At 38.6% G+C, this 70047-nt stretch overlaps 1 protein-coding gene across 1 annotated transcript; it reads left to right on the plus strand.

The window, feature by feature from the left end:
- Positions 1 to 368: 368 nt before the first annotated feature.
- Positions 369 to 49558, plus strand: LOC144363582 (battenin-like). Its single transcript, XM_085495597.1, has 15 exons — positions 369 to 554; positions 2786 to 2819; positions 4511 to 4595; positions 5844 to 5912; positions 6058 to 6137; positions 7694 to 7779; positions 8536 to 8608; positions 10400 to 10543; positions 12013 to 12136; positions 12585 to 12656; positions 24607 to 24662; positions 47073 to 47166; positions 47700 to 47840; positions 48732 to 48871; positions 49318 to 49558. Exons 1-14 carry the CDS (start codon positions 389 to 391, stop codon positions 48846 to 48848), a joined length of 1341 nt encoding a protein of 446 aa, XP_085351723.1. The 5' UTR covers positions 369 to 388; the 3' UTR covers positions 48849 to 48871; positions 49318 to 49558.
- Positions 49559 to 70047: the final 20489 nt, after the last annotated feature.

A 70047-nucleotide genomic window follows, 5' to 3' on the forward strand; every position in this document is an offset into this window, starting at 1 on the left:
AGTGTCGCTATATATATTCATTAATTAACATCCATTGAAATGGATCATGAAAATGAGCACACTGCACAACAACGCACAGAAAACGAAAGAAAATGGCGGGGCTTAAAAACTAGTCAAATCAACAACAACAACTGCAATATACGAAACAAAAAGATTTAAAAAACTGATATACTCGACTAACGCCATCGATATACCGGTAACAGACTGAAAAGTGCCCATATTGGGGATTGTACAGAAATAGTTGGTTTGTCAATTGCTGTAACTGCGCCCTCCATGGTTGTTTAACTTATCGCGGAGGGCGCCAAAACAAACACAAAAGGATTCTGTGGTGTCGTGTTCATGTCGGTAAACCGGAAAGTACTCGGAAATTGCTAGCATTGGGAGAGATATGGGACGATTTAAGTTCAGTGGAATTAAACGCTCCTTAGACAAGGTTGAGTTGGAATTGAACGACCTTTCGCAGAATAACACCAGTGTACAGAAAACAGAATCTGTAAATGAACATAGTGGGGATGACCATGAAATTTTAGAGCCTCAGTCTGTGAATAACGAAGGTAACGTTTATTTTATTCGCAGTAGAAATATTTGCAGATTAATTCTGAATTTCTGCTTTTATACAATTTCAAACACTTGCTGATATAATGATACTGGGGTTATATTAATGTGAATCTGTACTATTTGTATTCACTTTTTAAAATCACCATTTCCTATTTTCAGTCATTTTGTTTTCCCCACGTAATACTCCTCCAACTGACCCCAGTTTTTAAATGCCTGAACTGCTTACTTAAACAATAATAATGTATGTATGCCTTGGATGAGTGATATTCAAAAAAAATAAGGGAAATGTATACCAGTCAATAATTCAAATTAGTTAATTTGCATGTAGTAATATATGTAAATTAGCTAATTTGCATACAATCTTCAGGAATATGTTAAATTAAAGAAACACATATACTACCGTAATGTAGTACAATTCACACTAGTTTTGGCAGAATTTTGGGTAACATCACAATCAAAATGTTGTTATATATTGGATCAAATCTCACAAGTTCATGCTACTGTGTCATTTGACAAAGCACCATACACCTGTGTTTTTCTCCACCCAGGAGGGGTACTGTGAGCTGCTCAGACTGTATGCCCCCAATGAGTTAGGGATGGTTTTTAGATTGATTTATACAGCCCAGTGACCATGCAGGAATAATATCGTAAAGTGCATGTAGGCATAGCTTGGTTACCTTCCTATTATTTTGTGAGTTTTTTGCAGAGGACCTGTGAAATTATGGGAAGGTAACCTGGTTAATGTGAGCATATTTTGGTCCAAGTGCTAATGCACAAAAAATATCAATTTATTAATTTTTTTAATGACAGAAAGAGCATGTTGACAACCATAGTGTATTAAAAAAATCGTGCCATATTCTATAAATAACTAGCTCAACAAATAGATACGCCATCAACTAAAATAATCTTTTTTATTCTGGTAGCAGCTTAGAGATTGACAATCAGAAACTCTGGGTGGGAATATATTTTTTTGTCATACAGAGTATTATTATTTTTGGGATGATGCTTGTTCATCCGTCTGTCAATCACACTTTGTATGTTAATGAATAGTAAAGTGTTAGATTTTTTCCCAAATCTGATTACCGATATTTTAAGTGGTTTTTAGACCCTGTTCGAACACAGACTTATGGATTGACCTCTGTGTGTGTGTGCATCCTGACCTATATCTTAGATATGCCTGGACCTATGCCTATGCCTATATTCAAATTTCACACATACATCATAAATAATAGTATATACATACGCACATCAAAAATCTGATTCAAGATGGCCGAATGGTAGTCATTTTTGTCATTTCAAAATTAAGCATTTCTGGCATTCAGGAAACGGATCTTGACTGTTTTACAAATGGATTTTGTTCAAACTTGGTACATTGGACATTATGGGACCTTGATGCACATCAAGGAGGTTTTTCAGGTCACATTTAAATTGGCAAACTGGCGGCCATTTTTTTTTTATGAATGCGGTTCTAATGCCACATCTCTGATACTTGTTGACTGATTATGTTCAAATTTCATTCATTATATATTCATGTCATAGAGATGTTATTATAATGGCCAATCGGTGGCCATTTTGTTTTTGTTAATGCTTTTGCAGAGCAATATCTCTCAATATTGTAAAGTATTCGTTTGACGATCAGAAACATAATGACTGAATGTCAATCATTTTATGTTAAAAAAATTATTATAATCAAGAATCAGTTTCTGGATCCTTATCTCTGACATGTTTATGTTTCAACTATAAACAAAACTATATATCTTAAATTTTATAACTAAAGGGGACTATGTCATGCATGGCTTGTTTTTGATTCACCGCTCAAAACCATTTAAAAAAACTGTACGTGTGCAGTACAGATCAAAACATACTCAAAAGTGGCTGACCATTTAGGAATGATAGGGGTTTAGCTGGATACTAACCTTTTTTTCTTTATTGGATTTTGTTACAGTCATCACTGTAGATGACTGTGAGCAACCGTTCAGAACGAACAATTTTTAACAATTTTGTTGAAAGCACATCCTTGTTTTTCTGGTTTTCACCTCTCCTTCCACATTTATCAAATGGAGCATCGGTATTTTGATTTTGTTTTGTTTGTATCATAAGGTTAATTTACTTAAATGCATTAAAATATTCATCTGTTTCAATCAAATTGGGCCACCATATTTTGTGTGATGAATTGTGAGATAGTTTGAAAACAAGAAGTATTGTTATAAATTTGTTTATTTTACAGTGAAAGAAAGTATAAGGAATCTCATCGCATTTTGGTAAGTTTTGGATAATGTCAATAATCTTTCTGTTTTTGTTTGTTTTTTTATCAGAGGGACTTCTTTAAAATTGTTATTGTGATAAATATTTGGAAAGTGACCATATCGACTGATGCGTAACATATGCCAATGCATTTCAGTACTGCCTAAGTGCAAAATTTGCGGTATTCTTATGGTGTATCGTATTATTTATTGTTGAAATTGGGGATTATTAATGCGTCTGTGTGTGTTTAGAGCCATTTCTAAGGAATACAGTGACCCTTCAGTAAGTTCCAGTTTCGGCTAAGTCGCGGGTGGTTGGATGGCTCCCAACAATTCTATTGTGTTTTGAATCTTAAATTTTGGGTTATAGGTGCACATCATATTTTCTTAATTGAACAGAAATGGCATTTAGTTTGTTTGTGTTTGTGTCTATGCCGATACCTCACTCATGTATTCCTGATTGAGGGAAAAGTTTGCACATATTAAGTACTATAAAGTACCACAGGTTATGGTATTTTGTGTGACATGATCAAATTTGGCGAATTGACAGTCAATTTGTCTAAAACCCTTGAATCACAGTCTGTAAATGTGTTGGAAATCATTTCGCGAGGATGATCAGGGCTTTGCATCATGAACATACAGACTGAGTACTGATGGATCTCATTTTAACACCTGTTTTAACAACTGTGATTATTTGCATGATTTCATTTAAACTCAGTACAATGATTCTACATACTGGTTTTGGATTACATACTACCTTTTTTGAGTAATTCCACCAAATATGCTCAGCCCATTACAGTAATTGCCAGCAATGACTGATCGCATAAAAGGACTATTTTTCCAAAAGTACATCCAAACTTTATCAGCATTAAATACAGAACTATGCATTGTTAATCTTTGTTGTAATAAGGTTATTTAAGAGATAATGGCAAAAATGTATAACAAATAATTCACGGTGTGCGAACGTTTGCATTCTGTCGCATACAACTTGTTTACCACTTCGGTGTGACTGAGAATGTTCTAGAACCGTACTGTGTCTGGGTGGAATTTTTAGAAACTGGTTGAATAGGTAATAGAACACTGTAGGAGGCAATAGAAGGTAATGGAACATTCTAGAAATTTGTAGTAAGTTCCAGACTCATTATGTATGCTGATGTAATGGTCTATTTATATACAGTGTGGGTATATATAGGGGGGTTGTTCAGCACTAAGATCAGATCGGAGATCTCGTTGAATTGTATTGGAGTTTAAGTATCTAGTTATTGGAGTAGTGGTGTTTTACCGCGTTATTGTACTTGATGTTTGCAGAGTATAATAATACCAGTACCAGTTGAAACCTCATCTGTTGGCTCCGTGTTCGTATTTTATCATCGCCGCCAGGGAAGTATTTTTGTTACTGTTGCCATTTTGGTATTTGAACCATCACACCTGTACTATACCAATTACGGTAATATTACGTTGCGTGTGACACATTCACTGATTGAATTGTGCTATAGAACTTCTGCATCCAATGTGAATGAGAGAAAGTGTTCGAAATTGACATTAATGAACTGGAATAAATTCAATGTTAGTGATAAACTGGTAGTTATATAAGGCAAATATATAAGCTGATCATTAGAATAAGAGAATGCAGATAACGATTTTCACACAATAGTGAATTCTACTGCTTTCAGTGGTAGATGTATAATGTGTTTTATTTTTCATTCCAGGATTTTGGGATTATGTACTAATTATTCCTATAATATAATGTTGAGTGCAGCTCATGATATATTATCTGTTGATAGTGATAACAATGTGAGTATCGGAAGAAATGACGTATAGCCAGGATATAGTGGTTTGGGTTAACTCAGATTGTGTACAGGGCTACTTCAATAAACAATGGGGTATGACTATTCAAATAGCCGTAGGGGGTGGGGGCCACCTGAACATTGGGGGTGGGGGCGACTAGAATAGAGTAGGTAAGGTCATTTAAACTGTGTGGGTAAAACTATAGAAACAATGATGTTGATCATAAGGTAAGGGTACTCCAACAGTGGGGTGTGGGCTACTTTAACAGTTAGAGTAGGGCTACCTAAACAATGGGGTAGTGCGGGTAGGTCTACTTAACCAATAGCCTGGGGACACTTAAAAGAGTTCAATTCTTAACATCTTTTATTGAGCTGCCCAAAATATAACACACACAGGGAAAACTTCATCCAAAAAAATATGATACTACTTTCATCCAACAATAAAAATATACAGTTCACATATATACTCTCAAGCAAAGATCCTCTGGCGTAATTATAGAACTTGCCAATTATATATACATAACAAAAAGATTTATTTAAATACTAGTTAAGTTCTTTTGTTTTGTTTTTTGTACAATTCTTACATATATCTTGTTATTATTTTAAAACTTTTTTTGCCCATGTAAACCTTTTTACACGGAGGCTATAAAGATATTATTATAACATTCATTCTTTTTGTTATATTTTCTATTCTATTCTATTCTATTCTATTCTATTCTATTCTATTCTATTCTATTCTATTCTATTCTATTCTATTCTATTCTATTCTATTCTATTCTAAAGCAGTGTGGTGTGTCTACTTGAACAAGGAGACAGAGCCACTTAAACTGTGGAATGTGGAACACTTGAACAGTGGGGTAGAGCTATACTTAAACAATGGGTGTAGAGTGGGCATTTGAATAGTGAGGATAGGATCACTTTAACATGCCACACTTAAACAATAGAGGTACATGTAGGTAGGGTTAGGGCCATTCAAATAATAGACCACTTGAACAGTCACTTAATAAGTGAAGTGAGATGGGCTACTTGCATAGTAGGGGTTGACATGGAGGCCCTTAACCACTCAGGTAGGCGACTTAAACAGGGAAGTAGGGACACTTAATAGCGAGGTGGATCCATTTAACAATCAAAATGGGATGGGCTGAAGACATTTAAACAGGGAGGCAGCACTTAAGCTGATGTTCACAACCTTTTGATGAGAATCATACAGACAATGGATGTTACACTATGTACTAATGTATATTTTGTATTTCAGTCCACATTGAATGAAACACTACTATTACCAAGGCAAAATCAATTTGATTGTAATCCATTGTCTACTGGGGTAAGTATAATTTGTTACAATACATTTCTTAAAATCAATTACTGATATTTGGATAGTCTGTTCAAAAGTTCCATCTAGTTTCAAAGCTGAACTTTTTCTGGCTTTTCTGGCTGATATTTTTCTTAGTATTAAATTTTTATTACAGGTGATCCTATTGGCTGACATAATACCTGGGTTACTGATCAAGGCAGCAGCTCCATTTTTTCATGATAGAATTTCATTTGGGTATGTAGGATGTAGTCACACAGACATGTGTGGGTCTTTATTTACATAATTATTTCATAAAATGGTTGCTAGACAACAGCATGTAATATGGCTGCTTAGCAATCACTCAGTTTGGAACAGTGTTTAAATTAGTTAGCTTGGGAATCACCTGGAAAAATTTAGACAAGTGGGTAATACAATGTTTGCTTGGCAACCACCTGAAAAATAGCAGACAACAGTATTTAAAATGCTTGCATAGAAACAAGTTAGACAATAGCTAGTACACTGAATGCTTGGCAAAGCTAGACAATAGTGTTAAAATGACTACATAGGTTTATTAAAACACATGTGAACAAAACCTAGAATGGACTTGAGTGTAATCAGAGGTACATTACTTGGGGTTTGCAACTCGCATAGTACTGTATGGTGACATCATGTCAAGATCCCATTCAAGTCTCTTCTCGTAGATAGCGAGACTGAGGCTACGACCTTCTGACATGACACATATCAATGTTCAAGGTTTGTAATGAAAAAAATAAACTTTTCTTGTCACTATCATAGTGAAAAATGTAATACATCGAAAATGTACAGAAAATATAGTTCTCGTAATCCGTCATATCGTGGGCAGCTATTTTGATCCACCTGGACATCCCAGTATCCTAGTTACCTCGGGCATGCGCATTCGCATTTTTTGTGAGTTGGAACGTTTATGCGAGAGCGAGATTGTGACGGGATCTTGGTATCATGTCACCGTAGTTACAAACCCCAAGTAATGTACCTCTGGTGTAATACATCATCTGCCCTTATTCTACCTTGTAGGGAGTTGGGACTTGAGCAAGGAAATTTAATTAAAAAATAGGACACACTGAATGGTTAACAAAAATATGTGGTATTTCCACTCACATTTGCACAGTAAACAGTTGGAATCCTGTTTTGCTATATTAAAGTTCAGGTGATAACAATTAAGTGATACAACAATAGCAATATTAAATGATTCAATACCACGAGTGTGTACGGCTGCTTGATCACAACAACCTAGGATATGCTAGACAACCTAAATCAAAATGGACAAATGTTGGACAATGTTGGTGGATGTCATGTGAGGATGGTAGACTAATGGAAGAGTTATTTATCTAATTTTGATAATAATTAGACAATGTTAATGATGCCAGATTTATATAAAGAAGCTTGCACTTATTATATTAAATGAAATTTGTGCTTTAGGATAACCTGATTAATTTGTTTGTTTTGATCAGGTATGTATTTGTTTTAGTGTGATACAAGTTCAAAATCATGTAGATTTAGATATACTGTTTCTTGTTCGGGAAATATAAAATCGAAATTTAGAATAGATATCATTGAAAAAGTCTTCTCACTAGTCTCCCAATTGAAAACTTTCCTATTGTGATTTGGACATTTATGTTAATAATCATAACGTTTCAACCCAGTTTTTTTTGTTTTGAATGTTTATTTGATGTAATATTGATAAAAATGTTGATTCTTATGGCTATAATAATTTGTATCCAATTGTTTTCAGACATCTAGATCGTTTTTAAGTCTGTATGTTTTTTTTGTAGTATCCGTATTGCCGTCTGTATTATGTTTAATAGTGCAAGTTTACTCATAGTTGGACTAAGCAAACCTGTCTGGATTAATCTTATTGGTAAGTGTTGTAAACCTTAAAGATGCTTGCAACAATGAATTTAGTAATGACTGACATTCTTTCTAAAATTGAAAGATTTTCTCTCAAACTTAAAAATGATTTAGTAGTAAATATATTATATTAAGGTAGATTTTAACCATAAATAAATTGAACTAAATTGTACTTTTGTGAGGATGGTTGAAATTAAAAGTGGTTGGACTCATCAGCCTATTTTTTGAGAAAATGATGGTTATACTTATAATGAATGTCTAACTGCAGGATCCAGAATATTTCTGTTCACCAGCAGGACCTGGGATGATTCATTCCACCAGCAGAACCCAGGTTAATTCTGTCCACCTGCAGGACCCAGAATAATTCAGTCCACCAGCAGAACTTAGAACAATTCTGTTCACAACCTGGGATAATTGTGTCCACCTGCAGGACCTGGGATGATTCATTCCACTGGCAGAACCCAGGTTAATTCTGTCCATGAGCAGGACCCAAAATAATTCATTCCACCAGCAGAACCCAGGTTAAGTCTGTCCACATGCAAGACCCAGAATAATTCAGTCCACCAGCAGAACTTAAAACAATTCTGTTCACAACCTGGGATAATTATGTCCACCAGCTGGACTCGACACAATCCTGTCCACCAGAAGAACAATCACCTGATAAGAAGTAATATATTACAAGCAAACATGACCAGTCAGCAAAATGACCAGTCATCAAACTGAACTGCAGTTGAATTAACACGATTTATCTATTTATTGTTTGTAGGTGTTGCCTGTGCAAGTATTAGTTCATCCTTTGGGGAGGCCACATTTCTAGGTCTGACTGCATTTTATGATAAGTAAGTATACTACATAGGGGTATCGATTATAATATTTAGTAATTATAGGATGCTGTACCTACATTCTGAAAAAAGTTTTCCAAATTAAAAATAATTCTGATCCATATTAATTATCATACTGAAATAATGATTAATCAATCAATTCTCTGTACCTGAATGGGACATAAGGCTGCAATTAGACCTTGCCACTGTATTCTGTCCTTATATAGTTTTGGCCTGTGCTTCACCCCATGAGAGACCTATCTCTTTCAGTTCACCTGTCATTGTGGGTACATGCATGTCCCAACCATCTCTGAGCTTTGATCTCAGGTGACATGCTTTCGGAGTTGGATTTCTGGTGTAATTCCTCATTAGATATCTTTTGAGGCCATTAGATGGAACAGATTTTACATAGACATCCATTGTGGAAGGCATTGAATTTGTCCATGTTTACCACTCTTAATATTCTGAGCCATACAGGAGCACTGACTTCACAATGCTGTTATAGAGTTGTGTCCTCAGACTAATCTTGGATCATAGTGCCAGTACCAGTAAGCTGGCTAGAGTTTCCTGTTAAACCCCACTGTAGAATATAGAGTTGTTGTCTTTGCAGTTTCGTTTTTTTATGGAAAAGAGTTGCACTTTGCTCAACCCCCAATCGGGAGCACCTGTTTTTGTTGGGTCTCTCCCCCTAAGCCTACCCAGCTTTGTTGAACCTGACAGAAGTTTTGCTCCCACTGGTACATCTTTTGAATTCACAACATGACAAGGTACAGCCCAGGGAGAGGATGATAAATCAATGCTTGGACATATATAAGTCCTGTACAATAAATTCATAATTACAGATAGGCAGCTATTTTGAATTTGAATAATCACGTCAATTCGTTTTGTGTTTTGATAAAATTTAGAGAAACAGAACAAAAAATATGTATGTAATTGACAACTGGGACAATAGTGGATTATTTTAGAGCAATCTTTTTTAGAATATCATTTTGTTCAATTTCAAGTGTCATTAATATTTGTTAGCGGTATTGTATGATTGTTGGTATAGACTTAGTTATTTGACATTGGCTTGTTTCATAAACAGGAAAATAATCATCTGGTCTTTTGGTCAATGATACAAAGCACGCAAATAATAGTATATAAGCTTTTTTCAAGAATCATTTCAAATGTAGTCAGAGTGACAGTGACTTCTGATTCTTTGTACAACTTTGAATTAAGCTTTGTCTATTCGGACTCGTGTCTCAAATTTGCCTGCAGAGACTTGTGGATAAAACCTTTGTTCAGACTAGCTTTTGACGACTTTTGGATTAGACTTTGTCCATCCTGACTATCTTCTGAAGAATCTTGGATTTGGCTTTGTCTATCCTGATTCATTTCCTAGACTAGCCCCTGACAAATTGTGGTATTTCAGACTAGTCTTTGGGGACTGGTGGATTAGTCTTTGTCCATCCTGATTTGAGTTTCACACTAGTCTTTGGATACTTGTGGATTAGGCTTTTCCACATAATAGTAACCCTAAAGAACTATTATCTCAGTGCAACTTTAATGTTTAGAAATTCCAAATAAGGTATACTTAAGGCGTACTTGTGATTATGTAATGTGGTATGGGCCGATATAAAGCTGATTGAATGTGAGTTGACCTGTCTGAAAACATGTTCAAAGTTGACATTTTTATTAAATTGCTTTTAAACATGACATTTTGTCATCTGACATGTTGTGATTATTACATTGTGTAATTTGTAAAGACAATTTGTATTAAATTATATCAGTTAATAATTTAAGTTTTTATTTATTTTTAATATTTTCTAGGAATGTTGTTTCTACATTTGCTTCAGGCACAGGAGGTGCTGGATTATTTGGTTCTTTATCCTATGCTGGTTTAACAGGAATTGGCATTACACCAAAACACACTGTTTTAGTAATGTTAATTGTGCCTGTCATTCAAACAATTAGGTAACTATGCCAACATAGCTTATAAAATTATCTTATATAGTAGCTTCAAAATATTATTTAATATATCCGATTTATTCAAATCCCCCATCTCATAACCAATTACCAAGAAATTTGCCACATACTTTGATACCAATACACTTGTCTAATTCATAGGTCACCAATACACTTGTCGAATTCATAGGTCACCAATACACTTGTCGAATTCATAGGTCACCAATACACTTGTTCAATTCATAGGTCACCAATACACTTTTCCAATTGACAGATTACCAATACACTTGTCCAAGTGACGTCGCCAATACACTTGTCAAATTGACAGGTCATCAATACACTTGTCCAATTGACATGTTACCAATACACTTGTCCAATTGACAGGCTACCAATACGCTTGTCTAATTGACAGGTTACCAATACACTTTTCCAATTGACAGGTTACCAATACACTTGTCCAATTGACAGGTCACCAATACACTTGTCCAATTGATAGGTCACCAATACACTTATCCAATTGACAGGTTACCAATACACTTGTCCAATTGACAGATCACCAATATACTTGTTCAATTCATAGGTCACCAATACACTTGTCCAATTGACAGATCACCAATAAACTTGTCCAATTAACAGGCTACCAATACACTTGTCTAATTGACAGGTTACCAATACACTTTTCCAATTGACAGGTTACCAATACGCTTGTCTAACTGACACGTCACCAATACAGTTGTCCAATTGAAGGTCATCAATACACTTGTCCAATTGATAGGTCACCAATATACTTGTCCAATTGACAGGTTACCAATACACTTGTCCAATTGACAGGTCACCAATACTCTTGTCCAATTGACAGGTTACCAATACGCTTGTCTAATTGACACGTCACCAATAAACTTGTCCAATTGACAGGTCACCAATACACTTATCCAATTCATAGGTCACCAATACACTTGACCAATTGATAGGTCACCAATACACTTATCCAATTGACAGGTCATCAATACACTTGTCCAATTGACAGGTTACCAATACACTTGTCCAATTGATAGGTCACCAATACACTTATCCAATTGACAGGTCATCAATACACTTGTCCAATTGACAGGTTACCAATACACTTGTCCAATTGACAGGTCACCAATACACTTGTCCAATTGATAGGTCACCAATACACTTATCCAATTGACAGGTTACCAATACACTTGTCCAATTGATAGGTCACCAATACACTTGTCCAATTGACAGGTTACCAATGCACTTGTCCAATTGACAGGTTACCAATACGCTTGTCTAATTGACACATCACCAATAAACTTGTCCAATTGGCATGTCACCAATGCACTTGTCCAACTGACAGGTCATCAATACATGTGCCTTATTGGTAGGCCACCAATACATATGTCTAAATGGTAGGAGTGTGTGTGTATTTATCCGGTGGACTCTCTTGATTGTATTCACCCTTTCTATTTCAGTTATTGGGGTTTACTGACAAACCATCCAAATAATATCAGGACCACCAAGGAAGATGTACAACCTTTAATGCATGGGAAAATAACACCTACATTTACATTCATAGAAAGAATCAACATCATCAAGGTAAAACAGGAAATAAGAACTCCACACAGAATTAAAGATAAGAGATAAATTGGCATGCATGTATGTGTAATCTGTTATTTCTCTATGGTTTCATCTTTACAAACTCGCCATTACTAATATTCCAATATTGGCACTAGACCACTTTCATTTCCGTATGATAACATCTTTACAAACTCACTATAACTAATATTGCAATATTGGCGCTAGACCTCTGTGATACCACTGTGGTTATATTTACAAATTCATGATAACTGAATATTAACACAATAATCCCATAGTATGATTGAAATCTGATGCAAGTAAAGGCTCTTGGTGCTTTCAATTCCACTTCAATTTAATGGAATTGTATAGTTATGGGATAAATGTAATTTGTAAATATACACAAAAAAACTTCATGGTCTTTTCTGATGTTATATTACTAATGATAAACATTTATATCAATTTTCAGAAACTATTATTAAAATACATGTTGCCTTTGTTGTTAGTTTATTTTGCTGAATATTTCATAAATCAAGGCTTGGTAAGTTTATTATTTTAAGGCCTTTAAGTTGTGAATATTCTGTTCGTTGTTGTGGCCAGTATGGTCTATGTCTGCATAGTATGGTCTAGACTAGTATGGTCTATGGTTTTCTAGTGTAGTGGTTGTTGCTTGTGTGGTCCATGTTGCTCCTGTTGTGATTTTTATTGTAACTCATATGTTTATGTTGTGCTTATTATGGTCGATATTGTGACTATTGTGGTCTATGTTGTGACCAGAGTGGTTTATGTTGAGACTAGTGTGATTGTCGTGATATTTTTCAAAGCTGAATAGTGTTAAGTGCAAGTCCATGCATGGGCGTTGGTCACACACAGTTTAATGAGAGATACTTGACCCTCCCAGAGGATACAGGTCAGGAAACATATGGGCTTCTATTTAGTTTAGAATACTTGGACTTCCTACAGGAACTCATAAATCTCTCAGTAAGAGTCAAGTTGATTAACCAGGGTTTACTTGAATAAGGATTTTCTACACTACCTAGACGATTTCCTGACAGTTGGACCCGCAAACATTAACGCCTGCCAGCACAATATGGATGTTATGCTGCAAAGTTGTCACCACTTCGGGGTACCCATTGCTACAGAAAAGGTTGAGGGTCCCTGCTCTGTCATCAACTTTCTAGGGGTGGAGCTTGACACTGTCAACATGGTTATCAGACTACCTAAGGACAAGCTTGCGGATCTACTTTCCAAGCTGCCATGCTGGTTGACCTGCCATACATGCTCGAAACGTGAATTGCTCTCCCTCATTGGATGCCTCAGTTTCGCATGTAAGTGCATACCAGCCGGCCGCATCTTCCTGAGGCGCATGATTGATATCAGCATGACAGCCACCAGACTTTCTCAAGTCATAATACTCACTTACGAATTCCGGCATGACGTTCAATGGTGGTGTGACTTCTTGCCATCATGGAATGGCACAGCATCCCTCCTCAACCCGAACTGGATACCGTCCCCAGAATTCGAACTGTTTACAGACGCCTCAGCAACATTTGGCTACGGGGCATTCTACAAGGGTCATTGGTTCGCAAACACCTGGCCTTCATTCATCACAAATGACCCTTCATACTCTATTGCCTGGAAGAACTTCTCCCAATTCTACTATCTTCCTTAATTTTGGGCCACTTGTGGTATGGTCTTTGAATACTACATCAACCTGAGCATTGCACCAGATACACGAAGGACATATCATGCGGGACAAACTCACTATCTTCTCTTCTGTCGCATGTATGAAATGAATCCTTATCTGCTAACGCAACGCTCAACGATTCTGTTTATGACACATCTCGCAACTTTGTCACTTACCTATGGTACGCTAAAAGTTTACCTCGCAGCTATCATCCGTGCACACATCGAAGCTGGCTTCACCTCATCAATACGCGACGACCTGCTGCTTCACTTCACTATGCAAGGCATTAAAAGACATCACAGCGTGCCAAATCGTGTAAAACTCCCGTCACCATTGCACTAATGCGAATTCTTAAGGACACCGTCGCAAACCATCCCACTATTTGCAACCATGACAAAGCTTTGTTGTGCTCTGCCTTTACACTGGCGTTCTTCGGCTTCTTGAGAGTCAGCAAATTTGTCGCACCCGCGTCAACCTCCTTTGATCCACAACGCACTTTACTGACGGCAGACATCACGTGCAACACAGATCTCGTCATTGCGCTCAAGGCTTGCAAGACAGACCCATTCCCGGGTCACTTGTTCAATTGCTGACTGCTCTTCTTTCAACTGTATCTTCGTCATTTGTTTTGAGATTTCATTTTGTTTTCGTTGCATGTATTTGCAGTGTATTTAGTTTGATGTTTTATCGGTCTAATCATGCTATGTTTTATCTTATCGCGATAGACTTTGTAAAATTATCGGTTTCTTTAGCTTGTTTCTTTTTCATATTTACAGTATGTTCGTTATGTTGCTGTGCAAGTTTTTTCAATTTTTTTTTTTTTTTTTGGTAAATTATCAGTTTGTTATACTCTTCGTGTAAAGCCCCATCTCCTGCAACGCATCACCCTGCCTTTAAATTTTGGTTGTGACTCTATCTGCAGGCTCCCGCCAGGGGGACGCCAGCCATGACGCCCGCCTGTACAGTCTCTGCTGGTGGAAGGTTGCAACCAGGTACCACGCGCTCAGCGTCATGATGCAATTCACAGGCGAGTCGAATCATGGAGCTCTTCGCTGTGACGTCTGCGTCCCCCCTTTCACTTTTGCCAAAACATTGTGTCTTGTGTCATTTATTGAAGCATTAACCATTTAGAAATATTTCATTGGCTCTCCCAAATGAAAGCCAACCTCCTTATGATTTACGAGCCATGGCTTATATAAGGGCTAGTAATCTTGTATTTAGGTTGTCTAATCCTATTATTGTATTGCGAGACGATGCTTCCATTAAAGGGGAGCAGAGGTGTGGCTTTTGACACTCTGTACATGAAATTTGAGATCTATGAATGAATTCTGTCGATAAAAACCGACTTGTATGTGCTGCGAAATGCCCTAAATATCGGATATAAAACGGGCCGTGAAGCAGACGACAAACGTCCGCTTTTCCTGGCGTCATTTCGCCTCTAGAGGGCCAGTCAGATGATGTCATCAGTGAACACTGATAATTGAAGCCATTCATGCTAGTACGTCAATCCCATAGAAATGCTACTATGAAAGACCGTGTTAACTGACTACTTAAAAGTTGAAACATGGCGAAATGTTGTGCGTATGAATGCCATAACGATTCATGTTATGTTTCTCGAAATCCCAGATAAAAAATCACCGTGACGTTGTTGGTTGCGAGAAATCGGCAGAAGAACTAACCTGAAAATGAAGACACGTACAGCGCTCTAGCTATAGTAAACGGTGAGTGATATAAATATTGTTTGAGTTAAAAACTAAATTAGAAATACGCTAATATCACTTGAACTACAATAATCATTTCACACGACTTCCCATTTTTAATCGACCGCTTATCGCTTAATTTCCGACCGCACTGTATTTTCCGACCGGAAAAGGACCGCATTTTTATCGTATTTTTTCTCTCACCGACTCATTGAAAACACCGATCGGTCGCCCAAACACTGGTCACTTGCACAGGAGTGATCGAAATAGTGGTTTTGAGTGATATAGTTTGGGGATACAACGGGTACTAACTTTTATTAAATTCCGAACTACTCTTCAAATCTATACCACATTGTATCGTTCGCGGACGAAACTTCACCTGTGTCCAATATTAAATAACTGACTTTGCGTAATTATTATGAAAGCGATATATTACAATGTTGAAATTTTTAGAGCCGGTACAACATTGTAAACAAATTTGCGTAATTAGTAAAGCAGCGCACTAAGTAAACGACCTCAAAATATACAAGTTTGCGTCACCGTCCCTCAACACGTGTTGAGGGACGGTGTTTGCGTACAGCACCGTCAGAACCTTGTCAGAACTAATAACAATTTTTCAAGATCGACGCGCGGAGCATGAAAGAAAAAGATTGCTAAGGTAACGCGCCTGTTCAGTGCGTGACTCATATGAAAATTTGTGCTTACAACTGGTTTTTAATCGGTGTCGAAAACGTGCACAGTATGGTCGTTTTGTGCACGTTTTCGACACGGCTTATCAGCCACCTCAAGTGCCAAATCCATGAAATAAACAACCAATGTCAATAGAGTAGCCTAGGTGTTAAAAATGGATTAAGTACTGGCAAACCAACTTCTGCATAGGTATGTCTCTAAACGCTTGCTTCTTGGTTGATTTAGTCATCTTTTTTGAACTCAGAAGCCCACAAAACCTAATATTACATGTGAGAACGAAACAAATCCGTCGAGATTTCACGTTTTCCCGTGAAAGGAATGCTGGCTGTTCTCTCTCTTGGATTCCTTCCCCGCGTATACTAGTACTGGTACTACCATGGATTAGTACCTTTGAGGGACGATGGTACTACCAACTCTAACCATGTTCCCATTTATTGACGCATGTCAAGTTATAAATGGGCATCAATACTCATTTCGCCCAATATTTCGCTTTTATAACATTTTAATCAACAGCACATCGCTTAATTTCCGACCGGAAAAACGACCATGTTGTTAATAGGTGAAGTGATGTTAAAAACATAAGTAGTTCATCTTCTTGCGTACACCGCAACAACAAAGATTTATTTTCTAACACAGATCTCCAGTCAAGAGGGTGGCGTTTGGACGTAACCCCGGAGTTAAACCATAGACAATATAGTAGGAAGGACAAGCAACTCCAGCGAATCTATTGTAGCAGGGTAGGCTGGAAAAAAGTTAAGCTGATTTAAACTAACCGTTAACATAAACTAAATGTTTATTTCGATTTCTCGTTAAGGTAGAGATGCAGTTTACCTGACAGGTATTTTAATTAGTTAATTAGGCAACCAAGATGACCTCCCTTGTCCACAAAACCATATATTTTTGGAAAGCTTATTGTATGAATTTAAAAATGTTGTAAGTATTTTTTTTTATGGACACTGTAGTTTGAAATATGCACAAAAATGTGTATTTTTGCTCAAAAGTGATTTAAAAAAAAATAGCTTCTAAACCATGCTTCTGTTTCCTGTCAAAATTGGTTTACGAGTACATCTGTTTACTACGAAGAAAGTGCCGTCTTGAAAACTCTCGCGAAATGCGGTATTCTAAATGATCACGAGTTCACGTGTGTAGATGATTTGCTCGATGTTTTTTTTTCGGATTTTGATGACGGTGGAAATGATAGTGCAGAAGATCCAAACGCAGTAGACACAGCAATTCATGTTAATAACTCTGTGTGTGTGATTCAGAGCCCGGGCATCAACATCGAAAATAGCGAAGATTTGCGTTTTCTTGATCGTCACGTAAAAGAAACCCTTTGAAACGCTAACAAAAAACCGAAAATAGTGAAAATAAAATAATAAAGACAATCGTGCCTCATTTATACACAAGTATTCGAGTTATTTTGTTGAAATTATTAATAAAAACAGGGTATAACGTAGGTAGACGTGTATTCAGGCTGAAGGACTGGTCGTGTAGTCAAGATGGCGACAGACGTGAAGACGGAATGAAAGTCTATTAAGAAAAATGCGAGACAGAGAACAACAAAAAACAAGCGTAGTCGGTGAAAATAACAAAATTTTAAGTTTCATGCATCATAAAAACTAAAATTCGAGTATTTTGTCGAAAACGGGATACAACCTTAGACATGAATTCCGGTTGAAAGAGTGTGCGCTATGTCAAGATGGTGACAGACGGGAGAACATACGGATTCAAAGTCTGTTTGAAAAAAAATGGGTGGCAGAGACCAAAAACAATACGAGCATAGTCGATAAACAATAACATAATAAGATGATTCATGCATCATGAAAACAAAAATATTCAAATATTTTGTCGAAAACGTGGTACAAACTGAATATAGCATGTACGGAAACATTACTGCCGACTGAAACTAACTTATAATTTTATTCAATTAGACAGGAACATATATATTAAAAGTAATATTTACATCTGATAACTATTGTGTGTTCGAAAGATGTATATTGCGGAAAGAAAACGACTCGTTTGGGGAAAGATACTTGTAGTTGATACGAAAGTAGTGACATCGCATCGAAGTAAATAAAACGTCATTGTTTACTTGCTCATTATAATATTCCAGCCCAGCTTGCGTTGGGCATACGGCGTTTGACTTTGGTGTTACCATGGAGGTAATAATCTTATTACCTCCATGGTGTTACTATACTACTATAATACTGTCTGTGGTTAAACAGGACCCAAACTGATAGGGAGTAAAACACGGAAGTGGAAGAGCTGTCCATGCATTGACCAATAACACAAGAGCTCACAAACACCAAAGAAATATTTGTTGTTGTAATTAACAAAGGGATTTGGCACTAAAAACAATGGAACATTTATAGGCTTAACGTTGGATTTAGATCGTGTTATAATCCAAATCCCCTACTAAGACTTGTAAGCTTCGGTCAACACACACTTGATGTCAGCATCGCCGCGCAGTCAGTTACGCAATGAAGTACCTAAAGTTCAATTGCGTCCCAAAATAATGTCGTTGATCACTCAGTCTTTTGCAAAATATTATAACTAGTTTCCAAACTTTTGATGCAGCCAGATTTATTTAACTTTGTGGCAATATAATCTTTTTAATTTCCCAGTCCTTTCTGTTCATTCATTGTCTTGACAATATATGTGAATTGCTGTGCGAGCTTTTCGTACCCGACCGCGGTCATACGGCGTCATGAAATCTATGCATAAAAGGCGGGCGACCTGCGGCTGTTTGATTTCCTACTCTCTCCTAAGCTAGCGATTGGTGAGAATGGTTATTAATATATTACCCGATGTACTTGTAAATCAAACAGTCATGCCGCAATTGTGTTGAAACATTTTTGGGGCAGTAAGTAACGTCAGAATATTGTTTAAAATAAAATATTCCATCCCAATCAAATCTAGGTCAAAGGGTCAAATTGCGTGCATATAATTATAGATACTAGTAGTTAAAAACTAAATATATTTGAATTTTTGACGGCTATTCAACATTTGTGCAAACCAGAATAAAAAAATGTAGTAGTGTATACAATAGCGATATGACTGAGATATCATGGAATTTGTTTACAATATTGTACCGGCTCTAGTATTGGACACAGATGAAGTTGTTCGCGAATGATACAGAGTGGTATAGATTTGAAGAGCCGTTCAGAATTTATAATAATTAACACTTGTTGTATATCCCCAAACATTTTGACTACTCCTGAGCCGGTGACCAGTGTTTGGGCGAGCGGTCGGTGTTTTCAATAAGCGAGCGAGAGAAAAAAAACGGTAAAAATGTGGTCGTTTTCTGCTTGGAAAATACAGTGAGGTCGGAAATTAAGCGATTGTTTAACAAGTGGGAAGTTGGGCAAAATGAGTACTGTGGTTCAAGTGATATTAGCATATTTCTCATTTAGTTTTAACTCCTACAATATTTATTCACTCACTGTTTACTATAGCCAGAACGCTGTACGTGTCTTCACTTTCAGGTTAGTTCTTCCGCCGATTTCTCGAAACCAGCAACGTGAATTTTTATTTGGGATTTCGAGAAACATAACATGAATCGTTATGGCATTCATAACACAACACCTCTCCATGTTTCAACTTTTAAGTTGTCAGTTAACAAGGTCTTTCATACCGGGCTTTCATAGTAGCATTTCTATGGGATTTACGTACTAGCATGAATGGGTTCAGTTATCAGTGTTCACTGATGACATCATCTGACTGGCCCTTTAGAGGCGAAATGACGCCGGGCAAAGCGGGCGTTTTTCGTCTGCTTCACAGCCCGTTTTATACCCGATATTTAGGGCTTTTCGCAGCACATATAAGTTGTTTTTATCGACAGAATTCATTCATAGATCTCAACTTTCATGTACAGAGTGTCATAAGCCACACCTCTGATCCCCTTTAACCCGGTATTAATAAAGAGTTATTATATCGTGAACTACATGTCTGATCATTGGTTGGTTGTTGACTGAAATGGTATTATACTGGGGTCTTCACACTACCCAAATAAGAAGTTTATCACAGTGATCTATGTTGTGACTAGTGTGATCTATGTTGTGACTAGTGTGATCTAAATTGTGCTTATTGTGGTCATTGTTGTGACTAGTGTTGTCTATGTTGTGACGAGTGTCATCATTGTTGTGACTAGTGTGAACTATGTTGTGCCTAGTGAGGCCAGTGTTGTGACTAGTGTGGTCTATGTTGTGACCAGAGTGGTCTATGTTGTGACTAAAGTCATCATTGTTGTGACTAGTGTGATCTATGTTGTGACTAGTGTGGTCTATGTTGTGACTAGTGTGGTCATTGTTGTGACCAGAGTGGCCTATGTTTTGACTAAGGTCAACATTGTTGTGACTAGTGTGAACTATGTTGTGCCCAGTGTGGTCATTGTTGTGACTAGTGTGGTCTATGTTGTGACCAGAGTGGTCTATGTGGTGACTGATGTGAACATTGTTGTGACTATTGTTGTCATTGTTGTGACTAGTGTGGTCTATGTTATGACTAGTGTCATCATTGTTGTGACTAATGTGGTCTATGGTGTGACTAGTGTGGTCTATGTGGTGACTGATGTGGACATTGTTGTGACTATTGTGGTCTATGTTGTGACTAGTGTCATCATTGTTCTGACTAGTGTGATCTATGTTGTGCCTAGTGTGGCCATTGTTGTGACTAGTGTGGTCTATGTTGTGCCTAGTGTGGTCATTGTTCTGACTAGTGTGGTCTATGTTGTGCCTAGTGTGGTCATTGTTCTGACTAGTGTGGTCATTGTTGTGACTAGTGTCATCATTGTTGTGACTAGTGTGGTCTATGTTGTGTCCAGTGTCAACATTGTTGTGACTAGTGTGGTCTATGTTGTGTCTAGTGTCAACATTGTTGTGACTAGTGTGGTCTATGTTGTGACCACAGTGGTCTATGTTGTGACTAAGGTCATCATTGTTTTGCCTAGTGTGGTCTATGTTGTGACTAGTGTGGTCTATGTGGTGACTGATGTGGACATTGTTGTGACTATTGTGGTCATTGTTGTGACTAGTGTGGTCATTGTTGTGACCAGAGTGGCCTATGTTTTGACTAAGGTCAACATTGTTGTGACTAGTGTGAACTATGTTGTGCCCAGTGTGGTCATTGTTGTGACTAGTGTGGTCTATGTTGTGACCAGAGTGGTCTATGTGGTGACTGATGTGAACATTGTTGTGACTATTGTTGTCATTGTTGTGACTAGTGTGGTCTATGTTATGACTAGTGTCATCATTGTTGTGACTAGTGTGGTCTATGGTGTGACTAGTGTGGTCTATGTGGTGACTGATGTGGACATTGTTGTGACTATTGTGGTCTATGTTGTGACTAGTGTCATCATTGTTCTGACTAGTGTGATCTATGTTGTGCCTAGTGTGGCCATTGTTGTGCCTAGTGTGGTCATTGTTCTGACTAGTGTGGTCATTGTTGTGACTAGTGTGGTCATTGTTGTGCCTAGTGTGGTCATTGTTGTGCCTAGTGTGGTCATTGTTGTGCCTAGTGTGGTCTATGTTGTGACTAGTATGATCTATGTTGTGACTAGTGTGATCTATGTTGTGACTAGTGTGTTTCTTGTTGTGCCTAGTGTGGCCATTCTTGTGACTAGTGTGATCTATGTTGTGACTAGTGTGGCCATTGTTCTGACTAGTGTGATCTATGTTGTGTTTAGTGTGGCCATTGTTGTGACTAGTGTGGTCTATGTTGTGCCTAGTGTGGTCATTGTTCTGACTAGTGTGGTCATTGTTGTGACTAGTGTCATCATTGTTGTGACTAGTGTGGTCTATGTTGTGTCTAGTGTCATCATTGTTGTGACTAGTGTGGTCTATGTTGTGCCTAGTGTGGTCATTGTGACTAGTGTGGTCATTGTTGTGACTAGTGTCATCATTGTTGTGACTAGTGTGGTCTATGTTGTGTCTAGTGTAATCATTGTTGTGACTAGTGTGGTCTATGTTGTGCCTAGTGTGGTCATTGTTGTGACTAGTGTGGTCTATGTTGTGTCTAGTGTCAACATTGTTGTGACTAGTGTGGTCTATGTTGTGTCTAGTGTCAACATTGTTGTGACTAGTGTGGTCTATGTTGTGCCTAGTGTGGTCATTGTTCTGACTAGTGTGGTCTATGTTGTGCCTAGTGTGGTCATTGTTCTGACTAGTGTGGTCATTGTTGTGACTAGTGTCATCATTGTTGTGACTAGTGTGGTCTATGTTGTGTCTAGTGTCAACATTGTTGTGACTAGTGTGGTCTATGTTGTGCCTATGTTGTGAATAGTGTGGTCATTGTTGTGCCTAGTGTGGTCTATGTTGTGACTAGTATGATCTATGTTGTGCCTAGTGTGGCCATTGTTGTGACTAGTGTGGTCTATGTTGTGCCTAGTGTGGTCATTGTTCTGACTAGTGTGGTCATTGTTGTGACTAGTGTCATCATTGTTGTGACTAGTGTGGTCTATGTTGTGTCTAGTGTCAACATTGTTGTGACTAGTGTGGTCTATGTTGTGCCTATGTTGTGAATAGTGTGGTCATTGTTGTGCCTAGTGTGGTCTATGTTGTGACTAGTATGATCTATGTTGTGACTGGTGTGATCTATGTTGTGACTAGTGTGTTTCTTGTTGTGCCTAGTGTGGCCATTCTTGTGACTAGTGTGCTCTATGTTGTGTCTAGTGTCAACATTGTTGTGACTAGTGTGGTCTATGTTGTGCCTATGTTGTGAATAGTGTGGTCATTGTTGTGCCTAGTGTGGTCTATGTTGTGACTAGTATGATCTATGTTGTGACTAGTGTGTTTCTTGTTGTGCCTAGTGTGGCCATTCTTGTGACTAGTGTGATCTATGTTGTGACTAGTGTGGCCATTGTTGTGCCTGGTGTGGCCATTCTTGTGACCAGAGTGGTCTATGTTGTGACTGATGTGAACATTGTTGTGACTATTGTTGTCATTGTTGTGACTAGTGTGGTCTATGTTATGACTAGTGTCATCATTGTTGTGACTAGTGTGGTCTATGGTGTGACTAGTGTGGTCTATGTAGTGACTAGTGTGGTCTATGTAGTGACTGATGTGGACATTGTTGTGACTATTGTGGTCTATGTTGTGACTAGTGTCATTATTGTTCTGACTAGTGTGATCTATGTTGTGCCTAGTGTGGCCATTGTTGTGACTAGTGTGGTCTATGTTGTGCCTAGTGTGGTCATTGTTCTGACTAGTGTGGTCATTCTTGTGACTAGTGTCATCATTGTTGTGACTAGTGTGGTCTATGTTGTGTCTAGTGTCAACATTGTTGTGACTAGTGTGGTCTATGTTGTGCCTATGTTGTGAATAGTGTGGTCATTGTTGTGCCTAGTGTGGTCTATGTTGTGACTAGTATGATCTATGTTGTGACTAGTGTGATCTATGTTGTGACTAGTGTGATCTATGTTGTGACTAGTGTGATCTATGTTGTGACTAGTGTGATCTATGTTGTGACTAGTGTGGCCATTCGTGTGCCTGGTGTGGCCATTCGTGTGACCAGAGTGGTCTATGTTGTGACTAAGGTCATCATTGTTGTGCCTAGTGTGGTCTATGTTGTGCCTAGTGTCAACATTGTTGTGACTAGTGTGGTCTATGTTGTGCCTATGTTGTGAATAGTGTGGTCATTGTTGTGCCTAGTGTGGTCTATGTTGTGACTAGTATGATCTATGTTGTGACTAGTGTGATCTATGTTGTGACTAGTGTGATCTATGTTGTGACTAGTGTGATCTATGTTGTGACTAGTGTGATCTATGTTGTGACTAGTGTGGCCATTCGTGTGCCTGGTGTGGCCATTCGTGTGACCAGAGTGGTCTATGTTGTGACTAAGGTCATCATTGTTGTGCCTAGTGTGGTCTATGTTGTGCCTAGTGTGATCTATGTTGTGCCTAGTGTGGTCAATGTTGTGGCTGGCGTGGTCTATGTTGTGGCTGATGTGGTCTATGTTGTGGCTGGTGTGGTCTATGTTGTGGCTGGTGTGGTCATTGTTGTGGTTGGTGTGGTCTATGTTGTGGCTGGTGTGGTCTGTTGTGGCTGGTGTGGTCTATGTTGTGCCTTGTGTGGTCTGTTGCGGCTGGTGTGGTCTATGTTGTGTCTTGTGTCGTCTGATGGTTAGTATAAGGTCTATGTAGAGTCTATATTTTAGTATATATTGGTAACAACTTATCTAATACAGTTTGGTTTGACAATCTATATCCATATATGCACACATTTTGTTTCTATGAATCTCCCATTATTCACTTTCTTACCAACTTCAATTGTTAAATTGAATGTTACTTTGCAGTTGTATGATATTGTTTCCTTTCATATTCTTTGCTTTGGAATGCCTGTTGTTTTGCTCACAGAAGATCATTTTGAAAAAAGTACCAACAGAAGCTGTTTCATTTGTAATGACTTATTTTTTTCTAGTTTGAGTTGGTATATTTTGAGAATATATGGTTGACTCATTCTGAGCAGTATAGATGGTAAGTCAATAACAGTAGACATGTGTAATCAGCAATAATTAACAGCCTTGTAATCAGTAATACCAGCCTTGTGATCAGCAATACCAGTGTTGTAATCAGCAACACCAGCCTTGTAATCAGCAACACCAGCCTTGTAATCAGAATTACAAGCTTTGTAATCAGCAATACCAGCCTTGTAATCAGCAACACCAGCCTTGTAATCAGCAACACCAGCCTTGTAATCAGCAAATCAAGCCTTGTAATCAGCAAATCAAGCCTTGTAATCAGCAATACCGGCCCTGTAATCAGCAATGCTAGCCTTGTAATTAACAATACCAACCTTGTAATCAGCAATACCATCCCTGTAATCATCAATACCAGCATTGTAATCAGCAATACCAGCCTTGTAATCAGCAAATCAAGTCTTGTAATCAGCAATACCGGCCATGTAATCAGCAATGCTAGCCTTTTACTCAACAATACCAGCCTTGTAATCAGAAATACTAGCCTTGTAATCAGCAATACAAGCCTTGTAATCAGCAATACCAGCCCTGTAATCACCAATGCTAGCCTAGTAATCAGAAAATGAAGCCTTGTAATCAGCAATACCAGCCTTATAATCAGCAATACCAGCCTTGTAATCAGCAATACTAGCCCTGTAATCAGCAATGCTAGCCTTGTAATCAGAAAATCAAGCCTTGTAATCAGCAATACAAGCCTTGTAATCAGCAATACCAGCCCTGTAATCACCAATGCTAGCCTTGTAATCAGAAAATCAAGCCTTATAATCAGCAATACCAGCCTTGTAATCAGCAATACTAGCCCTGTAATCAGCAATACTGGCCTTGTAATCAGCAACGCCAGCCTTGGAATCAGCAATACCAGCCTTGGAATCAGCAATACCAGCCTTGTAATCAACAATACCAGCCTTGTAATCAGCAACACCAGCCTTGTAATAAGTAAATCAAGCCTTGTAATCAGCAACACCGGTCCTGTAATCAGCAATGCTAGCCTTGTAATCAACAATACCAGCCTTGTAATTAGCAGCCTTGTGATCAGCAATACTAGCCTTGTAATCAGCAATACCAGCCTTGTAATCAGCAAATCAAGCCTTGTAACCAGCAATACCGGCCCTGTAATCAGCAATGCTAGCCTTGTAATCAACAATACCGGCCTTGTAATCAGCAATACCAGCCTTGTAGTCAGCAATATTGGCCTTTTAATCAGCAAATCAAGCCTTGTAATCAGCAAATCAAGCCTTGTAATCAGCAATACCAGCTTTGTAATCAGCTATACTAGCATCGTAATCAGCAATGCTAGCATGTAGTTAGCATGCCAGCCCTGTAATCAGCAAATCAAGCCTTGTAATCAGCAATACCAGCCTTGGAATCTGCAATACTAGCCTTGTAATCAGCAATACCAGCCTTGTAATCAGCAATACCAGCCTTGTAATCGGCAATACCAACCATGGAATCAGCAATACCAGCCTTGTAATCAGCAATAGTAGCCTTGTAATCATCAATACCAGCCTTGTAATCAGCAATACCAGCCTTGTAATCAGCAATACCAGCCTTGTAATCAGCAAATCAAGCCTTGTAACCAGCAATACCGGCCCTGTAATCAGCAATGCTAGCCTTGTAATCAACAATACCAGCCTTGTAATCAGCAATACCAGCCTTGTAGTCAGCAATATTGGCCTTTTAATCAGCAAATCAAGCCTTGTAATCAGCAAATCAAGCCTTGTAATCAGCAATACCAGCTTTGTAATCAGCTATACTAGCATCGTAATCAGCACTGCTAGCATGTAGTTAGCATGCCAGCCCTGTAATCAGCAAATCAAGCCTTGTAATCAGCAATACCAGCCTTGGAATCAGCAATACAAGCCTTGGAATCTGCAATACTAGCCTTGTAATCAGCAATACCAGCCTTGTAATCAGCAATACCAGCCTTGTAATCGGCAATACCAGCCATGGAATCAGCAATACCAGCCTTGTAATCAGCATTAACAGCCTTGTAATCAGCAATACCAGCCATGGAATCAGCAATACTAGCCTTGTGATCAGCAATACCAGCCTTGTAATCATCAATACCAGCCTTGGAATCAGCAATACCGGCCCTGTAATCAGCAATACCAGCCTTGGAATCAGCAATACCAGCCTTGTAATCAGCAATACCAGTATTTTAATCAGCAATACCAGCCATGGAATCAGCAATACCAGCCATGGAATCAGCAATACCAGCCTTGTAATCAGCAATAGTAACCTTGTAATCAGCATTACCAGCCTTGTAATCAGCAATACCAGCCATGGAATCAGCAATACTAGCCTTGTAATCAGCAATACCAGCCTTGGAATCAGCAATACCAGCCTTGTAATCAGCAATACAGGCCTTGTAGTCAGCAATACCAGCCATGGAATCAGCAATACCAGCCATAGAATTAGCAATACCTGCCTTGTATTCAGCAATACCAGCCTTGGAATCAGCAATACCAGCCATGGAATCAGCAATACCTGCCTTGCAATCAGCAATACCAGCCATGGAATCAGCAATAGCAGCCTTGTAATCAGCAATATTGGCCTTGTAATTGGCAATACCAGCCTTGTAAAAAAGTAATATTAGCACTGTAATCAACAATACCAGCTTTGTAATCAGCTATACTAGCATCGTAATCAGCAATGCTAGCATGTAGTTAGCATGCCAGCCCTGTAATCAGCAAATCAAGCCTTGTAATCAGCAATACCAGCCTTGGAATCAGCAATACAAGCCTTGGAATCTGCAATACTAGCCTTGTAATCAGCAATACCAGCCTTGTAATCAGCAATAGCAGCCTTGTAATCGGCAATACCAACCATGGAATCAGCAATACCAGCCTTGTAATCAGCAATAGTAGCCTTGTAATCATCAATACCAGCCTTGTAATCAGCAATACCAGCTTTGTAATCAGCTATACTAGCATCGTAATCAGCAATGCTAGCATGTAGTTAGCATGCCAGCCCTGTAATCAGCAAATCAAGCCTTGGAATCAGCTATACCAGCCTTGGAATCAGCAATACAAGCCTTGGAATCTGCAATACTAGCCTTGTAATCAGCAATACCAGCCTTGTAATCAGCAATACTAGCCCCGTAATCAGCAATGCTAGCCTTGTAATCAGAAAATCAAGCCTTGTAATCAGCAATACAAGCCTTGTAATCAGCAATACAAGCCTTGTAATCAGCAATACCAGCCCTGTAATCACCAATGCTAGCCTTGTAATCAGAAAATCAAGCCTTATAATCAGCAATACCAGCCTTGTAATCAGCAATACTAGCCCTGTAATCAGCAATACTGGCCTTGTAATCAGCAATACTGGCCTTGTAATCAGCAATGCCAGCCTTGGAATCAGCAATACCAGCCTTGGAATCAGCAATACCAGCCTTGTAATCAACAATACCAGCCTTGTAATCAGCAACACCAGCCTTGTAATAAGTAAATCAAGCCTTGTAATCAGCAACACCGGTCCTGTAATCAGCAATGCTAGCTTTGTAATCAACAATACCAGCCTTGTAATTAGCAGTCTTGTGATCAGCAATACTAGCCTTGTAATCAGCAATACCAGCCTTGTAATCAGCAAATCAAGCCTTGTAATCAGCAAATCAAGCCTTGTAATCAGCAATACCAGCTTTGTAATCAGCTATACTAGCATCGTAATCAACAATGCTAGCATGTAGTTAGCATGCCAGCCCTGTAATCAGCAAATCAAGCCTTGTAATCAGCAATACCGGCCTTGGAATCAGCAATACAAGCCTTGGAATCTGCAATACTAGCCTTGTAATCAGCAATACCAGCCTTGTAATCAGCAATACCAGCCTTGTAATCGGCAATACCAGCCATGGAATCAGCAATACCGGCCCTGTAATCAGCAATACCAGCCTTGGAATCAGCAATACCAGCCTTGTAATCAGCAATACCAGTATTTTAATCAGCAATACCAGCCATGGAATCAGCAATACCAGCCATGGAATCAGCAATACCAGCCTTGTAATCAGCAATAGTAGCCTTGTAATCAGCATTACCAGCCTTGTAATCAGCAATACCAGCCATGGAATCAGCAATACTAGCCTTGTAATCAGCAATACCAGCCTTGGAATCAGCAATACCAGCCTTGTAATCAGCAATACAGGCCTTGTAGTCAGCAATACCAGCCATGGAATCAGCAATACAAGCCTTGGAATCTGCAATACTAGCCTTGTAATCAGCAATACCAGCCTTGTAATCAGCAATACCAGCCTTGTAATCGGCAATACCAGCCATGGAATCAGCAATACCAGCCTTGTAATCAGCATTAACAGCCTTGTAATCAGCAATACCAGCCATGGAATCAGCAATACTAGCCTTGTGATCAGCAATACCAGCCTTGTAATCATCAATACCAGCCTTGGAATCAGCAATACCGGCCCTGTAATCAGCAATACCAGCCTTGGAATCAGCAATACCAGCCTTGTAATCAGCAATACCAGTATTTTAATCAGCAATACCAGCCATGGAATCAGCAATACCAGCCATGGAATCAGCAATACCAGCCTTGTATTCAGCAATAGTAGCCTTGTAATCAGCATTACCAGCCTTGTAATCAGCAATACCAGCCATGGAATCAGCAATACTAGCCTTGTAATCAGCAATACCAGCCTTGGAATCAGCAATACCAGCCTTGTAATCAGCAATACAGGCCTTGTAGTCAGCAATACCAGCCATGGAATCAGCAATACCAGCCATAGAATTAGCAATACCTGCCTTGTATTCAGCAATACCAGCCTTGGAATCAGCAATACCAGCCATGGAATCAGCAATACCTGCCTTGCAATCAGCAATACCAGCCATGGAATCAGCAATAGCAGCCTTGTAATCAGCAATATTGGCCTTGTAATTGGCAATACCAGCCTTGTAAAAAAGTAATATTAGCACTGTAATCAACAATACCAGCTTTGTAATCAGCTATACTAGCATCGTAATCAGCAATGCTAGCATGTAGTTAGCATGCCAGCCCTGTAATCAGCAAATCAAGCCTTGTAATCAGCAATACCAGCCTTGGAATCAGCAATACAAGCCTTGGAATCTGCAATACTAGCCTTGTAATCAGCAATACCAGCCTTGTAATCAGCAATAGCAGCCTTGTAATCGGCAATACCAACCATGGAATCAGCAATACCAGCCTTGTAATCAGCAATAGTAGCCTTGTAATCATCAATACCAGCCTTGTAATCAGCAATACCAGCTTTGTAATCAGCTATACTAGCATCGTAATCAGCAATGCTAGCATGTAGTTAGCATGCCAGCCCTGTAATCAGCAAATCAAGCCTTGGAATCAGCTATACCAGCCTTGGAATCAGCAATACAAGCCTTGGAATCTGCAATACTAGCCTTGTAATCAGCAATACCAGCCTTGTAATCAGCAATACTAGCCCCGTAATCAGCAATGCTAGCCTTGTAATCAGAAAATCAAGCCTTGTAATCAGCAATACAAGCCTTGTAATCAGCAATACAAGCCTTGTAATCAGCAATACCAGCCCTGTAATCACCAATGCTAGCCTTGTAATCAGAAAATCAAGCCTTATAATCAGCAATACCAGCCTTGTAATCAGCAATACTAGCCCTGTAATCAGCAATACTGGCCTTGTAATCAGCAATACTGGCCTTGTAATCAGCAATGCCAGCCTTGGAATCAGCAATACCAGCCTTGGAATCAGCAATACCAGCCTTGTAATCAACAATACCAGCCTTGTAATCAGCAACACCAGCCTTGTAATAAGTAAATCAAGCCTTGTAATCAGCAACACCGGTCCTGTAATCAGCAATGCTAGCTTTGTAATCAACAATACCAGCCTTGTAATTAGCAGTCTTGTGATCAGCAATACTAGCCTTGTAATCAGCAATACCAGCCTTGTAATCAGCAAATCAAGCCTTGTAATCAGCAAATCAAGCCTTGTAATCAGCAATACCAGCTTTGTAATCAGCTATACTAGCATCGTAATCAACAATGCTAGCATGTAGTTAGCATGCCAGCCCTGTAATCAGCAAATCAAGCCTTGTAATCAGCAATACCGGCCTTGGAATCAGCAATACAAGCCTTGGAATCTGCAATACTAGCCTTGTAATCAGCAATACCAGCCTTGTAATCAGCAATACCAGCCTTGTAATCGGCAATACCAGCCATGGAATCAGCAATACCGGCCCTGTAATCAGCAATACCAGCCTTGGAATCAGCAATACCAGCCTTGTAATCAGCAATACCAGTATTTTAATCAGCAATACCAGCCATGGAATCAGCAATACCAGCCATGGAATCAGCAATACCAGCCTTGTAATCAGCAATAGTAGCCTTGTAATCAGCATTACCAGCCTTGTAATCAGCAATACCAGCCATGGAATCAGCAATACTAGCCTTGTAATCAGCAATACCAGCCTTGGAATCAGCAATACCAGCCTTGTAATCAGCAATACAGGCCTTGTAGTCAGCAATACCAGCCATGGAATCAGCAATACCAGCCATAGAATTAGCAATACCTGCCTTGTATTCAGCAATACCAGCCTTGGAATCAGCAATACCAGCCATGGAATCAGCAATACCTGCCTTGCAATCAGCAATACCAGCCATGGAATCAGCAATAGCAGCCTTGTAATCAGCAATATTGGCCTTGTAATTGGCAATACCAGCCTTGTAAAAAAGTAATATTAGCACTGTAATCAACAATACCAGCTTTGTAATCAGCTATACTAGCATCGTAATCAGCAATGCTAGCATGTAGTTAGCATGCCAGCCCTGTAATCAGCAAATCAAGCCTTGTAATCAGCAATACCAGCCTTGGAATCAGCAATACAAGCCTTGGAATCTGCAATACTAGCCTTGTAATCAGCAATACCAGCCTTGTAATCAGCAATAGCAGCCTTGTAATCGGCAATACCAACCATGGAATCAGCAATACCAGCCTTGTAATCAGCAATAGTAGCCTTGTAATCATCAATACCAGCCTTGGAATCAGCAATACCAGCCTTGTAATCAGCAATACCAGCCTTGTAATCAGCAAATCAAGCCTTGTAACCAGCAATACCGGCCCTGTAATCAGCAATGCTAGCCTTGTAATCAGCAAATCAAGCCTTGTAATCAGCAAATCAAGCCTTGTAATCAGCAATACCAGCTTTGTAATCAGCTATACTAGCATCGTAATCAGCACTGCTAGCATGTAGTTAGCATGCCAGCCCTGTAATCAGCAAATCAAGCCTTGTAATCAGCAATACCAGCCTTGGAATCAGCAATACAAGCCTTGGAATCTGCAATACTAGCCTTGTAATCAGCAATACCAGCCTTGTAATCAGCAATACCAGCCTTGTAATCGGCAATACCAGCCATGGAATCAGCAATACCAGCCTTGTAATCAGCATTAACAGCCTTGTAATCAGCAATACCAGCCATGGAATCAGCAATACTAGCCTTGTGATCAGCAATACCAGCCTTGTAATCATCAATACCAGCCTTGGAATCAGCAATACCGGCCCTGTAATCAGCAATACCAGCCTTGGAATCAGCAATACCAGCCTTGTAATCAGCAATACCAGTATTTTAATCAGCAATACCAGCCATGGAATCAGCAATACCAGCCATGGAATCAGCAATACCAGCCTTGTAATCAGCAATAGTAGCCTTGTAATCAGCATTACCAGCCTTGTAATCAGCAATACCAGCCATGGAATCAGCAATACTAGCCTTGTAATCAGCAATACCAGCCTTGGAATCAGCAATACCAGCCTTGTAATCAGCAATACAGGCCTTGTAGTCAGCAATACCAGCCATGGAATCAGCAATACCAGCCATAGAATTAGCAATACCTGCCTTGTATTCAGCAATACCAGCCTTGGAATCAGCAATACCAGCCATGGAATCAGCAATACCTGCCTTGCAATCAGCAATACCAGCCATGGAATCAGCAATATCAGCCTTGGAATCAGCAATATTGGCCTTGTAATTGGCAATACCAGCCTTGTAAAAAAGTAATATTAGCACTGTAATCAACAATACCAGCCTTGTAATCAGCAATACGAGCCTTGTAATCAGCAATACCAGCCATGGAATCAGCAATACCTGCCTTGCAATCAGCAATACCAGCCATGGAATCAGCAATAGCAGCCTTGTAATCAGCAATATTGGCCTTGTAATTGGCAATACCACCTTGTAAAAAAGTAATATTAGCATTGTAATCAGGAATACCAGCCTTGTAATCAGTAATACCAGCCTTGTAATCAGTAATACTAGCCTTGTAATCAGCAATACCAGCCTTGTAATCAGTAATACCAGCCTTGTAATCAGCAATACCAGCCTTGTAATCAGCAACACCAGCCTTGTAATCAGCAAATCAAGTCTTGTAATCAGCAATACCGGCCCTGTAATCAGAAATACTAGCCTTGTAATCATTTATACCAGCCTTGTAATCAGAAATACTAGCCTTGTAATCAGCAATACAAGCCTTGTAATCACCAACGCTAGCCTTGTAATCAGAAAATGAAGCCTTGTAATCAGCAATACCAGCCTTATAATCAGCAATACCAGCCTTGTAATCAGCAATACTAGCCCTGTAATCAGCAATGCTAGCCTTGTAATCAGAAAATCAAGCCTTGTAATCAGCAATACAAGCCTTGTAATCAGCAATACCAGCCCTGTAATCACCAATGCTAGCCTTGTAATCAGAAAATCAAGCCTTATAATCAGCAATACCAGCCTTGTAATCAGTAATACTAGCCTTGTAATCAGCAATACCAGCCTTGTAATCAGTAATACCAGCCTTGTAATCAGCAATACCAGCCTTGTAATCAGCAACACCAGCCTTGTAATCAGCAAATCAAGTCTTGTAATCAGCAATACCGGCCCTGTAATCAGAAATACTAGCCTTGTAATCATTTATACCAGCCTTGTAATCAGAAATACTAGCCTTGTAATCAGCAATACCAGCCCTGTAATCACCAACGCTAGCCTTGTAATCAGAAAATGAAGCCTTGTAATCAGCAATACCAGCCTTATAATCAGCAATACCAGCCTTGTAATCAGCAATACTAGCCCTGTAATCAGCAATGCTAGCCTTGTAATCAGAAAATCAAGCCTTGTAATCAGCAATACAAGCCTTGTAATCAGCAATACCAGCCCTGTAATCACCAATGCTAGCCTTGTAATCAGAAAATCAAGCCTTATAATCAGCAATACCAGCCTTGTAATCAGCAATACTAGCCCTGTAATCAGCAATACTGGCCTTGTAATCAGCAATGCCAGCCTTGGAATCAGCAATACCAGCCTTGTAATCAGCAATACCAGCCTTGTAATCAGCAACACCAGCCTTGTAATCAGCAAATCAAGTCTTGTAATCAGCAATACCGGCCCTGTAATCAGAAATACTAGCCTTGTAATCAGCAATACAAGGCTTGTAATCAGCAATACCAGCCCTGTAATCACCAACGCTAGCCTTGTAATCAGAAAATGAAGCCTTGTAATCAGCAATACCAGCCTTATAATCAGAAATACCAGCCTTGTAATCAGCAATACTAGCCCCGTAATCAGCAATGCTAGCCTTGTAATCAGAAAATCAAGCCTTGTAATCAGCAATACAAGCCTTGTAATCAGCAATACAAGCCTTGTAATCAGCAATACCAGCCCTGTAATCACCAATGCTAGCCTTGTAATCAGAAAATCAAGCCTTATAATCAGCAATACCAGCCTTGTAATCAGCAATACTAGCCCTGTAATCAGCAATACTGGCCTTGTAATCAGCAATACTGGCCTTGTAATCAGCAATGCCAGCCTTGGAATCAGCAATACCAGCCTTGTAATCAGCAATACCAGCCTTGTAATCAACAATACCAGCCTTGTAATCAGCAACACCAGCCTTGTAATAAGTAAATCAAGCCTTGTAATCAGCAACACCGGTCCTGTAATCAGCAATGCTAGCCTTGTAATCAACAATACCAGCCTTGTAATTAGCAGTCTTGTGATCAGCAATACTAGCCTTGTAATCAGCAATACCAGCCTTGTAATCAGCAAATCAAGCCTTGTAACCAGCAATACCGGCCCTGTAATCAGCAATGCTAGCCTTGTAATCAACAATACCAGCCTTGTAGTCAGCAATATTGGCCTTTTAATCAGCAAATCAAGCCTTGTAATCAGCAAATCAAGCCTTGTAATCAGCAATACCAGCTTTGTAATCAGCTATACTAGCATCGTAATCAGCAATGCTAGCATGTAGTTAGCATGCCAGCCCTGTAATCAGCAAATCAAGCCTTGTAATCAGCAATACCAGCCTTGGAATCAGCAATACAAGCCTTGGAATCTGCAATACTAGCCTTGTAATCAGCAATACCAGCCTTGTAATCAGCAATACCAGCCTTGTAATCGGCAATACCAGCCATGGAATCAGCAATACTAGCCTTGTAATCAGCAATAGTAGCCTTGTAATCATCAATACCAGCCTTGGAATCAGCAATACCAGCTTTGTAATCAGCAATACTAGCCTTGTAATCAGCAATACCAGCCTTGTAATCAGCAAATCAAGCCTTGTAACCAGCAATACCGGCCCTGTAATCAGCAATGCTAGCCTTGTAATCAACAATACCAGCCTTGTAATCAGCAATATCAGCCTTGTAGTCAGCAATATTGGCCTTTTAATCAGCAAATCAAGCCTTGTAATCAGCAATACCAGCTTTGTAATCAGCTATACTAGCATCGTAATCAGCAATGCTAGCATGTAGTTAGCATGCCAGCCCTGTAATCAGCAAATCAAGCCTTGGAATCAGCTATACCAGCCTTGGAATCAGCAATACAAGCCTTGGAATCTGCAATACTAGCCTTGTAATCAGCAATACCAGCCTTGTAATCAGCAATACTAGCCCCGTAATCAGCAATGCTAGCCTTGTAATCAGAAAATCAAGCCTTGTAATCAGCAATACAAGCCTTGTAATCAGCAATACAAGCCTTGTAATCAGCAATACCAGCCCTGTAATCACCAATGCTAGCCTTGTAATCAGAAAATCAAGCCTTATAATCAGCAATACCAGCCTTGTAATCAGCAATACTAGCCCTGTAATCAGCAATACTGGCCTTGTAATCAGCAATACTGGCCTTGTAATCAGCAATGCCAGCCTTGGAATCAGCAATACCAGCCTTGGAATCAGCAATACCAGCCTTGTAATCAACAATACCAGCCTTGTAATCAGCAACACCAGCCTTGTAATAAGTAAATCAAGCCTTGTAATCAGCAACACCGGTCCTGTAATCAGCAATGCTAGCTTTGTAATCAACAATACCAGCCTTGTAATTAGCAGTCTTGTGATCAGCAATACTAGCCTTGTAATCAGCAATACCAGCCTTGTAATCAGCAAATCAAGCCTTGTAATCAGCAAATCAAGCCTTGTAATCAGCAATACCAGCTTTGTAATCAGCTATACTAGCATCGTAATCAACAATGCTAGCATGTAGTTAGCATGCCAGCCCTGTAATCAGCAAATCAAGCCTTGTAATCAGCAATACCAGCCTTGGAATCAGCAATACAAGCCTTGGAATCTGCAATACTAGCCTTGTAATCAGCAATACCAGCCTTGTAATCAGCAATACCAGCCTTGTAATCGGCAATACCAGCCATGGAATCAGCAATACCGGCCCTGTAATCAGCAATACCAGCCTTGGAATCAGCAATACCAGCCTTGTAATCAGCAATACCAGTATTTTAATCAGCAATACCAGCCATGGAATCAGCAATACCAGCCATGGAATCAGCAATACCAGCCTTGTAATCAGCAATAGTAGCCTTGTAATCAGCATTACCAGCCTTGTAATCAGCAATACCAGCCATGGAATCAGCAATACTAGCCTTGTAATCAGCAATACCAGCCTTGGAATCAGCAATACCAGCCTTGTAATCAGCAATACAGGCCTTGTAGTCAGCAATACCAGCCATGGAATCAGCAATACCAGCCATAGAATTAGCAATACCTGCCTTGTATTCAGCAATACCAGCCTTGGAATCAGCAATACCAGCCATGGAATCAGCAATACCTGCCTTGCAATCAGCAATACCAGCCATGGAATCAGCAATAGCAGCCTTGTAATCAGCAATATTGGCCTTGTAATTGGCAATACCAGCCTTGTAAAAAAGTAATATTAGCACTGTAATCAACAATACCAGCTTTGTAATCAGCTATACTAGCATCGTAATCAGCAATGCTAGCATGTAGTTAGCATGCCAGCCCTGTAATCAGCAAATCAAGCCTTGTAATCAGCAATACCAGCCTTGGAATCAGCAATACAAGCCTTGGAATCTGCAATACTAGCCTTGTAATCAGCAATACCAGCCTTGTAATCAGCAATAGCAGCCTTGTAATCGGCAATACCAACCATGGAATCAGCAATACCAGCCTTGTAATCAGCAATAGTAGCCTTGTAATCATCAATACCAGCCTTGGAATCAGCAATACCAGCCTTGTAATCAGCAATACCAGCCTTGTAATCAGCAAATCAAGCCTTGTAACCAGCAATACCGGCCCTGTAATCAGCAATGCTAGCCTTGTAATCAGCAAATCAAGCCTTGTAATCAGCAAATCAAGCCTTGTAATCAGCAATACCAGCTTTGTAATCAGCTATACTAGCATCGTAATCAGCACTGCTAGCATGTAGTTAGCATGCCAGCCCTGTAATCAGCAAATCAAGCCTTGTAATCAGCAATACCAGCCTTGGAATCAGCAATACAAGCCTTGGAATCTGCAATACTAGCCTTGTAATCAGCAATACCAGCCTTGTAATCAGCAATACCAGCCTTGTAATCGGCAATACCAGCCATGGAATCAGCAATACCAGCCTTGTAATCAGCATTAACAGCCTTGTAATCAGCAATACCAGCCATGGAATCAGCAATACTAGCCTTGTGATCAGCAATACCAGCCTTGTAATCATCAATACCAGCCTTGGAATCAGCAATACCGGCCCTGTAATCAGCAATACCAGCCTTGGAATCAGCAATACCAGCCTTGTAATCAGCAATACCAGTATTTTAATCAGCAATACCAGCCATGGAATCAGCAATACCAGCCATGGAATCAGCAATACCAGCCTTGTAATCAGCAATAGTAGCCTTGTAATCAGCATTACCAGCCTTGTAATCAGCAATACCAGCCATGGAATCAGCAATACTAGCCTTGTAATCAGCAATACCAGCCTTGGAATCAGCAATACCAGCCTTGTAATCAGCAATACAGGCCTTGTAGTCAGCAATACCAGCCATGGAATCAGCAATACCAGCCATAGAATTAGCAATACCTGCCTTGTATTCAGCAATACCAGCCTTGGAATCAGCAATACCAGCCATGGAATCAGCAATACCTGCCTTGCAATCAGCAATACCAGCCATGGAATCAGCAATATCAGCCTTGTAATCAGCAATATTGGCCTTGTAATTGGCAATACCAGCCTTGTAAAAAAGTAATATTAGCACTGTAATCAACAATACCAGCCTTGTAATCAGCAATACGAGCCTTGTAATCAGCAATACCAGCCATGGAATCAGCAATACCTGCCTTGCAATCAGCAATACCAGCCATGGAATCAGCAATAGCAGCCTTGTAATCAGCAATATTGGCCTTGTAATTGGCAATACCACCTTGTAAAAAAGTAATATTAGCATTGTAATCAGGAATACCAGCCTTGTAATCAGTAATACCAGCCTTGTAATCAGTAATACTAGCCTTGTAATCAGCAATACCAGCCTTGTAATCAGTAATACCAGCCTTGTAATCAGCAATACCAGCCTTGTAATCAGCAACACCAGCCTTGTAATCAGCAAATCAAGTCTTGTAATCAGCAATACCGGCCCTGTAATCAGAAATACTAGCCTTGTAATCATTTATACCAGCCTTGTAATCAGAAATACTAGCCTTGTAATCAGCAATACAAGCCTTGTAATCACCAACGCTAGCCTTGTAATCAGAAAATGAAGCCTTGTAATCAGCAATACCAGCCTTATAATCAGCAATACCAGCCTTGTAATCAGCAATACTAGCCCTGTAATCAGCAATGCTAGCCTTGTAATCAGAAAATCAAGCCTTGTAATCAGCAATACAAGCCTTGTAATCAGCAATACCAGCCCTGTAATCACCAATGCTAGCCTTGTAATCAGAAAATCAAGCCTTATAATCAGCAATACCAGCCTTGTAATCAGTAATACTAGCCTTGTAATCAGCAATACCAGCCTTGTAATCAGTAATACCAGCCTTGTAATCAGCAATACCAGCCTTGTAATCAGCAACACCAGCCTTGTAATCAGCAAATCAAGTCTTGTAATCAGCAATACCGGCCCTGTAATCAGAAATACTAGCCTTGTAATCATTTATACCAGCCTTGTAATCAGAAATACTAGCCTTGTAATCAGCAATACCAGCCCTGTAATCACCAACGCTAGCCTTGTAATCAGAAAATGAAGCCTTGTAATCAGCAATACCAGCCTTATAATCAGCAATACCAGCCTTGTAATCAGCAATACTAGCCCTGTAATCAGCAATGCTAGCCTTGTAATCAGAAAATCAAGCCTTGTAATCAGCAATACAAGCCTTGTAATCAGCAATACCAGCCCTGTAATCACCAATGCTAGCCTTGTAATCAGAAAATCAAGCCTTATAATCAGCAATACCAGCCTTGTAATCAGCAATACTAGCCCTGTAATCAGCAATACTGGCCTTGTAATCAGCAATGCCAGCCTTGGAATCAGCAATACCAGCCTTGTAATCAGCAATACCAGCCTTGTAATCAGCAACACCAGCCTTGTAATCAGCAAATCAAGTCTTGTAATCAGCAATACCGGCCCTGTAATCAGAAATACTAGCCTTGTAATCAGCAATACAAGGCTTGTAATCAGCAATACCAGCCCTGTAATCACCAACGCTAGCCTTGTAATCAGAAAATGAAGCCTTGTAATCAGCAATACCAGCCTTATAATCAGAAATACCAGCCTTGTAATCAGCAATACTAGCCCCGTAATCAGCAATGCTAGCCTTGTAATCAGAAAATCAAGCCTTGTAATCAGCAATACAAGCCTTGTAATCAGCAATACAAGCCTTGTAATCAGCAATACCAGCCCTGTAATCACCAATGCTAGCCTTGTAATCAGAAAATCAAGCCTTATAATCAGCAATACCAGCCTTGTAATCAGCAATACTAGCCCTGTAATCAGCAATACTGGCCTTGTAATCAGCAATACTGGCCTTGTAATCAGCAATGCCAGCCTTGGAATCAGCAATACCAGCCTTGTAATCAGCAATACCAGCCTTGTAATCAACAATACCAGCCTTGTAATCAGCAACACCAGCCTTGTAATAAGTAAATCAAGCCTTGTAATCAGCAACACCGGTCCTGTAATCAGCAATGCTAGCCTTGTAATCAACAATACCAGCCTTGTAATTAGCAGTCTTGTGATCAGCAATACTAGCCTTGTAATCAGCAATACCAGCCTTGTAATCAGCAAATCAAGCCTTGTAACCAGCAATACCGGCCCTGTAATCAGCAATGCTAGCCTTGTAATCAACAATACCAGCCTTGTAGTCAGCAATATTGGCCTTTTAATCAGCAAATCAAGCCTTGTAATCAGCAAATCAAGCCTTGTAATCAGCAATACCAGCTTTGTAATCAGCTATACTAGCATCGTAATCAGCAATGCTAGCATGTAGTTAGCATGCCAGCCCTGTAATCAGCAAATCAAGCCTTGTAATCAGCAATACCAGCCTTGGAATCAGCAATACAAGCCTTGGAATCTGCAATACTAGCCTTGTAATCAGCAATACCAGCCTTGTAATCAGCAATACCAGCCTTGTAATCGGCAATACCAGCCATGGAATCAGCAATACTAGCCTTGTAATCAGCAATAGTAGCCTTGTAATCATCAATACCAGCCTTGGAATCAGCAATACCAGCTTTGTAATCAGCAATACTAGCCTTGTAATCAGCAATACCAGCCTTGTAATCAGCAAATCAAGCCTTGTAACCAGCAATACCGGCCCTGTAATCAGCAATGCTAGCCTTGTAATCAACAATACCAGCCTTGTAATCAGCAATATCAGCCTTGTAGTCAGCAATATTGGCCTTTTAATCAGCAAATCAAGCCTTGTAATCAGCAATACCAGCTTTGTAATCAGCTATACTAGCATCGTAATCAGCAATGCTAGCATGTAGTTAGCATGCCAGCCCTGTAATCAGCAAATCAAGCCTTGGAATCAGCTATACCAGCCTTGGAATCAGCAATACAAGCCTTGGAATCTGCAATACTAGCCTTGTAATCAGCAATACCAGCCTTGTAATCAGCAATACTAGCCCCGTAATCAGCAATGCTAGCCTTGTAATCAGAAAATCAAGCCTTGTAATCAGCAATACAAGCCTTGTAATCAGCAATACAAGCCTTGTAATCAGCAATACCAGCCCTGTAATCACCAATGCTAGCCTTGTAATCAGAAAATCAAGCCTTATAATCAGCAATACCAGCCTTGTAATCAGCAATACTAGCCCTGTAATCAGCAATACTGGCCTTGTAATCAGCAATACTGGCCTTGTAATCAGCAATGCCAGCCTTGGAATCAGCAATACCAGCCTTGGAATCAGCAATACCAGCCTTGTAATCAACAATACCAGCCTTGTAATCAGCAACACCAGCCTTGTAATAAGTAAATCAAGCCTTGTAATCAGCAACACCGGTCCTGTAATCAGCAATGCTAGCTTTGTAATCAACAATACCAGCCTTGTAATTAGCAGTCTTGTGATCAGCAATACTAGCCTTGTAATCAGCAATACCAGCCTTGTAATCAGCAAATCAAGCCTTGTAATCAGCAAATCAAGCCTTGTAATCAGCAATACCAGCTTTGTAATCAGCTATACTAGCATCGTAATCAACAATGCTAGCATGTAGTTAGCATGCCAGCCCTGTAATCAGCAAATCAAGCCTTGTAATCAGCAATACCAGCCTTGGAATCAGCAATACAAGCCTTGGAATCTGCAATACTAGCCTTGTAATCAGCAATACCAGCCTTGTAATCAGCAATACCAGCCTTGTAATCGGCAATACCAGCCATGGAATCAGCAATACCAGCCTTGTAATCAGCAATAGTAGCCTTGTAATCATCAATACCAGCCTTGGAATCAGCAATACCAGCTTTGTAATCAGCAATACTAGCCTTGTAATCAGCAATACCAGCCTTGTAATCAGCAAATCAAGCCTTGTAACCAGCAATACCGGCCCTGTAATCAGCAATGCTAGCCTTGTAATCAACAATACCAGCCTTGTAATCAGCAATACCAGCCTTGTAGTCAGCAATATTGGCCTTTTAATCAGCAAATCAAGCCTTGTAATCAGCAAATCAAGCCTTGTAATCAGCAATACCAGCTTTGTAATCAGCTATACTAGCATCGTAATCAGCAATGCTAGCATGTAGTTAGCATGCCAGCCCTGTAATCAGCAAATCAAGCCTTGGAATCAGCAATACCAGCCTTGGAATCAGCAATACAAGCCTTGGAATCTGCAATACTAGCCTTGTAATCAGCAATACCAGCCTTGTAATCAGCAATACCAGCCTTGTAATCGGCAATACCAGCCATGGAATCAGCAATACCAGCCTTGTAATCAGCAATAGTAGCCTTGTAATCAGCATTAACAGCCTTGTAATCAGCAATACCAGCCATGGAATCAGCAATACTAGCCTTGTGATCAGCAATACCAGCCTTGTAATCATCAACACCAGCCTTGGAATCAGCAATACCAGCCTTGTAATCAGCAATACCAGCCTTGTAATCAGCAATACCAGCCTTGTAATCAGCAAACCAGCCTTGGAATCAGCAATACCAGCCTTGTAATCAGCAATACCAGTATTTTAATCAGCAATACCAGCCATGGAATCAGCAATACCAGCCATGGAATCAGCAATACCAGCCTTGTAATCAGCAATAGTAGCCTTGTAATCAGCATTACCAGCCTTGTAATCAGCAATACCAGCCATGGAATCAGCAATACTAGCCTTGTAATCAGCAATACCAGCCTTGGAATCAGCAATACCAGCCTTGTAATCAGCAATACAGGCCTTGTAGTCAGCAATACCAGCCATGGAATCAGCAATACCAGCCATAGAATTAGCAATACCTGCCTTGTATTCAGCAATACCAGCCTTGGAATCAGCAATACCAGCCATGGAATCAGCAATACCTGCCTTGCAATCAGCAATACCAGCCATAGAATTAGCAATACCTGCCTTGTATTCAGCAATACCAGCCTTGGAATCAGCAATACCAGCCATGGAATCAGCAATACCTGCCTTGCAATCAGCTATACCAGCCATGGAATCAGCAATAGCAGCCTTGTAATCAGCAATATTGGCCTTGTAATTGGCAATACCAGCCTTGTAAAAAAGTAATATTAGCACTGTAATCAACAATACCAGCCTTGTAATCAGCAATACGAGCCTTGTAATCAGCAATACCAGCCATGGAATCAGCAATACCAGCCTTGTAATCAGCAATACCAGCCTTGTAGTCAGCAATATTGGCCTTGTAATTGGCAATACCACCTTGTAAAAAAGTAATATTAGCATTGTAATCAGGAATACCAGCCTTGTAATCAGTAATACCAGCCTTGTAATCAGTAATACTAGCCTTTTAATCAGCAATACCAGCCTTGTAATCAGCAATACCAGCCTTGTAATCGGCAATACCAGCCATGGAATCAGCAATACCAGCCTTGTAATCAGCAATAGTAGCCTTGTAATGAGCATTACCAGCCTTGTAATCAGCAATACCAGCCATGGAATCAGCAATACTAGCCTTGTAATCAGCAATACCAGCCTTGTAATCAGCAATAGTAGCCTTGTAATGAGCATTACCAGCCTTGTAATCAGCAATACCAGCCATGGAATCAGCAATACTAGCCTTGTAATCAGCAATACCAGCCTTGGAATCAGCAATACCAGCCTTGGAATCAGCAATACCAGCCTTGTAGTCAGCAATACCAGCCATGGAATCAGCAATACCAGCCATAAAATTAGCAATACCAGCCTTGGAATCAGCAATACCAGCCATGGAATCAGCAATACCAGCCTTGTAATCAGCAATATTGGCCTTGTAATTGGCAATACCAGCCTTGTAAAAAAGTAATATTAGCATTGTAATCAACAATACTAGCCTTGTAATCAGCAATACCAGCCATGGAATCAGCAATATCAGCCTTGTAATCAGCAATACCAGCCTTGTAGTCAGCAATATTGGCCTTGTAATTGGCAATACCACCTTGTAAAAAAGTAATATTAGCATTGTAATCAACAATACCAGCCTTGTAATCAGCAACACCAGCCTTGTAATAAGTAAATCAAGCCTTGTAATCAGCAACACCGGTCCTGTAATCAGCAATGCTAGCCTTGTAATCAACAATACCAGCCTTGTAATTAGCAGCCTTGTGATCAGCAATACTAGCCTTGTAATCAGCAATACCAGCCTTGTAATCAGCAAATCAAGCCTTGTAACCAGCAATACCGGCCCTGTAATCAGCAATGCTAGCCTTGTAATCAACAATACCAGCCTTGTAGTCAGCAATATTGGCCTTTTAATCAGCAAATCAAGCCTTGTAATCAGCAAATCAAGCCTTGTAATCAGCAATACCAGCTTTGTAATCAGCTATACTAGCATCGTAATCAGCAATGCTAGCATGTAGTTAGCATGCCAGCCCTGTAATCAGCAAATCAAGCCTTGTAATCAGCAATACCAGCCTTGGAATCAGCAATACAAGCCTTGGAATCTGCAATACTAGCCTTGTAATCAGCAATACCAGCCTTGTAATCAGCAATACCAGCCTTGTTTTCGGCAATACCAGCCATGGAATCAGCAATACCAGCCTTGTAATCAGCAATAGTAGCCTTGTAATCATCAATACCAGCCTTGGAATCAGCAATACCAGCTTTGTAATCAGCAATACTAGCCTTGTAATCAGCAATACCAGCCTTGTAATCAGCAAATCAAGCCTTGTAACCAGCAATACCGGCCCTGTAATCAGCAATGCTAGCCTTGTAATCAACAATACCAGCCTTGTAATCAGCAATACCAGCCTTGTAGTCAGCAATATTAGCCTTTTAATCAGCAAATCAAGCCTTGTAATCAGCAAATCAAGCCTTGTAATCAGCAATACCAGCTTTGTAATCAGCTATACTAGCATCGTAATCAGCAATGCTAGCATGTAGTTAGCATGCCAGCCCTGTAATCAGCAAATCAAGCCTTGTAATCAGCAATACCAGCCTTGGAATCAGCAATACAAGCCTTGGAATCTGCAATACTAGCCTTGTAATCAGCAATACCAGCCTTGTAATCAGCAATACCAGCCTTGTAATCGGCAATACCAGCCATGGAATCAGCAATACCAGCCTTGTAATCAGCAATAGTAGCCTTGTAATCAGCATTAACAGCCTTGTAATCAGCAATACCAGCCATGGAATCAGCAATACTAGCCTTGTGATCAGCAATACCAGCCTTGTAATCATCAATACCAGCCTTGGAATCAGCAATACCAGCCTTGTAATCAGCAATACCAGCCTTGTAATCAGCAATACCAGCCTTGTAATCAGCAAACCAGCCTTGTAATCAGCAATACCAGTATTTTAATCAGCAATACCAGCCATGGAATCAGCTATACCAGCCATGGAATCAGCAATACCAGCCTTGTAATCAGCAATAGTAGCCTTGTAATCAGCATTACCAGCCTTGTAATCAGCAATACCAGCCATGGAATCAGCAATACTAGCCTTGTAATCAGCAATACCAGCCTTGGAATCAGCAATACCAGCCTTGGAATCAGCAATACAGGCCTTGTAGTCAGCAATACCAGCCATGGAATCAGCAATACCCGCCATAGAATTAGCAATACCTGCCTTGTATTCAGCAATACCAGCCTTGGAATCAGCAATACCAGCCATGGAATCAGCAATACCTGCCTTGCAATCAGCAATACCAGCCATAGAATTAGCAATACCTGCCTTGTATTCAGCAATACCAGCCTTGGAATCAGCAATACCAGCCATGGAATCAGCAATACCTGCCTTGCAATCAGCAATACCAGCCATGGAATCAGCAATAGCAGCCTTGTAATCAGCAATATTGGCCTTGTAATTGGCAATACCAGCCTTGTAAAAAGTAATATTAGCACTGTAATCAACAATACCAGCCTTGTAATCAGCAATACGAGCCTTGTAATCAGCAATACCAGCCATGGAATCAGCAATACCTGCCTTGCAATCAGCAATACCAGCCATGGAATCAGCAATAGCAGCCTTGTAATCAGCAATATTGGCCTTGTAATTGGCAATACCAGCCTTGTAAAAAGTAATATTAGCACTGTAATCAACAATACCAGCCTTGTAATCAGCAATACGAGCCTTGTAATCAGCAATACCAGCCATGGAATCAGCAATACCAGCCTTGTAATCAGCAATACCAGCCTTGTAGTCAGCAATATTGGCCTTGTAATTGGCAATACCACCTTGTAAAAAAGTAATATTAGCATTGTAATCAGGAATACCAGCCTTGTAATCAGTAATACCAGCCTTGTAATCAGTAATACTAGCCTTGTAATCAGCAATACCAGCCTTGTAATCAGCAATACCAGCCTTGTAATCGGCAATACCAGCCATGGAATCAGCAATACCAGCCTTGTAATCAGCAATAGTAGCCTTGTAATGAGCATTACCAGCCTTGTAATCAGCAATACCAGCCATGGAATCAGCAATACTAGCCTTGTAATCAGCAATACCAGCCTTGGAATCAGCAATACCAGCCTTGTAATCAGCAATACCAGCCTTGTAGTCAGCAATACCAGCCATGGAATCAGCAATACCAGCCATACAATTAGCAATACCAGCCTTGGAATCAGCAATACCAGCCATGGAATCAGCAATACCAGCCTTGTAATCAGCAATATTGGCCTTGTAATTGGCAATACCAGCCTTGTAAAAAAGTAATATTAGCATTGTAATCAACAATACTAGCCTTGTAATCAGCAACACGAGCCTTGTAATCAGCAATACCAGCCATGGAATCAGCAATACCAGCCTTGTAATCAGCAATACCAGCCTTGTAGTCAGCAATATTGGCCTTGTAATTGGCAATATTCACCTTGTAATTGGCAATACCAGCCTTGTAATCGGCGATACCAGCCTTTTAATCTTCAAATCAAGCCTTGTAATCGGCAATACCAGCCATGTAAATAAAAATACTGTGCGAGTCATTGCTGCTGCAAACCCACACTACTGTATTCACACAAAGCAATGTATAGGTAGGACATCTGATACTGCATACATTACAATTGAGAACTTACAAAATATATGTTACCAAGAGAACTAGTATGTTTTATTTGTGTTTACAGGTACCAGATGGAATACCAGTTAGGTGTGTTTATATCAAGATCGTCTGTTAATTTTGTTCAAATAAAGTATATATGGGTTTTATCAATTTTACAGGTTTGTAATTTAAATATCATTATGTCTATATTCAGGTAGAATGCTAATTAGTGAAAATAATGTCATTTTCTTTACTCTTACATATGCTACTAGGATGAACAAATAAAACAGTATGGGGTCACTGTACTCCTTTCAGAGAAAGTCGATGTACAAATGGAGTGGAAATAGCATGGTTTGCCTGTTTCAGAATATTTCACCATTGTTTTATATTACAAGAATACTGCACATCTCCAATATAATTGCACTCTTGTTTACTCACCTTGACCATAAACACATGTTTTCAATAATTCAAAATTTGACTGTTCACTCTGAATTATATTTCCACCCATGTTGTCTACCCTTTGGCAATGTTGCAATAATGTTTACTCTGAATCATGTTTTCGCTTATGTTGTCTACAATTTGGCAATGTTGCACTGATATTCACTCTGAATCATGTTTTCACCTATGTTGTTTCTGTTCAGCAATGTTGCATTGATGTTCACTCTGAATCATGTTTTCAGCTATGTTTGTTTTGCTCTACTCTACTCTACAGTTTGCCAATGTTGCTCTGATGCTCCTACAAATCTTTTTTAAATTTTTACCAAGTATATGGATGATATTTGGTCTTGTATTCTATGAAGGATTACTTGGAGGTGCTGCATATGTCAATACATTTTTTAGGATTAGTAAGGAAGTAAGTATTGTATTGTTAATATATTTATTAAGAATGTGTGTTGTTTTAATTAAACTCATGTAGGTATAGATTCAATTTTTTTTTCTACATTTAATATACATATATTATTTTTGTTTTTTTTACTTGCTATTGTTGAGTTTTTTTTGTGTATTGTATTCCAGTAAGCTGACTAGCAAATATGTATTCATAATTACAATAAAAAAAGTCAACTCTAAAGTAGCAGTGGGCCAGTGTATGTCTATTTCATTCCATTGGTGAATATTTTTTTCATGTGATATTTTGACTTGCATTTTATGATGATATGTGATATTATTATACATCTGTCACCGTAACACCATAAGTTACAGCATGCCGTAATTTTGGGGTATTTTACGGTGTATTTTCATCCTACCATATAAGGAAATGCGAATTCCAAATATGGAATGATTACGCGCCTAAGCATCCTCTAATAAGAAAAACAAACATGGCTGGCACCAGGATTTGACCGGACTCCATACGAAGAAGTTCGCTGATCCTGTTCTAAACTTTTTAGATTTCGGCATTCCCATGATGTATCATTGGTAGGAAAAGACAGTACGCTGTTGCATTGACCTCCGTTGCGCGTCGGTCGATACTGTCGCTGTACTGTCTTCGTGCATACTTTGAGGTATCTTCGTAATAACCTTATATTATTGACTTTAAAAATCGCAAGTCTGATTGCTTTGGTGTTATAAATATAGGGTCAACAAGTGGACTTCCCTCAGATTTGTTCATTTTGTGATGATATCTTCAATTTTTTAATTGATATGTGCATTGCTAACAACGAAACCATCTCAGCTGAGAGGCTGCTTGCTGAAAAGTAGAATATACATAAATACATTGTGTACGCTAAAAATATCTTTTATTTACCAGGTGAAACCGGAACACAGGGAGTTCTCAATGGGTGTAACCAGCGTTGCTGATACTACAGGAATAGCTCTTTCTGCATTTATATCTGTCCGTGTACATAATTATTTATGTAGTATATAGGAGTATATGCATTGTCTAAAGGAGTATGTATAATCTATAACATCTGTGTTGTCTATAGGAAAGATGTATTTTCTGTAGTCTGTATTGTCTATAGGAGTATCTGCGTTGTCTATATCATCTGTGTCGTCTATACAAGTAGCCGTACTGTCTATTTAGAAACTCAGTATTGTATATTGCAATAAATATATTATATATAGGGATATACAGGTATTGATGTTGTCTGTAGGACAACTGTATTGTCTATAATCTCCATTGTCTGTATTGTTTATCATCTGTATATAGCTATGTTGTCTATAGAGAGACTGGGATATATGTTGTCTATAGAGAGACTGGGATATATGTTGTCTATAGAGAGACTGGGATATATGTTGTCTATAGAGAGACTGGGATATATGATGTCTATAGATAAATGTATTGTCTACAGGAGTTTGTCTGATATAGCACCATCTGTATTGTTTGTTTTTTTCAGTATTTTAGTCCAATGCAGTTATCGCAGCCCAGCGCCAGGAAGCCAGCATCTGTTACATCCTAATACTATGAAATGACAAGGAAGACAAACGAAGAAAATTACTAAAAAATATCAGGAAATCACTTGACCTAAGAATATGCCAGACATACAAATATATATACTCAAAACATCAACAATATCAAATGATAGAATAGTACTACCACTCACATCTTATTTACTTGTAATAAACCAAGTCCACGCATTCAGAATGTTTCATAAATATTATCTTGTGGTTAGATGCTACAAACTCCACTTATTCATTTATATCAACTATGGCTGTGATATATCAATAAACTTACAATTTTGATAAATTAGACTGGATTGTGACACAGTTTGCTAACACAATCATTAACAGTATTACAATTATTCAGAATGCTTGCTCTTAAATTGTAGGACAACCTCAAGATATCATCACATAAATACGAATCACAACTATCAATTCATCTTCTGGAAAAAATCTGTTTTCACAAGAAAACCAAATATCTGTAGCCATATAGACATAGTATTGTCTGATATACGAGAAATGGGTGATGTAGCATCAAACACTTGGCTCTGGCGATATTCATGTACTTGGAACTGGTGATGTACATGCACCTTGATATCTTCTAGCTGAGACAGTGGCGGATCCAGCAAAATGTATTGGGGGGGGAGGCTTCGCTTAAGATATGCGGAGCGAAAATCGCAGAGAAGCTATGCGTAACCCAGATGATATGAATCGTCATGCGTTTGGGGGGGGGCATGCCCCCCCCCCTCTGGATGGCAAACATGTATAAATATACATTTCTTGTTGAAGTGGTTGTACTGAATAAATTAACATAGCATATATCGCCAACACTAGCATACAACCATACATAACATCACAGTGTTAAGATAAATGAAAGGTACTATTGGACCATTATTCAACCCGCTGTATGGCAAACACCATGCAGGAATTGACTGTATTTTCTTACGCCGTAGATACTGTGGTGAACATAGCCACGTGTTCAGGTTAAAAAACTCTGTTATAGCACAGTCTCTCCAGTTGTGGAGGAACTGTGGTTATAGAAATTGATGGAAACACTCTCTAGCTTTATGATGAAGGTGTTCACACTCCCAAATCTACATATCTTTAATTAATACCCAGTACAATACTGAATCACGATACAAATTAACACTTTTAACATTCGCAAAACATCAAAGAATATAAATACACATAAATGCCACAGCAGTGTTAACACATGGCTCTTAAATACATGTACTAAATATGTGTAAGTGAATTACACAAGTTTTGGAATCTCGAGCCTTAAAAACAAACCAGTATATATTAGCATCGCAATATTTCATATTTGGTAAAAGTCAACCTGCATATTGTGTCTGTCATTTTAACTTCAGCTTGTCTCTAACTTGTCTTATTAAAAACGGTATCAAGTTTGTATTTCAAATTAAAATACTTGCACCATACATTACATGTTTTCACATGCTTTTTTCCTGAATCTCTTTTGTTCTGTTTTAGGTTTCATGTACATACTTGTGTATTTACATTTCTTTTTTGGTGAGAAAAATCAATCAGGAAAAAAAAAGAATTAAACAAAACCTGGAGTAGCTTTATCACTTTTGTTTTACAGTATGCAAGTGCTGGTCATGTTTGTTTACGTTAATAATTAAATCTCTCTTAACATGCATTTCTCATGAGATTTAGAAGGCTTGGTTACATTTTTTAGACAAAAGGTCAAATTTCAATGCCTCATTATATATGTATTTTAAACATAATTACAAGAAAGACGCAGAAAATTTAGAAAACATGCCCTCCACAAAGTCCACAAAAAATGTATAGTCAATAAAGAGAAAATTAGCGAGCTCCTTCAAACTGTACACACATGGTACCATATGTACGCATGTTGCATTGAGGCTACAAAGGCGAATAAAGCTTAATACTTCAAACTTGACACGCATGTTTCCTGTGCGACATCTTAAGGTCAAAGTTCACAGTATGTGCGTGTTCTCAATAGAACTTAAGGGGAATTATAGCTAAACACTTCTAACTTTATAAACATGTACATGACCTGTATGGTTTCATTTCACAGTCAAGGGCATGCATATATATGTTTGCAATAGAACTCCAAGGGGAAAATTGTCAGTCATCAAACATAATTTCAGACATGTCCATGCAACTGTAAGCTAATTTTACTGCTCTGATTGTTGATAGTAACACAATCTAGAACAGTTTGCATCTCAACTGAGTGTTGTTGTTTCTATGAAGAAACGTAAAATGTCAAACGTGTAATTACATTCTGCTGGTTGCTACCCAGATTGCAGATTTTAATAAATTCATAGCCATTTAACCTTGCATTCCGAGCTTGTGACAGTGAATTTTCACTTCTGAAAAAACGCTGTTTTCAGGATAAAAAGACCAGAGAAGTTTGGAGCAGAACAAGAAACACAGAGAAATAGCTTGCTGGCTGCCGCTCAGGTGATGTAATGGCAGCAGCTCATGAAATTCAAGGAAATATTAAATGCTGCTGGTCAGCTAGTAGAACGTACACCACAACACTTTTTGAAGAATTCCACTTAAGGTTCTTGTTCCACCAAGTATGCTAAATCTTGAAGCCCAAAATTCAAAATGTTAGTCTGATTACAAGCAGATTATGTATTTACTGTGCATGAAGTGATAAAAATCTACAATTCTGGACTGTATGAACAACAGCTGTATTCACCACAAATCCATTTCCCACATTGATCTGTTGCTACCAGTTACCACTTTACTCATACAACTCAGTTGCTAGACTCTAGTGAAATGTGCGTCAGCATTTTCCTCCCTTGTTAATTGACCTGTCACTGACATAATTTAACGGCTCAACATTTTTCAGGGGTTTAGGGTTGGGTAGTTAATCAAGCACAGTCTGGAAAGTACCTTTGTATGGCTCAAAGATTCTGGTCCACTAAAATCTGACAGCAACAGTATCATGAAGTACGTTGCCAGGGGACCCGATGAAGGCGAAAAGAGCTTTTATGAATCTAATAGTAGACTTGTAAATTACTTATGGGTGGGATTAGCCGCATAACGAAGTATTTAATGCTACTGCAACTAATACAATCACACAGAAACCACCATAGATCAGAAGCATTGTTGACATGAAGTTCTCTAGTGCCATATGTAATACCAGATAACTCCAATGCTTCCAGTTGAGCCTAGAAGCGTAAAAGAAAACTCAGTTACCCCAGGGACCTACCCAGACCTCCTTATGCACTTGTCAACCAAGTACAAGGAAGCTCTAGTTTGGCGGACCACCACAGATCAGAAGCATTGCTGGCATGATGTCTGTAAGTTCTATGCTTTCAGTTGAATTTAGAAGCGTGAAAGAAAAACTCAGTTCCCCTAGGGAGCTAACCAGACTTCCTGGTGCACTAGCTAACCAAGTACAAGGAAGCTCTAGTTTAGACCATACTTGATCACAAGTTGTTATGTTCACGTGGCTTATTATGGCTCGTATATAAATAAATGACACAAATAGCAACAAGTGTGTGAGATTAGCAACAAATGTATTCACTGAACCCTACGAAATAAATTCCCCGATAAACGTGCACAGAACAATTATATTGACAGCTGTCAAAAAAAATCTATTTATACAATAATGATAAAAACAAAGCTTAAACAAAAGTCTACTTATCAAAGAGATTTGATTTTCATGTCTTGATGCGTTCTGACACGTCCGTGTATAGAGCAGGTCACAAATCAGTTCATCCCCAGCTGCGTCAACATGATGAAGTTAGACTTCTACCACCAGCAAGTGACTTGAAATACCACGTCCTCTGCTTTGGAGTGGTTTTTCAAACCTTCCAGGGACGAACTTATTGCCATAAATCATACTGTCGAAACATGAAGATAATACATTGCATCTCTGGCCACTTACACCCTACACGTGTTGAGGACACTCGCAATTGGGAGCCAGCTGCCCAAAGTGTACTGGAGTTTCGTGTTATACTATTATATTCATTTGCATAACCAAAACAAAGAAAACGGCCGTATAAATGACGTTCCAACACAAACTACAACATAAAATAATGTAAATATAATATAATAGAACTGTGATACGAAGAATATATATATATAATACAAATATGTAACACTGTTGGTCTGGGCTGTCTTCATCCTGCATGATTATACGTTGGACACAGGCTTGGAAAGAAACATGATAGACACAAAATTACTCACCAGGTCTGTACCAGGTTCTCCTGATATGCGACAATAATTTGATTGTCACTACCTCAACAGTGAGGGTAATATGAGGTTGTCACCACTAACCAAACAGTGTTCTTCATAACAAAAAAAGCTGGTCGGCAACCTAATTTGCATATAGCTGGCATACAAAATTCCAGCATTTGTGTTTGTGAAAAGGTTTCATATATGAACTGTATACACACTCAGACATTTTTTTCATTCAATTTAAGACTTTTGAAATACAAACAAGTGAGTTTAATTTGCAGTCATGGAAATCAATATTGTATGCAGTGTTCTGTGTGACGTCAAGATTATGAAATGCAATGTTCTGTGTGACGTCAAGATTATGAAATGCAATGTTCTGTGTGACGTCAAGATTATGAAATGCAATGTTCTGTGTGACGTCAAGATTATGAAATGCAATGTTCTGTGTGACGTCAAGATTATGAAATGCAATGTTCTGTGTGACGTCAAGATTATGAAATGCAATGTTCTGTGTGACGTCAAGATTATGAAATGCAATGTTCTGTGTGACGTCAAGATTATGAAATGCAATGCGTTCGATTTACAAAGAGCAAGTACAAAAAATAGGAGGTATAGAAAATGTATGAGGCGATTTGTCCAATGAGCAAACATTTTATTGATTTGTCCAATGAGCAAACATTTTATTGATTTGTCCAATGAGCAAACATTTTATTGCTTTGTCCAGTGAGCAAACATTTTATTGATTTGTCCAGTGAGCAAACATTTTATTGATTTGTCCAGTGAGCAAACATTTTATTGATTTGTCCAATGAGCAAACATTTTATTGATTTGTCCAATGAGCAAACATTTTATTGATTTGTCCAATGAGCAAACATTTTATTGATTAGTCCAATGAGCAGACATTTTATTGATTTGTACAATGAGCAGACATTTTATTGATTTGTCCAATGAGCAAACATTTTATTGATTTGTCCAATGAGCAAACATTTTATTGATTTGTCCATTGAGCAAACATTTTATTGATTTGTCCAATGAGCAAACATTTTATTGATTTGTCCAATGAGCAAACATTTTATTGATTTGTCCAATGAGCAAACATTTTATTGATTTGTCCAATGAGCAAACATTTTATTGATTTGTCCAATGAGCAAACATTTTATTGATTTGTCCAATGAGCAAACATTTTATTGATTTGTCCAATGAGCAAACATTTTATTGATTTGTCCAATGAGCAAACATTTTATTAATTTGTCCAATGAGCAAACATTTTATTAATTTGTCAATATAAAATAACCCATAACATTTGTTTATAAATTCTGGCGTCAATACAGTAGAATTGATTTGGAATTTCAGAAAAAAAATACTAAGAATTGAAAAAATACAAAAATATTCTGTTCTCAGAAGATTTGCTATAAAAAATCGATATAAAGAAAAAGTATCTGGAAATTACAAACACGCATGGTAAACTAATCCAGCAGCTATGTCTGATGTTTCTTACCACTTTCTGAATTTAATACATTATTAATGCACTAATACCTATGCAGTTTAGATTCTAAATTGTTACAGAGCCGTCAGTGATGGGTGGCCACTGGCCTCTGAATGAGATAAGTCAAGAAGTAATCAGTTTGCCTTTTCCATGCTGTTTCACGGTGTATGAAAATCAACCGGAGGTTGTAAATACGACTAGAATTTCTATTTTTGTTCGGGTTTAATTGCAATATGATAATATATTAGTTTGTTTTCTGTGCATATATGGAATAAAATAAAATAAAACAAAATTGCTTTATTATATTCTTTAAGAAAGATGACATTTATTCCCTCATTTTAGCGTAGTAACGCTTATTTATAAAATGTACAAAAGTTAAAAAGAAAAAAAGAAATGTATGCATAACATGTCCAATTGTAGTTTAATAAATGCAGCTATGTATACATAATATAGATGTTAAATTATCGTAATTTTTTTCTTTCATTATGTTGTAGGCAGCCTCAATAAAACGTATTCCTGATATTATAGTATAGTGTCCTTTTTGGCACTTTCCAATAAGTGAATAAACTACTAGTATTCTTTAATGCTAAAAGCCAGAAAGTTATTCGCTAAAGAAAACAATAAATATAATTTCTTCTGTTGTACAATCAGTGAGATAATGTTGCCCATCTTCTAGTAAATCACACTCATTTCGTGACAGATATTTGTGTTCCTGGTCGTGTATGTCTGCCAGACCCTATGTATAACCTGTGACAGCTTATTCTGAACTCACTGAGCAGCTGAATATCTTGCCTGTCATTTAAAATTTCTAAATAGTGTTCTTCTTCTCAGGAAATATTTTTGAATAAGTTCTAAGTTAGGTCTATTAATGTCATGGTGACGTCCCGTAATCTAAGACAGTGTTCTGCTACTTTTTCAAAAATAGTTTTTGAAGTATGGAGGTCGGTCCGGTGTTCATGTTTTACATGGTGGTTATGTCCTTCCATAGATTGTACACAATATTATCATCCTTCATTGGTTTGAGATGATTGTAACATGTAATTGCTTTATACCGTAATGGATTTATCAGTGGAAGTCTTCCAGCGCCATTCTCACTGATATGGTGTATTACTTGAATTGTTGCTTACATTTAAAATATGCCTAAAGACAGCGTTTGCATGTACATGCAAAATGCTTTTGTTTCAATAAAAATGTCTTTGACATTGATCTTTTTTTTCCTTTGTGTGTTCAATTCAAATGCATCAAAATACAGACGAGACTTTGTTGTTGACTAGTTAGTTATCCATCTAGGAAAGCTACATAATTACTATATGCTACACATAAGAGGTCGACCATTTGAAGTTAAACGAATTGGCTGGAAGATTTGTTTAAAACATGGCATGTAAGGAGTTGCATGGAAAAACTGTCAGCACATTCAAGACAAATATTAATGATAAAACATCGTAAAAAACAATTGGACTGGTCACACTTTCCAACACATGATTGTAAATGTTTGAGAAGTAAACTGTACCACTACATCTGACGATAGATAACTATTTTTAAAGGGTGGTGGTCGTCGCGATGCGTCCTGTTATGCAAAACGCGTGTGAAATACATGTAAATGATTATTTGTTTACATGAAATTCGAACACGCATTGTGCGACGACCACCGCCCTTTAAATATTGTGTTACGAATGCTGCTGCTAAATGGCCTCAGTGTAAACACAATGCAAACAAGTATATAAATGCCATACATTAAGCTTGTTTACACATTGATACAAGCATAACATTTTTATTTCTATCGTTTTTACATCTAAAATGACATTTAATTGTACTTGTACTTCAGATATGTTTTGTAGCATTATCTGTCCAAGGCCTAAAAATAAAAATAAAACGTGTACATCAGCAAATTTTAAAAATGTGGGCCAATCTGTTTTCATTTATTCTGCTACAGCAGAGTGTACTTCTGTAGACAGATTGGCTAAGCCTGAAAAATGTGTGCCCGTTGAATATTTTAGAAAGATATTACCTCGCCGCCACATTTTCGAAAGACAATTTGAGCAGATTTTTTTGCAAAGCCTAACATATACCATATGTTGATGACCCAGGACATGTACTAACACAACATTGTTAATTTTTTCATTTGTTTTGAAAGATACGTACAAACATGTCACAGATATGTTGTCAGTTTTCATTTTCAAATTATCATATTAGAGCCTGTAAAATATCACAAAAAATTACTTTAATTTATCATTCAATAAAAAACAAATGATACCATGACATAATGTGAGCCTCTGATTTTGAGAAATACAATAAAAACAAGGCTTAAGCAAAAGAGTCAGAGATTCCTGATTTTCATGTCTTGATGCGTTCTGACACGTCTGTATATAGAGTAGAGCACAAATCAATTCATTCGCAGCTGCATCAAAAGTTCACATGATGAAGTCAGACTTCAACAACCAGTGACTTGAAATACCACGTCCTCTGCTTTGAAGTGCCATTTCAAACCTACCAGGGACGAACTAACTACCATAAATCAACTGTCGAAACATGAAGAGAATAAATTGCATCTCTGGCCACTTACAGCATACATTTGGTGAGGACACACAAAATTAGAAGCCAGCTGCCCGAATTGTACTCGAGCCTCGTTTTATGCTATTATATAATTTTGCAAACAAAAAAACCGAAACAAAGAAAAACGGCTGTATAAATGACGTTCCAACACAAACTACAACATAAAATATTGTAACCATAATATAATAGAAATGTAATACGAATAATATAATATATATATAATACAAATATGTAACACTGTTGGTCTGGGTTTATTTCATCCCACACTTGACGATTATACGTTGGACACAGACCTGGGAAAAAGACGATAGACACAAAATCTCTTGACTGTAATGTACCTCAACAGGAAGGGTAGTACGAGGTTGCCATCTCTTACCAAATAGTGTTTTTCACAACAAAGAATTATTATAGCTGGTCGACAGCCTAATATGCATTTCAGTTTACATACAATATTCTAGCATTTATATTTGCAAAAATATTTCATATCATGAACTGTATACACACTCATTGATTATTTTCTTTTGCCATTCAGTTGAAACATGTTTACAAATTTGCAGTAATAGTCTAAGAATACAATGCTCTGTGTGAAGTCAGTGATTTATACGTTCTCAATTTTACGATTATGACATGCAATGCGTTCGATTTAAAAAGAGCTAGTACAAAAAAAATAGTCGTGTTATATTGTAGAAAATGTATGAATCGATTTGTCCAATGAGCCAGAATTTGATTGATTTGTCAATATAACTTTTGTTTATAATGTTTGGCGTCAGTACAGTAGAGTTGATGTGGAATTAAAAAAAATACTACATATAATATATATTTACTAAGTACATGAATATATGTTTTCAGAAGATTCGCCATAAAAAATCAATAAAGAGAAAAAGTATGTAAGTTCAAAGACTCATGTATGTTGTTTACCGTAGCTGACTAAAGTGTTCAAGTGCTAGTCAAGGGGAATGTTTGTTTGCCTTAATAATTAAATCTCTCTTGACAGGAATTTCCCGTGAGATTTAGAAGGCCCGATTACATTTTATTGACAAAAGGTCAAATGTTTACTACTTCAAACTTGACACACAGGTTTCCTGTGTAACATGTTAAGCTCAACGTTCGCAGTATGTATGTGCTCTCAATAGAACTTATTATTATAGCTAGCCCCTTACTATAAATATGTAACCTACAGGACCTGGTTACATTTCACAGCCAAGGGCGTACATATATATGTTTGTGATAGAACTCCAAGGGGAAAATTGTCAGTCATCAAACATGGTAAGCCTAATGTTAGCAACAAAATCTGGCACAGCTTTGCAACTCAACTGAGTGTTCTTGTTTCTATGTAGCTGGTTGCTACCCAGATTGCAGATTTTTAATAAAACCATAGCCACTTCTCATGAAATTTCAAGCTTGTTACAGTTAAGCACTGTTACGGCTCTGATTTTCAGAATAACAAAACCAGAGAAGTTTGAAAGAAACACAAAAAGAAGCACTTTTAGAGCGCAGGGAAATGGCTCTTGGCTGTTAAAGTTAATAGCAGCAGCTCAAGAAATTCGAGGAAATCTTAACTGCTGCTGGTCAGCTGGTAGAATGCACACACCACCAGTTCTTGAAGAATCGTACACTGTTCAACTTAAGGTTCTTGTTTCACCAAGTATGCTGAATCTTGTAGCCCGTCAAATTCAAAAGGTTGGTCTGATTACATTCCACAGTCTGCAAAAGTCTTCACTGTGAAGTGATTAAAATCTGCATTCTTTTTAATATTGTTTCCGAACTGTGTAAACAACAACTGTATCTACCACATATCCCTTTCCCACATTGACTTGTTGCTACCAGCTTTATGTTGCTTCAATTACTCAGTTACTTGACTGTAGTGAAGTGTGCATCCTCCTTTGGAAAGGTAAATACCGCTAGTACTGACGTCATTCATGTTCATTTAATAGCTTGTCATTTTTCTGGGGTTTAGGGTTGGGTAGCGGATAAAGCACAGCCTGGAAAGTACCTTTTTATTGATTCAAAGATCCTGCTCCAGCAAATCAGACATCAACAGTACCATGAAGTGTGTTGCAAGGGGATCCAGTGAATGTAGAGGCGACTCTTATGAAAGTAGGCCCAGGCTATCTACGTTCTGTAAAAAGTTGCATCTAATGTCACGCCAACTCTGGGTCTGAAAGGTGCTGACCTACATACACATGTACAACTTTATACCTAGGTAGCCAACCCCTTTTAAGTCATTTGACAACCACCACCTTGCACATCTAGCAGACGCCGAACAGAAATACAAAAAAATACCCATGGATGGGAATAGCCACGCATAATGCAATATTTACTCCTTCTGCGACGACACAGAAACCACCACAGATCAGAAGCATTGCTGGCATGAAGTTGTCTGTAAGTTCTCCTATGCTTTCAGTTGAATTTAGGAGCGTGAAAGAAAAACTCCTGGGGTGTTAACCAGACTTCCTGGTGCACTTGCCAACCAAGTACAAGGAAGCTTTGGTGGACCATACTTGATCACAAGTTGTTACGTTCACGTGGCTTACTGTGGCTCGTATACAAATAAATGACACAAAACACAACAAGTACATCAAAGAGATTTTATTATCATGTCTTGGTGCGTTCTGAAACGTCCGTGTATAGAGCAGAGCACAAGATGAAGTCAGTCTTTGACAACCAGCAAGTGAATTGAAATACCACGTCCTCTGCTTTGTAGTGCCTTTTCAAACCTCGCAGGGACGAACTTACTACCACAAAACATAAATAGAACACATTGAAGATAATATTTGGTAATCGTAGTCCTAAATAACTATTAAAAATAGCTAGACGTTTCGAGCAATGGCTCTTTATCAATAGCATAGAAGCAAGAGATAAAGAGCTATCGATAAAGAGCCATTGCTCGAAACGTCTAGCTATTTTTAATAGTTATTTAGGACTACGATTACCAAATATTATCTTCAATATATCATACTTATCAGTCCGAGCAGCGTTTATTTATTTATAAATAGAACACACTGCATCTCTGGTCATTTACAGCATACACGTGTTGAGGACACACGCAATTAGGAGCCAGCTGCCCAAATTGTACTCGAGCTTCGTTTTATACTATTATAACATTTGCATAACAAAAACCCAAAATAAAGATAAATGGCTGTATAAATGACGTTTGAAAACAAAATACAACATAAAATATTGCAAATATAATAGATATAAATAATATAATAGAATAGAAATGTGATACGAATAATATAATATAGATATAATACAAATGCGTAACACTGTTGGTCTGGGTTTTCTTCATCCCACACTTGTCAATTATACAATGGACACAGGCCTGGACAAAAAATAATGAACACAAAATCTCTAGAACATCAACCAGGCGTTTAGGTCTTTCCGTCAGAGATCAAAAACAGGTTCTCCTGATATGCGAAAATAACTTGACTGTCATGTTCCTCAACAGGAAGGGGAATATGAGGTTGCCACAAACAAGAATAGCTGGTTCGGCGGTCTAATTTGCATTTTAGTTTGCATACAATATTTTTTGCATTTAAATTTGCAAATATGTTTCATGTAATGAAATGTATACCCACTCAGTCATTAATTATTCTTTTTTTTTTGCCATTCAGTTGAAACATGTTTACAAATTTGCAGTAATAGTCTAAGAGTACAATGCTCTGTAGGGAGTCAGTGATTTATACGTTCTCAATTTTACGATTATGACATGCAATGCGTTCGATTTAAAAAGAGCTAGTATAAAAAATAGTTGTGTTATATTGTAGAAAATGTATGAATCGATTCATCCAATGAGCCAGAACTTGATTGATTTGTGAATATAACTTTTGTTTATAATTTTTGGTGTCAGTACAGTTGAGTTGATGTGGAATTAAAAAAAACTAAGAATTGACAAAATACATGAATATATACTATGTTTTCAAAATATTCGCCATAAAAATCGATAAAGAGAAAAAGTATCTGGAAATTACAAAAACTTGTGGTAAACTAATCCAGCAGCTATGTCTGATGTTCCTTACCACTTTCTGAATTTGGCACTTTATTAATGCACTAATACCTATGCAGTTTAGATTCTAAATTGTTACAGAGCCGTCAGTAATGGGTGGCCACTGGCCTCTGAATCAGATAAGTCAAGAAGTAATCAGTTTGCCTTTTCCATGCTGTTTCACGGTGTATGAAAATCAACCGAATGTTGTAAATACGACTAGAATTTTTATTTTTGTTCGGGTTTAGTTTATTTTCTGTGCATATATGGAATAAAATAAAACAAAATTGCTTTATTATATTCTTTAAGAAAGATGACATTTATTCCATGGTTTTAGCGTAGTAACGCTTATTTATAAAATGTACAAAAGTTAAAAAGGAAAAAAGAAATGTATGCATAACATGTCTAATTGTAGTTTAATAAATGCAGTTATGTATACATAATATAGATGTTAAATTATCGTAATTTTTTTCTTTCATTATGTTGTAGGCAGCCTCAATAAAACGTATTCCTGATATTATAGTATAGTGTCCTTTTTGTCACTTCACAATAAGCCATGTATGGTTGACTATACAGCATCACAGAAAGCCATGCATGGTTGACTATACAGCATCACAGAAAGCCATGTATGGTTGACTATACTGCATCACAGAAAGCCATGTATGGTTGACTATACTGCATCACAGAAAACCATGTATGGTTGACTATACTGTACCACAGAAAGCCATGTATGGTTGACTATACTGCATCACAGAAAGCCATGTATGTTTGATTATACTGCATCACAGAAAGCCATGTATGGTTGACTATACTGCATCACAGAAAGCCATGTATGGTTGACTATACTGCATCACAGAAAGCCATGTATGGTTGACTATACTGCATCACAGAAAGCTGTGTATGGTTGACTATACTGCATCACAGAAAGCCATGTATGGTTGACTATACTGCATCACAGAAAGCCATGTATGGTTGACTATACTGCATCACAGAAAGCCATGTATGGTTGACTATACTGAATCACAGAAAGCCATGTATGGTTGACTATACTGCATCACAGAATGCCATGTATGGTTGACTATACTGCATCACAGAAAGCCATGTATGGTTGACTATACTGCATCACAGAAAGCTATGTATGGTTGACTATACTGCATCACAGAAAGCCATGTATGGTTGACTATACTGAATCACAGAAAGCCATGTATGGTTGACTATACTGCATCACAGAAAGCCATGTATGGTTGACTATACAGCATCACAGGAAGCCATGTATGGTTGACTATACTGCATCACAGAAAGCCATGTATGGTTGACTATACTGCATCACAGAAAGCCATGTATGGTTGACTATACTGCATCACAGAAAGCCATGTATGGTTGACTATACTGCATCACAGAAAGCCATGTATGGTTGACTATACTGAATCACAGAAAGCCATGTATGGTTGACTATACTGCATCACAGAAAGCCATGTATGGTTGACTATACTGCATCACAGAAAGCCATGTATGGTTGACTATACTGCATCACAGAAAGCCATGTATGTTTGATTATACTGCATCACAGAAAGCCATGTATGGTTGACTATACTGCATCACAGAAAGCCATGTATGGTTGACTATACTGCATCACAGAAAGCTGTGTATGGTTGACTATACTGCATCACAGAAAGCCATGTATGGTTGACTATACTGCATCACAGAAAGCTGTGTATGGTTGACTATACTGCATCACAGAAAGCCATGTATGGTTGACTATACTGCATCACAGAAAGCCATGTATGGTTGACTATACTGCATCACAGAAAGCTGTGTATGGCTGACTAACAAATGTTACTTTTAAAAATGTTCATGATTTGGTCATAGCAGGCTATAAGAACACTGAATCATGCACAGGTTTCTCCTCACTCAAAATTCAAAGTCTCACATTATATCGAGGTATTTGTTTTTTATTGAATAATAAATCAAAGACATTACATTTTCGTGATATTTTACAAGGTCTAATATATACAAGCTCTAATAATTTGAAAATGAAAACAGACAACATATCTATGACATGTTTGTACGTAACTTTCAAAACAAATGAAAATATTAGTAATGTTGTGTTAGAACATGTCCTGTGTCATCAACATATGATATGCAAAAAAAAATGTGATGGCGAGGTGATATTTTTTTGCTGAAATATTCAATAGACAAACAATTGTTGCAGGCTTAATTAATCTGTCTACAGAAATACACTGTGCTGTGACAGAATAATTTTTTTTGCTGGTGTACACGTTTATTTTTATTTTTAGGCCTTAAACAGATAATGACTCAAAACACAGCCATATTGTTTTTTGATTCCCATATCTGAAGTGTTCGAATGTCGACCCCTCATGGGTAGTATACAGTAATTATGTAGCTTTCCTAGATGGATAACTAACTAGTCAATAACAAAGTCTCGTCTGTATTTTGATGCATTTGAATTGAACACACAAAAGAAAAAAGGATCAATGTCAAAGAAATTATTACAAAAATATTTCCAGAGAAGAAGAACACTATTTAGAAATTTTAAATGACAGGCAAGATATTCAGCTGCTCAGTGAGTTCAGAATAAGCTGTCACAGGTTATACATAGGGTCTGGCAGACATACACGACCAGGAACACAGGAGTGTGGTTTACTAGAAGATGGGCAACATTATCTCACTGATTGTACAACAGAAGAAATTATATTTATTGTTTTCTTTAGCGAATAACTTTCTGGCTTTTAGCATTAAAGAATACTAGTAGTTTATTCACTTTCTGTGAGGCACTATAGTCAACCATAAATGGCTTTCTGTGATGCAGTATAGTCAACCATACATGGCTTTCTGTGATGCAGTATAGTGAACCATACATGGCTTCCTGTGATGCAGTATAGTCAATCATACATGGCTTTCTGTGATGCAGTATAGTCAACCATACATGGCTTTCTGTGATGCTGTATAGTCAACCATACATCGCTTTCTGTGATGCAGTATAGTCAACCATACATGGCTTTCTGTGATGCAGTATAGTCAACCATGCACGGCTTTCTGTGATGCTGTATAGTCAAACATACATCGCTTTCTGTGATGCAGTATAGTCAACCATACATGGCTTTCTGTGATGTTGTATAGTCAACCATACATGGCTTTCTGTGATGCAGTATAGTCGACCATACATGGCTTTCTGTGATGCTGTATAGTCAACCATACATCGCTTTCTGTGATGCAGTATAGTCAACCATACATGGCTTTCTGTGATACAGTAGAGTCAACCATACATGGCTTTCTGTGATGAAGTATAGGCAACTATACATGGCTTTCTGTGATGCTGTATAGTCAACCATACATGGCTTTCTGTGATGCAGTATAGTCGACCATACATGGCTTTCTGTGATGCAGTATAGTCAACCACACATGGCTTTCTGTGATACAGTATAGTCAACCATACATGGCTTACTGTGATGCAGTATAGTCAACCATACATGGCTTTCTGTGATGCAGTATAGTCTACCATGCATGGCTTTCTGTGATGCCGTATAGTCAACCATACATGGCTTTCTGTGATTCAGGATAGTCAACCATACATAGCTTTCTGTGATGCAGTATAGTCAACCATACATGGCTTTCTGTGATGCAGTATAGTCAACCATAAATGGCTTTCTGTGATGCTGTATAGTCAACCATACATGGCCTTCTGTGATTCAGTATAGTCAACCATACATGGCTTTCTGTGATGCAGTATAGTCAACCATACATTGGTTTCTGTGATGCAGTATAGTCAACCATACATGGCTTTCTGTGATGCAGTATAGTCAACCATACATGGCTTTCTGTTATGCAGTATAGTCAACCATACATGGCTTCCTGTGATGCAGTATAGTCAACCATACATGGCTTTCTGTGATGCAGTATAGTCAACCATGCATGGCTTTCTGTGATGCTGTATAGTCAAACATACATCGCTTTCTGTGATGCAGTATAGTCAACCATACATGGCTTTCTGTGATACAGTAGAGTCAACCATACATGGCTTTCTGTGATGCAGTATAGTCAACCATACATGGCTTTCTGTGATGCTGTATAGTCAACCATACATGGCTTTCTGTGATGCAGTATAGTCGACCATACATGGCTTTCTGTGATGCTGTATAGTCGACCATACATGGCTTTCTGTGATGCAGTATAGTCAACCATACATGGCTTTCTGTGATGCAGTATAGTCGACCATACATGGCTTTCTGTGATGCAGTATAGTCAACCATACATGGCTTTCTGTGATGCAGTATAGTCAACCATACATGGCTTTCTGTGATGCAGTATAGTCAACCATACATGGCTTTCTGTGATGCAGTATAGTCAACAATACATAGCTATGTGTGATGCAGTATAGTCAATCATACATGGCTTTTTGTGATGAAGTATAGTCAACCATACATGGCTTTCTGTGATACAGTATAGCCAACCATACATGGCTTTCTGTGATGCAGTATAGCCAACCATACATGGCTTTCTGCGATGCAGTATAGTCGACCATACATGCCTTTCTGTGATGCAGTATGCTCAACCATACATGGCTTTCTGTGATGCAGTATAGTGAACCATACATTGCTTTCTGTTGTGCAGTATAGTCAACCATACATGGCTTTCTGTGATGCAGTATAGTCAACAATACATAGCTATGTGTGATGCAGTATAGTCAATAATACATGGCTTTTTGTGATGAAGTTTAGTCAACCATACATGGCTTTTTGTGATGAAGTATAGTAAACCATACATGGCTTCTGTGATACAGTATAGCCAACCATACATGGCTTTCTGTGATGCAGTATAGCCAACCATACATGGCTTTCTGTGATACAGTAGAGTCAACCATACATGGCTTTCTGTGATGCTGTATAGTCAACCATACATGGCTTTCTGTGATGCAGTATAGTCGACCATACATGGCTTTCTGTGATGCAGTATAGTCAACCATACATGGCTTTCTGTGATACAGTAGAGTCAACCATACATGGCTTTCTGTGATGCAGTATAGTCAACCATACATGGCTTTCTGTGATGCTGTATAGTCAACCATACATGGCTTTCTGTGATGCAGTATAGTCGACCATACATGGCTTTCTGTGATGCAGTATAGTCAAGCACACATGGCTTTCTGTGATACAGTATAGTCAACCATACATGGCTTACTGTGATGCAGTATAGTCAACCATACATGGCTTTCTGTGATGTAGTATAGTCTACCATGCATGGCTTTCTGTGATGCTGTATAGACAACCATACATGGCTTTCTGTAATTCAGGATAGTCAACCATACATAGCTTTCTGTGATGCAGTATAGTCAACCATACATGGCTTTCTGTGATGCAGTATAGTCAACCATAAATGGCTTTCTGTGATGCTGTATAGTCAACCATACATGGCTTTCTGTGATTCAGTATAGTCAACCATACATGGCTTTCTGTGATGCAGTATAGTCAACCATACATTGCTTTCTGTGATGCAGTATAGTCAACCATACATGGCTTTCTGTGATGCAGTATAGTCAACCATACATGGCATTCTGTTATGCAGTATAGTCAAACATACATGCCTTCCTGTGATGCAGTATAGTCAACCATACATGGCTTTCTGTGATGCAGTATAGTCAACCATGCATGGCTTTCTGTGATGCTGTATAGTCAACCATAAATCGCTTTCTGTGATGCAGTATAGTCAACCATACATGGCTTTCTGTGATACAGTAGAGTCAACCATACATGGCTTTCTGTGATGCAGTATAGTCAACCATACATGGCTTTCTGTGATGCTGTATAGTCAACCATACATGGCTTTCTGTGATGCAGTATAGTCGACCGTACATGGCTTTCTGTGATGCTGTATAGTCGACCATACATGGCTTTCTGTGATGCAGTATAGTCAACCATACATGGCTTTCTGTGATGCAGTATAGTCGACCATACATGGCTTTCTGTGATGCAGTATAGTCAACCATACATGGCTTTCTGTGATGCAGTATAGTCAACCATACATGGCTTTCTGTGATGCAGTATAGTCAACCATACATGGCTTTCTGTGATGCAGTATAGTCAACAATACATAGCTATGTGTGATGCAGTATAGTCAATCATACATGGCTTTTTGTGATGAAGTATAGTCAACCATACATGGCTTTCTGTGATACAGTATAGCCAACCATACATGGCTTTCTGTGATGCAGTATAGCCAACCATACATGGCTTTCTGCGATGCAGTATAGTCGACCATACATGCCTTTCTGTGATGCAGTATACTCAACCATACATGGCTTTCTGTGATGCAGTATAGTGAACCATACATTGCTTTCTGTTGTGCAGTATAGTCAACCATACATAGCTATGTGTGATGCAGTATAGTCAACCATACATAGCTATGTGTGATGCAGTATAGTCAACCATACATTGCTTTCTGTGATGCAGTATAAACAACCATACATGGCTTTCTGTGATACAGAATAGTCAACCATACATGGCTTTCTGTGATGCAGTATAGTGAACCATACATGGCTTTCTGTGATGCAGTATAGTCAACCATACATGGCTTTTTGTGATGCAGTATAGCCAACCATATATGGCTTTCTGTGAGGCAGTATAGTCAACCATACATGGCTTTCTGTGATGCAGTATAGTCAACCATACATGAATTTCTGTGATGCAGTATTGTCTACCATACATGCCTTACTGTGATGCAGTATAGTCAACCATACATGGCTTTTTGTGATGCAGTATAGTCAACCATACATGGCTTTCTGTGATGCAGTATAGTCGACCATACATGGCTTTCTGTGATGCAGTATAGTCGACCATACATGGCTTTCTGTGATGCTGTATAGTCGACCATACATGGCTTTCTGTGATGCAGTATAGTGAACCATACATGGCTTTCTGTGATGCAGTATAGTCAACCATTCATGGCTTTCTGTGATTCAGTATAGTTAACCATACATGGCTTTCTGTAATTCCGTATAGTCAACTGTAACCCGATTCCTAATCGAGTACAGATGTGTATATGCAAATGTTGGGTTGTTTTACCCCATGATGCATTGCGCTCTCCGAATCCCTTTTGACTTGTTGGTCGGTCGGTCACCATGTGGAGTGGTTGCCTGTCGCTTTTTGTGAGCCACGGAATTGTCTTGCCAGCAGTCGGTCCTTAAAGCTTGCACTAAGACTGTAATTTAAATTCAGGTATTTAGTAAACCATTACTTTTACCAAAGGTTGTATATATTTGTAATTCGTACATGTATTTTAGTATTTATCGTGTGCAATTTGAACACCTGGCTACCGGCACGTCGGAGCTTGAAAATATGCGTACCGTATTTCTATGCCATACTTTGTAAACTCGTTCTTTTTTTGTCTTATCTAACAACATATAATGATATCGTTACTCGGTTTTGTAGCGAAATGGATATAATTTATATTTATTGAACTGTATATTTATATCGCTATTTCCACCACGTGTCGTTCCAAATTTGAAACGTGGGGAAAGTCGGTCCTTAAAGCTTGCACTAAGACTGTAATTTAAATTCAGTTGCAGAGTTGTCGGGCTATATTTTTGCGCCGTAAGGGGACGTGCCACGTGGGAGAAATCGATAGACTCGGAACACGTATAACCAGGATCCCGGAGTTAGCTACAAATAGCCGTGCTGGATAACTACCTTGCTGTCGCAATTATTGCCGATATATGAAGAGATTATAGTGAACTGTAGTGATTTGTTAATTGAATTTTATATTATTGTTAAATGTATCTGCGAACATGTCCTGCCTAACTAGTGTGATCAGCACTTAATCTATTCCTACCGGGGTGTGCCTGTGTGCATATTACCGCAAGTCAGGTGCCACTGTGTTGCATATTGTTGTATAATAGTCTATTGCCATTATTGGTTGTTCCATTATCGTGTGCACGTTACACAGGTGAGAGTGTACCTGAAGTATTCGGTGGAAAATTGGGTTGATTGGATTTGGCCACTCTAATCTAACCTGCGGGTTACCGACAAGGTGGACCTCGTTTTGTTACAATTAGTTGGTACATTCTCCTTAGATGACGTACACTCGGCATGGGCGTGACTGACTTTAGAATTTATAATTTCGTGTTAGTAATCATTAAATAAGTTGTTGTGAATGATAATAAGTGTGGTGACCATCATTTGGTATAGCGTACCTGGGCCCGGTGTTAAAGGCCGGTTACAAAATTGGGGGCTCGTCCGGGAGGCAGTGCTATGTGGTGTTGATCATATTGTGCTCGACTATGTACACTGCCGTGTTTATTACAATCTGTTTGTCTGCATTATTGCGCCTTACTGGTGCACTTTGCATGGTCACCTCACACTGTATTAGCATTCAGTTTTTCCCTTTTACCTTATTTAAAATTTATTATTGTAAGGACCGACTGTTGTCATTGATCGATCTTTAGCAATTCTTCAATTTTTCAGATTTCAA

The sequence above is a fragment of the Saccoglossus kowalevskii genome, chromosome 22 (assembly GCF_978046115.1).
Source record: "Saccoglossus kowalevskii chromosome 22, keSacKowa6.1, whole genome shotgun sequence".
Classification (NCBI taxonomy): Eukaryota; Metazoa; Hemichordata; class Enteropneusta; family Harrimaniidae; genus Saccoglossus; species Saccoglossus kowalevskii.

Bases quoted from the DNA above. Each gene is read 5' to 3' on its own strand.
- LOC144363582 (XM_085495597.1), top strand. From the start codon at position 389: ATGGGACGATTTAAGTTCAGTGGAATTAAACGCTCCTTAGACAAGGTT. The intron at 555-2,785 runs GTAACGTTTATT...TTTATTTTACAG, and splicing joins TCAGTCTGTGAATAACGAAG to TGAAAGAAAGTATAAGGAAT. The intron at 2,820-4,510 runs GTAAGTTTTGGA...TTTTCATTCCAG, and splicing joins AGGAATCTCATCGCATTTTG to GATTTTGGGATTATGTACTA.